This window comes from Nicotiana sylvestris, chromosome 2, assembly GCF_000393655.2.
Source record: "Nicotiana sylvestris chromosome 2, ASM39365v2, whole genome shotgun sequence".
NCBI lineage: Eukaryota > Viridiplantae > Streptophyta > Magnoliopsida > Solanales > Solanaceae > Nicotiana > Nicotiana sylvestris.
Window position 1 is genome coordinate 24,483,611 of NC_091058.1, and position 72,089 is coordinate 24,555,699.

General features: G+C 36.9%; 5 protein-coding genes across 5 annotated transcripts; 3 read left to right on the top strand and 2 right to left on the bottom strand.

The window, feature by feature from the left end:
* Positions 1-16,416: 16,416 nt before the first annotated feature.
* On the top strand, positions 16,417-19,640 carry LOC104215828 (transcription factor bHLH112-like). Its single transcript, XM_009765733.2, has 7 exons — positions 16,417-16,931; positions 17,198-17,816; positions 18,095-18,202; positions 18,326-18,391; positions 18,498-18,563; positions 18,658-18,708; positions 19,066-19,640. Exons 1-7 carry the CDS (start codon positions 16,624-16,626, stop codon positions 19,213-19,215), a joined length of 1,368 nt encoding a protein of 455 aa, XP_009764035.1. The 5' UTR covers positions 16,417-16,623; the 3' UTR covers positions 19,216-19,640.
* A 1,927-nt stretch (positions 19,641-21,567) lies between these two features.
* On the top strand, positions 21,568-23,308 carry LOC104215829 (uncharacterized). Its single transcript, XM_070164381.1, has 2 exons — positions 21,568-21,605; positions 22,672-23,308. The coding sequence occupies exons 1-2, from the start codon at positions 21,568-21,570 to the stop codon at positions 23,306-23,308; spliced, it is 675 nt and encodes a 224-aa protein (XP_070020482.1).
* A 2,181-nt stretch (positions 23,309-25,489) lies between these two features.
* Positions 25,490-25,996, top strand: LOC138883685 (uncharacterized mitochondrial protein AtMg00820-like). The gene has a single exon (XM_070164387.1). The coding sequence runs from the start codon at positions 25,490-25,492 to the stop codon at positions 25,994-25,996; it is 507 nt and encodes a 168-aa protein (XP_070020488.1).
* Positions 25,997-29,517: 3,521 nt separating this feature from the next.
* LOC104215827 (probable NAD(P)H dehydrogenase (quinone) FQR1-like 1) lies at positions 29,518-33,259 on the bottom strand. Its single transcript, XM_009765731.2, has 4 exons — positions 33,106-33,259; positions 31,840-31,933; positions 31,083-31,345; positions 29,518-29,977 (listed from the first exon to the last, which is right to left on the bottom strand). The coding sequence occupies exons 1-4, from the start codon at positions 33,126-33,128 to the stop codon at positions 29,746-29,748; spliced, it is 612 nt and encodes a 203-aa protein (XP_009764033.1). The 5' UTR covers positions 33,129-33,259; the 3' UTR covers positions 29,518-29,745.
* A 12,031-nt stretch (positions 33,260-45,290) lies between these two features.
* On the bottom strand, positions 45,291-45,917 carry LOC138883698 (uncharacterized). The gene has a single exon (XM_070164403.1). It carries the CDS (start codon positions 45,915-45,917, stop codon positions 45,291-45,293), a length of 627 nt encoding a protein of 208 aa, XP_070020504.1.
* Between the last annotated feature and the right edge of the window lie 26,172 nt (positions 45,918-72,089).

A 72,089-nucleotide genomic window follows, 5' to 3' on the forward strand; every position in this document is an offset into this window, starting at 1 on the left:
GAAAGAATTGACTAAGGTTTAATATTTTGAGTAAACGACCTCGGAATCGAGATTTGAAGGTACCAATAGGTTCATATGATGATTTGGGACTTAGGCGTATATCTGGATCGAGTTTTGGATGACTCGGGAGAGTTTCGGCGCCTATTGTGGAAGTTAGCATTTTTGGAAGAATTTCATAAATTTGGGTTGAAGTACATTTCAGTGTTATCAATGTCCGTTTGGGATTTCGATCCTGGGAATAGCTCCGTATGGTAATTCGGGCAGTTTTGGAACTGTTGTTGCTGGTGTTTGGTGTTCTTCTTCGCGAATGCGAAGAAAGTCCCGCGTTCGCGAAGAGGAAATTGAGGGGCTATCGATATAGGACTTCGCGAACGCGGAAGGTGAGTCGCGAACGTGGTAAAGGACTTGAGGAACCTATGCGAACGCGAGTGGGTAGTCGCGAACGCGTAAAAGAAAAAGAGGATGGGGCCTAAGGCCATTTGGCCTACGCGAACGCGTTGAAGGTAACGCGAACTCGAAGGGCAAGGGCAGTTGGCCTTCACGAATGCGATCAGCAGGTCGCGAACACGAAGAAAGAATTCTGGGCTAGAAGCAGGTTGTGCTTCACGAACGCGAGGGATGTTCCGTGTTCGCGAAGAAGGGTAGTGTTGGGCAGTGAGTTGTTTTAAAGATGGGATTTGGCCCATTTTCTTTCATTTTCTCTTGGCTTGGCGATTGTTGGAGGGTTTCAAGAGGGGTTTTTCATCATCAATGGCAAGGTAAGCTAACCCCTCCTATTATGAGTTAAATACATTGATTATGTCTATATTTTAATATGGAAATTAGTGGGAATTTGGGGTTTGAAGAAAAAACCTAAAAAATTAGTATCTTTGGATTTTGACCACAGATTTTGGTATGGAATTGGACATAAATTATATATTTGAGTTCGTGAGGTTATGGATAAACTTTATCCTTAAAAAATTTCAAAATCTGGGAACGTGGGTCCGAGGGTAATTTTTATTGACTTTTCGATCGAGGTTAGAAATTTTCATAGATTGAATTGTTATAAGTATTAGAGTATATTTTCATTGGTTTTCCCATTATTTGGCTAGTTTTGGAGCGTTGGGCATCGGTTTGAGTCGTCAGAAGGACTTGAAAACCGGTTATGGAATTTCGGAATGAGGTAAGTCTCTTTTCTAACCTTGTAAGAGGGAATTATCCCCATAGGTGAAATAATTAAATATGTGCTTCTAATTGTGGGGGCTATGTACGCACGAGGTGATGAGAGTCCATGCGTAGCTACTATTATACTTAAGCCTAAGTAGTCTAGGACCCGATAGAATGCTATATTTGAAATATTTGTAACCTTATTGACAATTTAAATTGGTTGAATCATATCGAATTGTAAATGAATTTCAAAAAAGGTTAAACATCATTTTTCTTGACCGTTAAAGAGAAGTTACCATTTCATTAGGTAATTATTTCCCTAATAAATTCTTGATTGATTGTTTGATGTTTATTTATATTTGACCACGTCGCATGTATGATTCGCGAGCAGGGTAATAGATGCATCTATGGTTTGCGCCATTCGACCTTCTGGCAGTGCACAATTTAAATATTATGTTGGATCGGGCCGTACGACCTCGGCATGATTTGCGCATGCGTGTATTGCTTGCCTTGAAATTTATAAATAATGATATTGCCTCCCTGGTCTGAGATAAATTGATAAACGATGAAATATGGAATTGGAAATATTTTATTACCGAACGGATTGTTTATTTGCTTCATGACTCCTTTGAGTTTACTGTTGTTTTTAATAAACCCACGACAGATTATATTATTGGACTATTAGTAAGTGTCAAAGTTGACCTTTCCTTGCTACTTCTTCGAGGTTAGATTGGATACTTACTGGGTACGCGTGGTTTTTGTACTCATATTACACTTGTTGTGTATTTTTGTTGCACATGCACATGTCTTGTCTCCCACCATGTACTATTTTAATTTTATTAAAATATTATTTAATCTTAATGGACAGAGCACTAAAAATAAATAATTGTTCATAATTTTAATTCCAAAAATACCCCTCTGACCTTACTGAAATTACCATTTTAACCTTGAAAATACTGTCATTTACCAAGCTACCCCATCAGCTATAACCAATTCAGCTAATCAATTCTAACCAAAATATAGCAGCTATAACCAATTCCTAATCAGATTTTATGAACAAACTCAAACTATATGATGAACAACAAAGAAAACTAAAGTTATTTTGATTGAACAATATTTTTTAACAACAAACCTATTTTCAGACTCAACAACAATAACAAACAAATATATTCAAATTATTGAGCTTAAATTTAAATTAAACTTAAACAAAATAAATGAACAGATTCAAATCACTAAACTCAAATAATCAATTGATCTGCAAATTAAATCCAACAATATTACAACAAAGATGTATGATTCAAACTAAATCAAAAAAATTAAAAACCAAAACATACACTCTCATTAAATTACTGGATTAAAACATTTATTCGAAACAAATTATTTTGAATGCGAATTAAATCTATATTAAACAACAAACATGACGGATTCAAATGATTTAATTAACACTCTATATTAAAAATTAATCCTTTTAAATTAATAAAAACAAACTAAAGAAATAATTAATTAAACTTCAACTTAAATCTAACAACATTATAATTAAACTAACAATTTCTTCCTAAAAAAAACAAGAAAAATGAGACAAACTAAAAAAAACAAAAAAAAAATGATAAACATGAAATTAATATCAAACATATGTGATTTCAAATCCGAAAAATATCAAACAAATTACGGGCAGAAACGAAACTTAAACCAACTAACCGGATCGGAACGACGATGATCTTGAATGAAAACAAATCTGCCCGGAAACAATTATCGCACCAAAATAACTCGACGCCAAAGACGACCACGAACGAACGATCAAAGAAGATGGTCGTTTGGTATCATTTGAAAGCGAGGCAGTGGCAGCCCGTCAAAGCTGGGTGAAGCAGAAGGTCGTCGAGGCAGCTGGGGTTCGACTGGGCAGTGTTGACGATGGGTTGTTCGACTGAAGGAGACGACGAAGAAGAAGATGAAGCAGAAGGTCGTCGAGGCAGCTGGGCTGTCATGGTGGACGTTCAGCCATGAACGCTCGAGCTGGGTTGTTGGTGGATGGAGATGGAAATGGGCGTGAAGGAAAAGAAGTGAAGAAGAAGAAGGTGAAGCAGCAGCAGCAGTGCTGCGTTGTGGACGACGACGAGGGCTGGAGCCTATTATTCCGGCAAGTTTCAGGCAGCCATGGCGGACTGGGGATGATGCAGTGATGAATAAGCAGGGATGGCTATGGAGCTCGAGGGTGCAATGAAAAAGAAGAAGAGGCAGTAGCCATTAAAGCTCGAGCTCGAGCTCGAAGAAAATGGCGACGACGAACTCGACTGGGCAGCCATGGGCGAAAAGAAGTGTTGTCGGATGATGGTGGAGCTTGACATGGCTGTGTAGCTATGCAAAGAAGAAGAAGCAGCCATGGTTTTGTGTGTGTGTGTGTGGTCGTGAGGGGGAAGAAGAAGGTGAAGGTAAGGGGAGGTGGCGGATGGTATTTTCAACAGTGAAAGAGAAAATACAATTTTAGGGTTTTGTTTTTTGAAAGATAGGGAAATAGGGGTGTTGGGTTATGGACTGGGTCGACCCGGTTTGAAATGGACCGGGTCGTAGGGAAAGGTTGGGTATATTTGGGCCTGTGGTTAAAAATTGAAGAAGAGGCCCAATCCGATTTTCGTCTATTTTTTGTTCTCTTTTCTTTCACTTATTAATTAATAAAACTAAAAATTCTAAATTAACTTATAAACTAAATTAACTTATCAAAAATATTAATTAATTCCAAATAACTAATATCGCACATTTAAATAGCAATTAACGATAAAATCTCACAATTTAGACGTTAAATGCTAAAAATGCAATGTACATTATTATTTTTTTTTTTTTTGATTTTCTCATTTTGTAAAACAAACTCAAATAAATACTAAATGAAAATGCGACATATTTTTTTTTATATATTTATCAATTTAAACAAATAAATATGCACAGACAAAAATACAAATAAATATACAAAAAATGTCACAAAAATTCTCAAAATTGCACGCAAAGAAAAATTATTTTATTTTGGATTTTTTGGGAGTGATTCTCATATAGGCAAAAATCACGTGCTGACACTATGCGAACGCGAGTGGGTAGTCGCGAACGCGTAAAAGAAAATGAGGATGGGGCCTAAGGCAATTTGGCCTACGTCAACGCGAAAGGCATGGGCAGCTGGCCTTCGCAAATGCGATCAGCAGGCCGTGAACGCGAAGAAAGAATTCTGGGCTAGAAGCAGGTTCTGATTCACGAACGCGAGAGATGTTCCGTGTTCGCGAAGAAGGGTAGTGTTGGGCAGTGAGTTGTTTTAAAGACGGGATTTGGCCCATTTTCTTTCATTTTCTCTTGGCTTGGCGATTGTTGGAGGGTTTCAAGAGGGGATTTTCATCATCAGTGGCAAGGTAAACTAACCCCTCCTATTATGAGTTAAATACATTGATTATGTCTATATTTTAATATGGAAATTAGTGGGAATTTGGGGTTTGAAGAAAAAACCTAAAAAAATAGTATCTTTGGATTTTGACCACAGATTTTGGTATGGAATTGGACATAAATTATATATTTGAGTTCGTGCGGTTATGGGTAAACTTTATCCTTGAAAAATTTCGAAATCTGGGCACGTGGGTCCGAGGGTAATTTTTATTGACTTTTCGATCGAGGTTAGAAATTTTCATAGATTGAATTGTTATAAGTATTAGAGTATATTTTCATTGGTTTTCCCATTATTTGGCTAGTTTTGGAGCGTTGGGCATCGGTTTGAGTCGTCAGAAGGACTTGAAAACCGGTTATGGAATTTCGGAATGAGGTAAGTCTATTTTCTAACCTTGTAAGAGGGAATTATCCCCATAGGTGAAATAATTAAATATGTGCTTCTAATTGTGGGGGCTATGTACGCACGAGGTGATGAGGGTCCGTGCGTAGCTACTAATATACTTAAGCCTGAATAGTCTAGGACCCGATAGAATGCTATATTTGAAATATTTGTAACCTTATTGACAATTTAAATTGGTTGAATCATATCGAATTGGTAAATGAATTTCAAAAAAGGTTAAACATCATTTTTCTTGACCGTTAAAGAGAAGTTACCATTTCATTAGGTAATTATTTCCCTAATAAATTCTTGATTGATTGTTTGATGTGTTTATTTATATTTGACCGCGTCGCATGTATGATTCGCGAGCAGGGTAATAGATGCATCTATGGTTTGCGCCATTCGACCTTCTGGCAGTGCACAATTTAAATATTATATTGGATCGGGCCGTACGACCTCGGCATGATTTGCGCATGCGTGTATTGCTTGCCTTGAAATTTATAAATAATGATATTGCCTCCCTGGTCTAAGATAAATTGATAAACGATGAAATATGGAATTGGAAATCTTTTATTACCGAACGGATTGTTTATTTGCTTCATGATTCCTTTGAGTTTACTGTTGTTTTTAATAAACCCACGACAGATTATATTATTGGACTATTAGTAAGTGTCAAAGTCGACCTTTCTTTGCTACTTCTTCGAGGTTATACTGGATACTTACTGGGTACGCGTGATTTTTGTACTCATATTACACTTGTTGTGTATTTTTGTTGCACATGCACATGTATGTGTAGTGGCCTAGATGGGCGCAGCGGCATGGTTGATACGGAGACTTAGGTGAGTTGCATCTCTCGAGACGACCCGCAGCCAGCAGAGTCCCATTTAGAGTATTATATTTCTTTTTCTATCCAAATTTATATTCCGGACAGATGTTGTATTTTATGTAAAATTCTTAGTTGATACTCATGCACTTGTGATGCTAGGTTTTCGGATGACTATGGGATTTTTCAGTATTTAAATTTGTTAAAGACGTCGTTATTTACTCATTGAAGTTCATTATATATTGTTTAATGTAAGGAAAAGAAATAATTTCAAAAATACTAAAATGAGAATTTAATTAACTTCTTGGTGTTGGCTTGCCCGACAGTAGTGTCCGGCGCCATCACAACCTTTAATTAATTTTGGATCGTGACAACAGGGACACGAGTTCGATGATGAAGATGGCTGCGATCCACTACCTTACTGCCATCTAGACCCCTGATGCGATCCAGACCACTGCTGCAATCAAGTTGGCTAAAATCTAGATCGATGCGATGCAGCTGGTGATGAAGCAAATGGAGCATATGACGGGCGTATCATCACATTTCCCTGTGACAGCTGACTCGATACACCCATATAACTATATGCAGGATCATGTGGAGGAAGGGGGTATATGCCTGTGGTGTAGAATGGTAAGAATACAATGATAGATAGTCTGATAAGTAGATAGATATGGTGGAAAAGATATGTGCCTAGAAGATTGCTGACAGCCATCAACGGAGGGATGCATGTGTAAAGTAGAAGGAAGCGAGGATGTAGTACCATCATCATGATCAATAGGCCTCTTATCCTTCCCAGACCTACCTCGACCCCTACTGGTCATCTGCATAAATTAAAGAAAATGTTAGAATTGGGAATATAAATCTATATAAGTTGAGAGCGCTTGAAAAAACTAACATGCGAGTCGCCTTCGAAGTATCCTTCATCGTCCGAAAATTCTTCCTCTTCACTTATTTCATTTTCATTATGTGATTCTTCCAATCAGCCTTATCCCTCCGTAATTGGATATAGAGCATAATACACTTGCCTAACTTTATCTGCAATTATAAAAGGATCATAACAATCATACTCCCTCTTTTTATTAACCTTAATGATGTTGTACTACGAGTGTACATTTGTACCTCTTCTAGGTGTTGGGTCAAGCCACTTGCATCGGAAAAGTATGATCTTCTTATTTGGCCAACCTGAATATGATAACTCTAGAATCTCTTTGATCACACTATAATAATCATTTCCCTATCCTGATTGCCTTCACCACCTTTGATACACACCCCACTGTTATTGCCTTTTTTATATACTTGGAGCATTTCTCGGTGTGAAATTTGTACATTCACAAAATACTTAGACATAGTTGTAACCATCGGTATAGGTCCCCAAGATATATCTTTTAAAAATTGATTAACACCGTTATTTGGATTATTGACCTACATGTAGTGTTAAATAAATCATAAGTGAGCAAGTATATTTACAAGTGACCAAGTATGTATATTCACAAGTATATATTTACAAGTATGTATATTACAAGTGACCAAGTATGTATATGTGAGAAAGTATGTAAGATGCACTTACACTCTTTAAACCATGCCTCAAATGTAGAATATACATTATCATGGCCAAGTTAACTCATGAAGTCACTGAGCAAGACATTAAAAATTTTGTTAGTTGCATCAACCAAATTAAATAGCAGTCCATATATAAGTGTAAATTATCGAGTTTAATATATTGATATAGTCGTTACGACTATGTCAATTAAACTCGATAATTTACACTTACATACATATGACTAGCATTGATGATTTATTCTCAATTATTCATACTCGAATGCTTGATCGGTGACTAAATAAGAAAATAAATCTTGGAGTTTAAGTGACTAGATGCTCCGGTATAATGAGTGACTAAATGCTCCAAGATGTGTGCAATCGATACAGTCTTGAATGTTTTATTCCCGATCACCTTATTAGTACTTTGCTCGGATACTTCATCGGTGGATCAATTGAAATTTCAATATTAAGTTGTATCCGACTTCATATAAATTATATCCAATATTAAGATGTATCCAATTATATTAAGTTGTTGCTAAAATTTAAATATTAATATAGCACTACATCTTATAGAACTATACACTTTATTTTTAAATGTGTTATAGTAAGATGTAATCGAATATAATTGAATTTTCAATTGATCCACTGATGAACTATCTGAGCAAAGTACTAATACGATGATTGAGAATAAAACATTCAAGATTTTGTATGTGTGTGTATAAATATATATATATATATATATATATATATATATATATATATATATATATATTGTGTGTGTGTGTGAGAGAGTGTATATATAAAATTAATTAAATATTGAATATTATAATTTAAGATTATAAATCAATTAAATATTATGTACATATATGTATATATACATATACAGATAGGATATAGTGTCCACATAAAAGTAATTTAAAAAAACATATACGCGCGCGCACACACATATATATATATCAATTAAGTATTAAATATTATTTATTTAAAATATATTTATATAAATTGATAAAAATTAATATTTTAAAATTTTTAAAATTAAATTACCGACCGAATTTGGTCAAATTTTTTTAATTAAAACTTATTTCTGTTGGTAAATTATATATATATATATATATATATATATATGTATAATTATTTTTATATTAAAAACCCATTTGCCCTGGGTGGGAGAGAATAATTTCAAATATACCGACCGATTTCGGTCAGTATATTTGAATTTTTTTTAATTAAATATTATTTTGGCAGATAATATGCAAGTATGACCAGGTCTTGGTCAAAGATTGACCAATTTTCGATCAAAATCGGTTGAAAATTTTATATTTTTGTTGTGGAACCATTATTTCTGTTGTTAGAAATATTTTCTTTGACTTTTGCGATCAATTTACTTATTTTCTGACTGATTTCGGTGATTTTTTTTCCGACTAATTTCGGACGGTATTCTTTGGACGGGTTTTGCCTGTTTTCTAGTAGTGAGAGTGTGATTAAAACTCATTGTCAAACTTTAAATCAAGTGAGACGAGGATAAATTAAGTCACATGAGAGAAGGGACGGAATGTAAAGAAAACATGTGTCATGTATATTTGTCGATAAATACAAATTAAACTTTGAGATTGGAGACTTTTTCCGTTAGCAATAATGAGATATGCAGAAAAAGAGAGGGGGAAAAGAGTAGGTCCTAAACTTTCCTCTCCACTCCATCTGATGTCTATTGCGATGTAATACATATGTCACGCCCTTGGAAAATAAAGTTTTATTTTGGGGGTTATTCTACATTTATTAAAAGAGGAACGAATTACTGTGTATAGTGAATCTCCTTATAATTTGTTAATTAGAATTGTTATTTCATGAAACAGTTTATAGGGAAAATGATTAATTTTAGGATAAATATTATTGACGCAATAACAAGAATCACCCGCCAACAGAGTAGTGTATAAATAGAATAGTGACGCACGTTAATAAAGCAGCAAAGCATATAACATTGGACATTATATATGGTTTCTATTAATATAGTGCTAATAACCTTTAATTTCATGTTAATATGATGAGAAGGGTCTATTTTAAATTATTGGTCAAACTTTACCTAATTTAAATTTCCAGAAACGAAAATTGACAATTAATTTGCAATAAAGGAAGTATCATTTTGCCAAAAGTGGAACTGTTAAAGATCTAGTAGTAAAACTATATGTGGCAAATTATTAAAAATGAAAATATAAATCATAGACGCTGGAACTAAAGAGCTAATGTGAACACTACAAGACAAAAGAGAGTTACACTTTATTAAATTCTTTCAAATGAATCATTGGCAATTGAGGTGGGGATTAGGATGACCCCAAAGAGAATGTTCTATCAGCGCGAGTCAACCCCACTAAAGGGTTATATTTCACAAGTCCACCAGTCAACTGAATAATGGATTTATAATTCTACATAGTTCTTTCTTTGTTATTTAAAATAAAAATTATTAGTTGGTGCGTTTACAAAATTCAACTCATTTAAAAAAACCAATCTTTGCGAAAGATAGGGATAAAGGAGGACACCTACAGCCTAACTCCAAGGGGCTATTTATAGAATTTGTTGGGATAAATTAAGTTTTTGTGCGTGCTAATTATAGAGAGTAGGTGAGAATTACAAGGATATAAACAAGTTTCGCATTGATAATTACTTTAAAAAATAACCAAAACTCCTAAAGCGGAAAGTGAACATAGGGCGGCAAAATAAAGGAAAGAAAAAGAAAAAAATAGGACGGCAAATAAGATATCGAGAGAGTAGAAATAATGGTTGTGATTGACTTTAACTTGTATGAATTAAAGTGCAACAAAAATATTATATATTACTTAAAGGATAACTATTACTCATATATAATAATAAAATTAATAACCTTAAAAATAAGATAGATAGCTCTATAACAGATTAAATTCCGTCCATATACATGCAGACATTCTTTTACGCAAGCCATATGTATAAGTGAAATAGTTTTTGATTTGGTCTTCTTATAGTGTTATTTTTTCTACTTGACGCTCAAGGTTTTTTCAAATGCTCTAGAATTTAAAAAGAGGTTTTTGGTTTTATTTCTGTCTGTTTATAAGTTATTTGGCTGACGCTTTGCAATGAAGTATTAGAGGACCATAGTAGCTCATTAACGTAAACAATAAAATTCTACACTATCATATAATGGTAAAAGAATGAGAAGGAATTTTTTTACAAAACTAGTACACGTGAAACAAGAATCGGCGCCTCCTGTATATTCTGTATTGTCCTTAAAATTTTATAAATTGTTTTACCACTAAAATTTGTAATTAGTCATTTACAGCCATTCATGTCTACTTTCTATTTTCCTTTTTGGCTCTCCCATTATTCAGTGGGGTCGTCCCCACCTGACTGCCACGTGATCCCACGCGTCCCGTCTTCTGTGTCGGTCCAAGAAGCCCAGCCCAAGCCCAAACTTTTGTCTCTCAAAATCCTTTTTGTCAACTTGTATACTACGCAATGTTCATGTCATTGTGATGTCATAATTTCAGTTTCTTAAACACAAATTATACCACGTGGTCAAGATATCCCAAAATTGAATTTACACGAGTTCAATTATTTTCGAAGTATTCTTTTGATTACATTAGGAGAAAGGGGTGAGCGAGGAGGAAAGAAGATATTGACAATTAAGAATATATATTTATTGAGTGAAAATTTACTCGCTGTTGATGTCATCATATTAATACATATATTTTTTGTTAGTAAAAGACTATTATCACTTAATTGTACTTGATTATATATATTTTCTCTTTATTAAATTAATTAATTATGTTAAGTTAAATCGATGCAAACATTGATTGCATATAAGTATTTACCCAATTGGATTCTTAAACTTGGTATGGTTGCTTTATAAGTGTTACGGGGTTGAAAGTGCTTGAATCGATATTTGTAAATTCCAATCAACCTAGAGATGGAAATTTGCTTTTTTTCTTATGATTTTCTTCCTCTAATGCCCCAAAGATACGTGTTGCTTATTCAGATCCAAATTAAGTGAATTTTAACGAGCTCTTTTAACTGTATCTTTTCTTCATGTTAGCTTGAGAAATTTTTAAATATTTATTTTTAATTAAAAAATAATTTCACTGATCATATTTATGCATCTGAATGGATCAAAATAACCCATGTAATACGAAAAAGGTTAGATTGGGATGAGATAATTTCCGAGTTAATTGTGTGAAAGGTTCCAAATCAACCTAGTTGCCTCATCATTTGTCTTTTTTGGCAGAACGTAAAAACTGTTCAAAAACCAAGCATAATAATAATAAATGACATGAATCGATTGTTTATTACTGGTCATGGGCCTAAGCCAACGAATAGGATGGATCAGAGAATGATTATAGGATTAATCAAATCATGTATATTACTTAGGAACAGACGTAATCCATATATTCCAAGTTTGAGAGTTGAGACAAGCGTGGGGGTTGGATCAGTTGATGTTTTGGTGAATGTCTGGTCTCTATAATTGTGTTTCTAAATTAATTAAAGTTTAAAGGGTGTCAATTAGGGGGTCATGTATCATTAATCACGTTTTTGAACTAAAAAATTTGGTGTGGTTGAAGGAGTCACAAACCATGACAATAGCATTAAGATTTTAAGGGGCTGCTGGTCATCTTCTCCTACTTGTATTATGGGTAGCTATACTGTAAAAAATACTTATTATATCAACATACAAGTAACGAGTATTAAGATTTAAGTCATACATTATTTTCTAACAACATATTATTTGAAAATCCTCAAAAATTACATACTTATAGTATTACGTTCAGAACACCTGCGCAATAAATAGTGGCTGCATCGACTAATTATTTAGTCATAAATTCGCTTGTAGTTGCAATATGTTTTTGGGTTTAGAATATAGTTTATATATTCTCTTCTCTCTCCATATACTTTTTTTTTTATTTAAAAAAAAAAACCTATATTGGACTAACGAAACGCGTCATTTTCTTGTTGTGGAGAGAATAATCCACAGTAGACAAGAGGACAAGAAGAAAATCCAAAGAATGGATGGGCGTCACCTAATTCCGTTTTGCATCAAACGGAAAGCGACTGTGCTCAATCGGCTCCGTCTTCAGACCCACCTACACAAGATTCACTGAGATTAAAGTAGTGACATCTACATTGGTAAAGACTATTTTATTGAAAATAGGAACAGTTTTGAACAGTAAAAGTATATGTCAAAATTCCACTTTAATGACAAAATAAAAAACGATGTATAGAAAGACGAAATCTAGACATCTCAAAATGATAAAGAGCAACAGAGTCAACTGGAAACTTGGAATCACAAAGTAAAGCGAAGTTCACCAGAAACTCTACTCTTGGTAATGGTCCACGTACGTCGTATTTACAAGGAAGAGAAGATTGAATTGTCATGTGAAAACAGAGGAAAGATATGGAGTCAACCGAAATATACTAGTAACAAAAACAGTAAAAAGACAGTTTAAGGCTGAAGACGAAGATTAACTGATTAAAGTGGAGAAGAAGAGGTAGGTAGTTGGAGAAAATATAGAAATGAAAAGATGGTTCATTGACCAAAGTGTTACTATAATTTTAGTGGGGAGTTGAATTTTGTCATGACTCATGAAGTCAGTCAGGACCAACTCGCGGCCCCTGTAGACGAGTCCAAGGGCCAGCCCCATTTGGTCGAGTCATGCACGCGTGCCGTGTTGGACCCACTCTTATAAGTGAAAAGAAAGTTTCAATTATATATAAAATAGACTAAATTAGGTAAGTAAAAAGAATATAGGCAAAAATATAAGACAAGAAGAAGAAATTCGTTTTATTTTTTTAATTTCACAAAAGAAAGAACTCACTCTTGTTGATAAAGGCTTCTTGATTCGTAATTAAGAATATAGGTCAAAAAAAGAATTATTCAAGGGATGGAAGGGCAAAGGCCTTTGGTGTCCCCTCCGGTCAAGAATTAGGGCCTTACAATCACTAGCCAATATGCTTTTCTCTCGTGCCTTTCTTCGTTCATGGTTCAATATTCTGGTATCCTAGGTATAGAGGAACCACACCAATTCATACCGAACTTGGTGGTTAAACTCTACTGTGATGACGATACTGTAGGGGAGGTCTCGCGGAAAAATAGCTCGATGCCAGGATGATAAAAATGATTGGGGAAGTATCCTATTTGTATTTTCCCGTAATTATTCTTTCTTTCCTGAGCCTAGAGTCTATTGGAAACAACTTCCCTATTCTTACAAGCTAGGGGTAAGGTCTGCGTACACACTACCATCTCCAGATCCTACGGTGTGGAATAATACGGGATATGTTATTGTTGTTGTTGTTGTTGGCTATCTTATATATATTATTTTTTTCATCTCATTTTGTGTGATGATATTTGATTGACCATATTTAAAATATTAGTTTGACTTATGTACTTAGTGATGATGGGAATATAATATAATCGTGGTTAAAAAGAAGGAAAATATTCTGTCAATATTAAGATGTACGGATAATTCAATGTATGTAAATTTTACTGTACAAGTAATATATTAAATAATAGTGTCAGTTTTTTAAACAGAAGAAAAAAAAAAGATTTCATATAAATTAAAATGGAATAAATAGCATTTTAGCTCATAGATACAAATACTTTAATTACATCCCACAAGCTTTTTTCCCCTTTCTTTTAGATTTCATAGCATTTTAGCTCATAGGAACAGATACTTTAATTACATCCCACAAGTTTTTTTCCTCCTTTCTTTTAGATATTTGCGGTAAGGTGAACACATTAAATAGCAGGGAAGCTGCACGGATTTAGCATTGACCAGATCAATCATTAATCTCGAAACATGAACAATTCACCTTTAATAGACTAGAATAAATTAGATGTAACCTAATTTTCTTGCTTCTTACTCAATAGTACTTTCTCGGTATAATAAAACACGTATATGGCATAATTGGAGCAAAAACTGCAACTTTCTGATGATATTATTACATTTAATGGTCCTAAGGCCATCTCCAAGGCTGCACCAAATTTTGCACCAAATTTAAATTTGGTGTAAAATTTAGTATTTTTTTGCTCCAATGGAACATCAAATCTTGCACCATTATAGTGCATAAATAGTGTTGCACCAAATTTGGTGCAATATTCATCACACCAAATTTGATTTATTATTATTTTATTCATCTTTTTATTTTTTGGACTTTTAATTTATCATATATTGTGTATATAATTAATTTTTATATTAAGATCTTTATAATTTTAATTTTATATCCTATTTTTTTTATATATTAATTTTTGTATATATTATATTTATATCAATGATTTCACTTTTAGTTGATTTATCCTTTAAAATAATTTTGTAATAAATGATTATATAAGTGGTGAATGTGAATTATATATAATGAATATGGAAAAAAGAAAAAAAGATAGTATTTATTTGAAGGAAATAAGAATGAAATTTAAATAGAAAATAATAATATAATATAGAAGAGAGAAGAAATATTATTTTTTGGTGTAAAAAATGGTGTAATGGTTGGAGTAAATTTGGTGTTACATCATTTTAGTGTGAAATTTGGTGTTAGGGTTGGAGATGGTACAAGAGCGTATGATGAAACATTAAGCTGGAGGGGAGTTTAATAAAATAGAACCAAGGTCCGAGAATTTAGAAAATTGCAAATTGTAAACCAACCAACTTGCGGTGAGAATTTGAATAAAGACAGTGGTCAATGAAATATTGCTATTTTACGTTTAAGTAGGACTAAATACATCAGATTGAAGAATTATGATTATTAGTTGGGATTTATGATGAAAAAGAGTTTTTCTAAATCCACTTTGTGGTGCATATCAATTTTGGTCCTAACTTGGTCTTATGATTAGAGATATTGTTTACTTCTATGAATAGACTAACAATTTGTAATCACAAATTCCTAGATATTTGGATACGTAACTAAAACTTCAGCTGACTTTGAGTTTAGAGATCATTAGGTCAACTGCTCAATTCTTTTCTGCTCCATCAAGTCAAGGAAAGAACAAGAAAAAGAATCTATCACCAAATATGTATTAAAAAAAATAAGAAAAATCTTTGACTTAATTCCTCAATGTCATATCAAGAGCCTACATATGAAAAATGTAATAAATTTGAGAGAGAAAAAAAGAGAAGAAAATTTCATGCATATAAGATTTTAGAAATAGATATATCTACGTACTCTCACACAATCAGAACTCTGGGTATAGTAGTGGCCGGGGAATATGATGGCAACGTTACTAATTAAAAACAAATTATTGGAACATACTTAATTAGTATTTATGAGAAATATCAAAATTCTGTACTTGTAGAAAAAATATTAGAAAAGGTTACTCCATGAAAACTTAATAGTCTAGCTGGCCAAATTTTATCTTGTTGGTGAAGATTTAATTATTACCATATAATCTCCTTTCCTATTTTTCCTTTTAAAAAAAATCAAAAAAAGTAACCCCCGAATACCTACTATAATATGTAATTCCTTATAAGTCCTAACAAATTTGATATGATAATTATAAAAATAAGTTAAATATAATTGTTATAACATGTTAAAATATACTGACAATGCACACGACTTTTACACTGACAACTTAAAATCTAAATCCATATGAATATATTTTTTAAAAAGAGAAAATACAAAATATCCTCCCTGCACCCTGAAATTAAAGAAAAGAGAAAACAAAATAAAAAAAGAAAATTGAAAGACATCACAATCAGAGTGAACCTTGAAAGTGAAGGATGCAATGGTCCTGGTTCGCAAGTATAAACAATTTCAGCCGTAGAATTTTAACAAGACTAAAAGGTACATTTATTCGTCCCTAAAATGTGACGTGTCAGCCAATCAAACTTCACCATCATATCCTATTAATCTCACCCTTTGTTAATAAGCAACCATAGAAAATACTTTCTTTCAATAATTATTATAAAACGACCCCAGAAAACAAAAACAAAAAAATAATATAATACTACTAAACCAAAAAGTAGGAGTAATATAATAAAGTAGCGAAATAAAATAATAGTAAGAAAATTCGATCCAAAATTCCTTTTTATCTTTAGTTGTCATATTTTAATACGCCCCTCTCCTTTGCTTTGTCTAATCATCTTCTCTTTTTTACAATGTCAACCAGATTCCGGTAGTTTCTCTTCCCACCCACCCCTATTCTGTTTATATATATGTGGTGTATAAATACAACTCTCACTTCATAAATTCAGTTTCATGTAAAACCAAAAAAACAAGTACTCTATTCAAGTTGAAGCAAGAACAAGAGAGCAAGAACAATATATATATAGTTAATATATTTTACTGGACAAAAGAAGTAGTGGACATGGCTGATGAATTTCAAGCAGGAGTTTGTGGAGGAAACTGGTGGAATTCAAGTAGAAGTATTTTTGGTTCATCACTATGTGCAGCATCTTCTATAGGAAACAACTTTGCATGGCCAAATAATGACTTGTTGGATATGAAATCCTCCTGTAGGTCTAATGATGAATCTGGTAATTCTGATGATTCTGTGGTTCTTCAAGAATTACCCAAACATCATCAGCAACCTCATGACTCAACTTTACAAATGTTGGGTATTGGCCTTTCTTCATCATCAATTTCTTCAACTCCTGATTGGAATCATACCATGATGTAAGAAAAATTTCATTTAATTTTGGCCTCCTACTACTTTTATTTCATAGTATAATATGTATCTTTGAAGAGCGTAGTAAGGATTTATATAGCCGACTTCAGCTTTGTTGTTGTAATTGTAAGGCTGAGAAAAAAAAGGAGATACTTCTATCATGTGTTATTCTTTCATTTATGTGGAAAAAAGGGTTTCTCCAAAAAAGTTCAAACAAGTCAATTTTGTTGTTTTTATTGATAAAAGTTTGTAACTTTTTCTTGAAATTATGCAGGCATGGAAATGAGAGGGCTGATAGCAGTTATCCTACAATACTACAAGAAGACCTAAATTCAAGCCTGAATTACAGGCAAGAAACTGGGGTTGATTGTTCTCATGAGCTGGGAAAGAATTTTTCTACTATAACTGAAGATTCTTCAAACAACTCATATAAACAAGTGAATCATCAAGATTTTACTTTAGGCATGAATCCAATCACTAGCTCAACTAATACTGATCAATCCACTGTGATTTCTTCAAGCTTTCCAATGAATTCTTCTTTTTCTAATTATCCATCAGCTTTACTTCAGACCTTATTTGATAATGATCCTCCTCCTCATCAACAGCAACCACAACAACAATCTTTGTTTACTAATAATAATCAGCCAATGAATTTCCCAGTATCCTTAAACTATAGGCCAAATTTGAATGATCACTTTTCACCTTCTTTGCCTAAATTCCCACCCTTGTTGAGGCCTTCTTTACCAAAACAAACACCTTCTAGTTTTCCTTTCACTGATCCCACATCCTTAAACAATATGCGCGGCAATCTTTTGCCATCTATGCATTCACAATTGCTACTGCAGTCACCAACATTTCACGAGAAATCCAGTGTTCCTAACAATTCTGCCAAGGTAAATACATTAAACTTTAAGTATTTTTGCACATATCAAGTACTAATAGTTAACCAATGATAGCATGTTAGTCCACTTTTACTTGTTACTGTGTCAATTTTTATTTTACAGTCAGTATATAGAACTTAACCCAGACCTCACGGTGTGGGATAATACTGGGTATGTTGTTGTTGTTGCAGTAGTATATAGAACTTAAACTCGACAAAATGAGAGTTGGACATGCTATTGTTAGGTTTTTTTTAATGATTAATTAACCATTTGCTCAAAACACATTTCAGTCGGATGTTGAAGGATTCCGAGAGTCGAGGGCTAAGAAAAGTGGGAATAGTGAACCAGCATTCAAGAGGCCAAGAATGGAGACACCATCACCATTGCCAACTTTTAAGGTATAGGACATATCTAATCGAACTTTTGACTAAAGGAGGAAGCTTTAAGCTTTTTCTTTTTGCAAGTAAAATGATTGTTTTGTCCAAAGAAATGGATGAGAATTTTCAGCCTTTTGTTATCAGGTCAGAAAAGAGAAACTGGGGGACCGGATAACTGCTATCCAGCAATTGGTTTCACCTTTCGGAAAGGTAAATATTTGGAGTTTTCTCTTCAACTTTTAATTGATCTTCTAAATTTTTATAAGACTTTCAATCAAGTTATTAATGACATTGTATTTCTTTGTTTTCTGATCAGACTGATACAGCTTCAGTTCTCCATGAAGCTATTGAGTACATCAAGTTTCTCCATGATCAAGTCAACGTGAGTTACCTTCATTACTGAAATTAACACACTAATTAAGGGTTTTTAATGAATCAAGAAACTCAAACTTACTTGATTGTTTTATTTATTTCAGGTTCTTAGTACTCCGTATTTGAAAACTGGATCACCCCCTCTACACCAACAGGTAAAACATCTACAAATTTGCTCCTACTTATTATATTAAGTGCTATATATATATATTTCTTGCAACGCGATGTATATTAAGTGCTCTATATATATTTTATTTTTCACGTAGTGAGCTATGATACTTAAATAGAAGGATTTATAACTTATATACATTCCCAATGTAGAAAAATATATTTATACTATCTATTTTAACATGTTATCACACTTAATTTCCTCATTTTTCAGATTATTAATTCCACATTTTATGAACAGTTACCTATACTTATTTTTTAGGCGACTTAATTATGTGAGAATTATTTAACAAGTTTAGTGCATAGAAATTAAATGATCTAAATATAATGGTTATTATTTGCAGAGTGCTGATAAGGTTAAGGAACAAGAAGGATCAAAACAAGACTTAAGGAGCCGAGGGCTGTGCCTAGTACCAATATCAAGTACTTTCCCTGTAGCAACTGAGACTACTACAGATTTCTGGACTCCAAATTTTGGTGGTACATTCAGATAAGAGACTTATAATCAATGAAGAGAAAGCACTGGAGAAGTGATTTATAGCTAATTATATTTTGGAGAAGAAGGATTAATGCACATTGGTATCTTAGGAAAAAAAGCAAGAAAAAGGAAAAAGTGAAAAGAAGTGACTATACAAAGGAAGACAGCCAATGCTGGGCCATGATCTACAGGCAGAATGATGTGTTTGTAGGCTAAGTACATGATTATTATAGAGGATAATGTAGAGCTGTAATAACAATAATAATCTGGGATTAGGAACAGGAACAGGTGCTAAATTTAGCTGAGAGTTTTAGATTAGTTTATTTAACAAAATTGTTATGTTTGTGTTGTTGGTGTTGGTTGGGCTGAATTTAGCACAGGATAGAAAACTTTTTGTTCCTGTTTCTATATTTATATATTTAAGCTTATGAGTTATTATGACTTCTCTTTCTTCTTTTTAATTATATGACTATTCTCTCTTCTTTTTAATTATATAGGAAACCAAAAGATATACAATGAGAAATATATATAGAGATGCTGAATTGTTTAAAGAAAAAAAGGAAAAAGAATGTGGAGTTTATTGAACTGCATAGCTTTTTTTTTTTTTTTAAATTTTTTTTTATTTGTTTGGAATTTGGAATGTTGGTAGTGGAAGTCAGAGGGGAGTCCCACTGATAATACTTTTAGGCTATTTTTGTAAGAATTCTTGTTCCAGCAAGTGGGTCGGCCATAAGCACTCTTAAAACCATTGTAAACCATTCTTATGTGACTCAAATTGACTTGGCGGCCATACCTACCCCCCCCCCCCCCCAAAAAAAAAAAAAAAAAAGAGAGAAAAAACATCCCTTGGTCTACACCAAACTAAAAACCCTACTTGAACTACTATGGGATATTGAATATTTTGTTTTATATATTTATTACTCCTATAATTGTTCGGTGCATTAAGTCTATCCTTTCTTTTAGCTTGATTAGGTTTAGCTTTAAAGTCTTGTCCTGATATGAACACATTTCAGCTTTAAGCATTTCAGAAGAAATATTTTACTAACTCGTTCTTTTCTCAGCCAGCCCACTCTGAAAGATTTAGCGTCTTCTCACTCATATATTCAACGTGATTCGACCTCTAACATACCGGTTGGTGTTTGAGTTGTTTGGTTATCATTAGAGCAAATCTGATGCATCATATATTCTATTTTCTTTACGTTGTGTTAAGGATAAACTAATCAAAAACTTAGGACACAAAATAATACGTACTCCGTAATACTTATTATTATTATTTGTTTTTTCTTCTTTTTTTATGGTAGAAGTTATGAACTGTGTTGATACTTGATAGTGTAATGTGTTGAGCACACAGATCTCTCCCGTCAAAGAGAGAGAGAGAGAGAGAGGGGATGTACTTGATTAAATTGTGTATATCGATCACCATTCTTGAGGTATTGATATTTGATCAGTAACAATTTAGTTGGTCCTACTGAAAGATTTTCTATTTGAACGTTTATGGATTATAATATAAAATAATAAAAACTTAGGCACAATGAATATGAAGCAAAGTATTTAACATGTTGACGTTTAGTTGCTCTATCCTAGCTTTTACGTCTTTCGCTTTACCTATTTTCACAATATGTAGTACGAGAAATATTCACCGAGCCCACATATCAGGCGAATCCCACATCGGCAAAACACGAGAGAGATGTTGGATATATATAGTAAACAAGTTTTAGATTCTAATAACGCGTTTAAAAACCATGCGGGCCTAGACCCAAAACGGACAATATCACTAATGGGTTAAGCTATTACAGCTACTCCACGTGCAACCTTGAACGGTGGTGGAGCCTCGCTCAGTCCCTAAGGTGGGCGTCAGGCGAATCCTACATCGACAAAATACGGGAGAGATGTTGGATATATAAGTAAACAAGCTTTAGACCATAATGACTCGTTTTAAAGCCGTGTGAGCTTAGGCCCAAAATGGACAATATCACTAGTGGGTTGGGCTGAACCGGAATTAAAATGGATTCAAAAACGTCAAACCTCTCTTGTTCGAAAAAATTAAGGTGTCGGGCGAGTCTCACATCGACAAAACACGGCAGGGATGCTGAGTATATAAGTAAACAAGCCTTAGACCCTGATGACGCGTTTTAAAGCCGTGCGGGCCTATGCCCAAAACGGATATTATCACTAGTGAGTTGGGATGAACCGAAATTAAAATGGATTCAAAAACGTCAAACCTCTCTTATTCGGAAAAATTCAAACACATCAAAATGGTACAAACGGTACTTAATAATAGAAGGATTTGGCAAAAATCTGTAAAATTGTCCCTCTTAAAAAGATTATTCCAAAGTAAATGGACAATATATATAAAAGTAAAACAAAAATGTGTAAAATTGTCCCTCCTAAAAAGATTATTCCAAAGTAAATGGGCAATATATATAAGTAAAAATAAAGACTTTAAGAAGTAAGGAAACATTTAGTAAAAGCTAAAGGGATTCAAATAATGAGTATTATACCCCTGTTTATGCGTATCTTTAATTGAGAAGCTTAAAATTGAAGAAATCCCTATGACAAGCGACTCATGATAAAAGAAAACTTTGATTATTAGTATCTCTAGCAATCAGCTTTTATTATCTTTTTATGACAATTGAATTGATCGGTTGATGGCTATAGTACCAAACCTTAGAGCACCAGGATCTATACTTTTGTTCTTCAATTATCCATCAATGAACTAAAATCTTATATTTTCTTGGAGATATGACATTTGGGTTTATTTATTACTTCCTCCCCCATTAACCACAATTTTGTCATACGTACTACTTTTAATTTGGTTTCTAACTATGTATAAATTTTATTCAACAATACCAAAAATTAAGTATTAAAATTATATAAGACAGAAAATTAGATAGTTTAACTCTTGTATTTCGAACTTTCTTGTTCTTTTTCAGACGTAAGTATATCTTTTCTTCTTAGGTTAAGAAAAGAAGTGTAACTTCTTCTTTTTTGTGTGTGTATTGTTGTGTGTGTGGGGGGGTGTTGGAGTCGGTTTTGAGGAAGATGAAAGACACATGTGAGGTCACTCGGTTTTGGGCCTTGGGCCTAATTTTTGTGCTAACAATGCTCCAACAATTGGGCCTGGTTACCCTTAGCCCACTTATGGGTCTGCCCTGTCCAACAATTGTAAGAACATAGTGCATAGCACATGTTACTTTATATTTTACTTATTTTCCCCATACCTTTGTATTTTTAATTATTTGTTCCATCCTTGTATTTATTTTATGTACAACTTTATGCTAGCTAATAGGAATTGCCACTTGGCAATATAGTATGTTGCCTTAGAAATATTCCTTCTGTATATAAAGTTTGGCTTGTACACTTAATACAACAGATTATTGAATATACAAAAGAAGAAATCTTTAATTCATTCTCTCATTCTTTCATGGTATCAGAGCAGGTTTAATTCTGCTATCTTTTTCTGCTTTCTCAGTCATAAATCAGTTTTTCTTCTTCTCTTAAGCTTATCTGCTATAAGTACTTCACCGGAGTCGGCTGATACTCTAGCTTCTGCTTCTGCTGCCACCACTAATGTTCCTGCACCTACAGTTACCATTGTTTCAGGAGTGATTGACTCTACTCACCCTTACTACCTTCATCCTTCTGACTATCCAGGGATGAACCTTGTGTCCTCAGCTTTTGATGGAAAAGGATATGGAGGTTGGAGAAGGGCAGTTATCATTGCCTTGTCTGCAAAGAACAAGCTGGGATTTATCGATGGCACTCTTATTATCCCTAAGGATGATTCTGCAATCCAGCAGGCCTGGGGTAGATGTAATGATATGGTACTTTCATGGCTTCTCAACTCGTTGTCCAAAGAGATAGCTGGAAGTGTGCTCTATTCACAGAGTGCAAAGGATTTATGGAGTGACCTGGAAGACAGATTTAGACAGGCAAATGGAGCAAAGCTGTTCCAATTACAAAAGGAATTAAGTTCAGTAGTGCAAGGAAATTCAAGTGTATCAACTTACTTCACCAAAATGAAAAGCCTATGGGATGATCTAGATGCACTCAATACATTTCTGCTTGTGTTTGTGAGTGTGAGTGTGGTGCAAAAGTCAAAAGCTTGAAAGCACACCAAGATGAGAGACTACTACAGTTCCTAATGGGACTAAATGATATATTTATTGGGGTAAGGAGTAACATTTTATTGTCATCACCTTTACCTTCCATTGGACAAGCATACTCTCTTGTGATTCAAGATGAGAAACAGAGGGAGATACATGCTACCCCTGCATACTCAGGGGAATCTGCCTTATTCATTGCTACAAACCAACCAGGAAACTTCAGAAAATTTAATGAGAACAGGATGCAGAAAACAAGTTTTGAATCTAAGAAATATTTAGGAATTTGTTCCTATTGCAAAAAGCCTGGACATAGCATACAGAAGTGCTATAGAATTCATGGGTTTCCAGCTGATTTCAAGTTCACAAGGGAGAAAAGGTTTCAAGGAGGTGGTGCCCAGGCAAACAAAGCTTCCTTTTCAAATGAAGAAAATGAACAAGGAGCAGAAAGTGCATCAGGAGTTCAGAATCTCACCAAGGAAAATGTGGCTGAGCTGTTGCAGCTTCTTCAGCAAGTGAAAGTGGGATAAAACAGTGCATGGACCTCTGATGTTGCAGCAAATATGAGCTATGCTGGTATGACCAATTTATTTGAAGATTTAGCATGTTTAATTCAAATCAATGATGAGTCTTGGATATTGGATAGTGGAGCATCATAACATATGTCTTTCAACAAAGATTTTTTTACAGATTTAAAAACCTTGGCTAAACCTCTCATGGTAAAACTCCCAAACTCTTACAGAGTTAAGGTCACTCATTCAGGAACTATTTCTCTTTTGCCTAATCTGATTCTTCAAAATGTTCTTTACATTCCATCCTTCAAATATAATCTGTTGTCTGTGCACAAGTTGTGCAGACAACTCAATCAATATGTTTTATTCACACCCTTTTCATGTTTTCTTCTACAGGTCCCTTCAATGAAGAGCCCACTGGAGATTGGTAAAGAGGAAGGGGACCTCTACATTCTCAGATCCAGACATACAACACCAGTGTCTAAGAGTTCACCTAAGTTTAGGAGAGTTTTTATTCCAAGAAGGAATTTTGTTTCCAATCATAGTTTGCGTTCATGTTTTAGTTTTTCTGATTCAATTGTAAAAGAAAAGCTGTGGCACTACAGATTAGGTCATATGCCCTTTAGCAATATGAAAAATGTTTCATCAATTTCTATATCCAAGTGTTCCAAATTCTCCACTCCATGTGTTATTTGTCCTATGGCAAGGCAGTCTAAACTTCCTTTTCCCTCTGGTTCTATTTCTACTAAGAAAGTGTTTGAATTAATTCATGTGGATACCTGGGGACCATACAATAGTGCTACATATGATGGATTTAAATACTTTCTTACAATTATTGATGACTTCAGTAGAGGCACATGGACCTACCTACTAACCAACAAATCCAATGCATTCACTATTCTAAAAGGTTTTATAGCTATGGTAGAAAGACAGTTTAATAGCAAGGTGAAAACTATAAGGTCAGATAATGCTTTTGAATTGGGAAGTGGTAAAGTTCAATCAGAATGTTTTGAGTCACTAGGTATTATTCATCAAACCACTTGTGTGTCCACACCACAACAAAATGGAGTTGTGGAGAGAAAGCACAGGCATCTTTTAGAGACATCCAGAGCCTTGTTATACCAGTCACACCTGCCTATATCATACTGGGGTGACTTCCTTCTTACAGCAACCTATTTTATCAACAGATTTCCTTCAAGTGTCTTAAAGCTTAAGACTCCTTATGAAGTTCTTTTTTCAAGCAAGCCAAAGTACTCTAACCTTAGATGCTTTGGGTGTTTATGTTTTGCTTTTACTGTCTCAAATCAAAGAACTAAGTTTGAACCAAGGGCTATACCTTGTGTGTTCTTAGGTTATCCTCATGGAAAGAAGGGTTACAAAGTGTTGAACCTCGATAATTTGAAGCCCTTCATTTCTAAAGATGTTGTATTTCATGAAGAATTCTTTCCATTTGCTTCTATTAAGTCTAATTCTTCTTCTGAGATTTCTTTACCCACTGCTAAAGTTTCTGCAAGTCAACAGACTCTTGAACCTTTACCTTTTGCTATCAGACCTCACACTAAAGCTTCCAAAGAGGCTACTGAATCATTAAGTGACTTCTGTTCTTCCCCCATTTCTTCAAATCATCCTAGTACACCTATTCCCTCTATCTCTCCTTCTAGTTTCTGATTCTATGATGGATGTTCTTATTAGAAAATCTACCAGACCACACACAACTCCATCTTATCTCAAGGATTATATCTGTAATGCACTCCAACTCACAGATGTTAGCAACTCTTGCTTTCTCACACCAGTTACACCTACTTGTATATCTTTCAGTGGACTATCTTCTACCAATCAAAATATGCTAAACACATTGTCCAATATACAAGAACCTACAGACTATTTACAGGCAACACATCACCCAGGGTGGCAAGAAGCAATGAATAAAGAGATTGAGGCACTTGAACTTAATAAGACTTGGGAAGTGGTTGAATTACCACCCGAGAGGAAAGCTTTACCATGCAAATGGGTGTATAAGGTTAAACACCATTCAGATGGGAGTGTGGAAAGACTAAAGGCAAGATTGGTCATTAGAGGAGACATACAGAAAGAGGGAATAGACTTCAATGAAACTTTTTCACCTGTGGTGAAGATGACCACAATCAGATGCATACTGGCCACTGCCGTAAAGAAAGGATGAGGTCTATACCAGCTAGATATGAATAACGTTTTCCTACATGGAGATCTAAATGAAGAAGTGTACATGAAATTCCCACCCGGGGTTGTACCTCCTCCACCTACTCATGCATGTAAGTTAAAGAAATCGATTTATGGGCTACGACAAGCATCTCGTCAGTGGTATGCTAAACTTACAACTGCTTTGAATTTTAAGGGATTCACTCACTCATTCAACAACTATTCCCTTTTCTTTAAAAAGTCAGATTCTTCCATTTCTATAGTGGCTATCTACGTGGATGATATACTCTTGACAGGAAATGACACTACAGAACTACATGCTTTGAAAGAATTTCTCAATCAAGAATTCAAAATTAAAGATCTCGGGGGCTTACATTTTTTCTAGGCATGGAAGTTATCCGAGAAACAAATGGACTCCTCCTTTCTCAGCACAAATTCACTTTAGACCTTTTCCAACAATTTGACTCTCTCCATTTGTCACATGTTTCTTCTCCACTCGATTCGTCTACTCGTTTGTCTACTCACACAGGGGAACCAGTGAAGGATCCCACCTTGTATCGTCATCTCCTTGGAAAACTTAACTACCTCACTCACACCCGCCCAGACTTATCCTTCACTGTCCAACACCTTAGCCAGTACATGCAGGACCCTCGACAACCACACCTAGATGCAGCACTCCGTGTGCTTCGCTATCTGCTCAAAGATCTTGGGTTTGGGCTTTTTATGTCTGCTTCCTCCTCCTTCAAGCTCTTAGCTTTTTGTGACTCCGATTGGGCCACCTGCCCGGACTCGAGGAAGTCGGTAAGTGGTTTTTACATTTCCCTTGGTACCTCTCCGATCACTTGGAAATCCAAGAAGCAAACTTCCATCTCGCTCAGTTCAACCGAGGCAGAATACAGATCTATGCGGCGAGTGGTTGCAGAGCTCACATGGTTGGTTCGTCTTTTTGAGGATTTGTTAATTCCTATTTCTCTTCCAGTCCCTCTTCACTCCGATAGCCAAGCAGCAATTCATATAGCAAAAAACCCTGTTTTTCACGAACGAACGAAGCACGTTGAAATCGACTATCATTTTGTACGCGAGCAATACCTCGCTGGGCTGATTTCGTTAACTTTTGTTGGATCTTCTGCCCAGTTGGCAGATCTATTCACCAAACCACACACCAGACCTCTTCATCGTGATCTTTTGGGCAAGTTGGGTGTGTTTTCTACCCCCTCCAACTTGAGGGGGGTGTTGGAGTCGATTTTGAGGAAGATGAAAGACACATATGAGGCTCGTGGGTTATCACTTATAAGTTATCACGGATTAGTTCCCCCTATAATCAAGATAAGTACTAACATTCATCACAAAACTTAACGGGCGTTTTGGTATATTATACATATATTTAGTTTAAGATACAAGATTAAGTTTTTCTTACTTTTCAAAACATTATGATCAGTCAAATTATGATTCATTTTAAGACAAAGCATCTTAACTGGCATCATGTTTATGTTAGTTAAGTGTGTATAGATCTTTGAGTAGTCTCACTTTAATAGGAAAAATGGTAGCTTTTCTTGTTTCTTTTTTCTTGTTTTGGCTAATCATTGCAAGTTCTGAGACTGTCTTCAAGCATATGTTTTCCCTATTGAAAGTTAGTTTGCTTTCTGCAACTTTGAATCTCATCTTCAAGTACTTTCACACACAGAATTAGGATAGCCATCAATCCTAACAATTCTGCCTTACATAGCTTTGAACTAGCCGACGAGCGATTGAGCTTTGCTCTAATAATATAAAACTAAAACACCAACAGAGATAAGTTGGTCAAATTTTTCAATATTCACTGGACTAAAAAGAATCAAGAAACAAGCTACACTTAACTAGCTTCACTCTGCAGTTAAGTATTTCGTGTAAACTGGCAAGTTCACTTCTCTTTTAGATTAGTACTACTCTTTTTTCCCTTCTAATCGACTCTTGTTCAGCCATTTGCTATGATCTCACTCTTATATGCAATGAATAAGGCCAATAGTTTTACTCCTCCTTGCACCCTTTCACTTCTATGGAGGCAGAAACCGGGAGAAATTTAAAAATAGCCAAATTTACAAGTGGTCATTCAAAAATAGTCACAGTTTCAGAAGTAATCGAAATTTAGCCACTTTTCATGTAAAGATAAATCTAAACGAAAACACTTTTCAAAATCCGGAAAAATACTCCAGCATAATATACTGGAGTTCCAGTATAATATACTGGTCCAGCATTATATACTGGAAGTTCATACACAGGTGCACTGAACTCTAGTATATTATGTTGGACCGGTCTCTGTTGCAGCAAAATAGTAGCTATTTTTCAATGAGTTGGCAAACGCTAACTATTTTTGAATGACCAATCCGAAAACTGGATAGACCGTGCTATTTTAACGCAGAAACTATGTCACTTTTTATCAGGCCAGCAATTAAGCCCAAATGAAATACCAGCTTGCTTATTATTTACTTCCTCTCATACTCCACCAACTTAGCAGTTAGATGACATATTCCAGTTGATAATAACGGAGTGTTACCAAACAAATAAGCTAGTTTAAAATAAAGCTCATTAATTTTTCTCTCAAGTGTATGAACCTGTCTCGTTGTTGACAGGTGTCAGTGAGACTTAAATTTGTAACTTCAATTTGATATGATACCATGTTAAAGTGTGTGAACCGTCTATCTTAATCTCTTAGAAGAGGTGACACATATTTTTTTTATTCATATTAGACATATAATAGATAGAGCAACTTATAAGCAGAATGCATTAACATTAAAAGCCTGTAAGTTGTCCACTCCAATTATTGAGGCAATTGCTTTCTAGAAATCCTTCACATATGTGCTTGTACAAGTCATGCTGAAAACAATGTTTCCCAACAGAGACAAAGGGAAATGAACAAGAAAGAAGATAAAAAAGTGAATGAGATAGAACTTGCAAGCATCTAGTTGAGATTTTATTGCTTTTAGCAAAGATCAGAAGGACCACTTCTATCTTGGATATATTCTCTCCATTTTAAGCTGATTTATTACTCTGCTTATGTTTGGAAAATGATTATGTTGTTGTCTATATAACATATAAGACTAACTGTTGCTTCTTAAGCAAACAAGGTAGCAATATATGTTTCATAACTCAACTCTGTAGTTTGGGCCAACTTATAGGGATTGGACCACCAAAATATTCTTAGTTCAAATGGCTTTTGGACATCCAATATATAGAGTAGCATTACCTCCTAGAAATTGTTACAAAATTTTACAAAATTTCTGTCCTTTTTTTTGGGGGGTGGGGTGGTGGTGAGGTGGAGGTAGGAAAGGATTTGTTGCTGCAGACTCTTCCAACCAAGAGGTTGCGAGTTCGAGTCTCCCCAAGAGGAAGATAGGAAGTTCTTGAAGGGAGGATGCCGAGGGTCTATTTGGAAACAGACTCTCTACCCTAGGGTAGGGGTAAGGTCTGCGTACACACTACCTTCCCCAGACCCCACTAAGTGGGATTATACTGGGTTGTTGTTGTTGTTGCTGCAGTCATTGGCTATGAAAGGGGGAAAAATATTAAGTATTGATTCATAAAACATGTAAACCAACCTCTGTAAACTATGACAGACACCAACCAATGACCCTATAAATATGCTGATACAATAGGAAATAATCACTTATTGTGTAGTTCAGTAGGAATGCAACTTAAAACCAAAACAAGAGTGTACTAGACATAGGGGGAAAAAATGAACAGTAGAAATGCAATACTAAAATTGTAGTGAAACAATCAGGCAGAGCCTTTGAGCTTCTTTGTGATGGTGGCAATGTATTTTCCCTGGTGGAAAGCTTGCTCCATTTCAAGCTCTGTTGGCTGTCTAGAGCCATCTCCAGCATAAGTTCCAGAACCATAAGGACTTCCACCTTTAATATTCTCCATCTCGAACATGCCACCTCCAAATGTGTAACCAATTGGAACAAAGATCATTCCATGGTGAACAAGCTGTGTAATTGCTGTCAACCTGCAGATTTATCAAGTCTAAATAAAAATTTTGAGCTTAACTTCTATATACCAACACTGCAAACACCTAAAAGTAATTATAGTTAACCTGGAAACTTAGGCAGGTTGCTTGCTACAACAACAACAATAACAACTACCCAGTAAAATCCCACCAAGTGGGGTCTAGGGAGGGTAATGTGTACGCAGACCTTACCCCTACCCCGATAGGGCAAAGAGGCTGTTTCCGATAGACCCTCGGCTCAGAAAGACAGAAATGAAAAACAAGAAAAGATAATTCATTAGTAACTCCAGTAGAAACCGTAATAGTAACAGAAGCATAACAACCAAAAGATGAATGATATGCAATAACAGTAACCAGTATCTAAGGCCCGTGGCTAAGATAAACAACAAGAATAGTGTGGATTCAACATAAACTGCAAGTCATCTAAGATCAACCCTAATCCAACCCCGCCTCACCCTCAGTATGAAGTAAGGAAAGTTCTACTACCCCCCTAACCTACAATCCTAATGCTTGACCTCCAGACCTTCCTATCAAGGGTCATGTCCTCGGAAATCTGCAGTCGTACCATGTCCTGCCTGATCACCTCTCCCCAATACTTCTTAGGCCTCCATCTATCTCTTCTCGTACCCACCACGGTCAACCGCTCACACCTCCTCACCGGCGCATCAAGGCTTCTCCTCTGCACGTGCCCGAACCATCTGAGCCTCGCTTCCCGCATCTTGTCATCTACAGGGACCACACCCACCTTCTTCCGAATATCTTCATTCCTAATCTTGTCTATCCTAGTGTGCCCGCACATCCACCTCAGCATCCTCATCTCTGCTACCTTCATCCTCTAGATATGGGAGTTCTTAACCGGCCAACACTCTGCTCCATACAACATGGCCGGTCTAACCGCAGCTCTATAAAACTTACCTTTGAGTGCCAGTGGCACTTTCTTGTCACACAAAACTCCAGATGCAACAGGTTAAAATATACTGATAGTGTAACATATTTTTACATACTAACAGTATGTGTAATTTAAAGGCAAAAGTTTTACTTAAAATTTTCACATTTCACAACTCAAGCTCAAAAGTGTGATAGTCTTTGAGGAAAAGGGACTAACGCGGTAGTCTCTTGGCCACCTCCTTGAGAGCCAGTGCTATAGAAAAGGCCTGCTGGCTTGCCGGCAAGCTGCTGAGTTCTCCAGAGACCTCCAGTGGCATCAAGAAATGCCTTGAATTGAGCTGCCATCATCCCAAATCTTGTTGGGAACCCGAACAAAAAGCCATCAGCCTCAGCAAGGTCATTGGGTGTGATAATTGGTGCATCGCCTTTCGCTGGTGCACCCATCTTTCCAAGAACCTCTTCTGAAAGAGTTTCTGGTACCTGTGCCATTCACAAATCAACAAAAAGTTAAAATACATAAGCAATACATGTTCGTTAGTTATTTTACTTTCACCTCCAAAGCCCTCTAAAGGGCATTGTTCAGAATACAGCCAATCATAGGAATCAAGAAATCATGGAAAAGTTAACAGTCGCAAGTGAATTAATAACGGACAATGAAGTAATGAACTAACTATATGGACTATTGTTGAATTGTTTTCTTTGTCTAATTGCATTGACTCATTGTAATTTCAAACAAGTAGTAGCCACAATAGGAATCACTGTATCAAATGTCAAGTCAATAATTTCTCAGCAGGATTTTAAGGAGAGGACTAGGACTCTAGAGATTTCACACTGTCAATGATCAATGTAAACACTTTAGGAGATATTAGGTTTGCAAAGTCAAAATAGCATACTTTCATTAATTTTCAGGGATCAAGACTTCTCTAAGTCACACTCACATAAATAACATCATTAAAAAGAAATGACAAACAGACCTGCCATAGTTTGGCTTCTACCCCTTCAACTGATGCGGCTCCTTTCTTTATCTCTTGTGCTAGCTTCTCAACATGTCCATACGTGGAGTAGTAACTGCATAAATTTATATTTTTTCAACCATTAGCTTTACAAGCCCCAAATTGATAATCAACTGAATTATACAAACCATCCCACTTTTAGAGACAATTTTTGGGGTTTGTAAGACTTCACAATATCAGATATGCATACGATAAGAAATCTGACTTTAAATTGAACAAGAATCACATATCACATTGGAATAGTTGGAAGCAATCTAGTTAAATAACACCAAATACACTAAGGATGAGGCCATCAGGCACTAGAATCCAACTTCACGAAACGATAAAACAGGACAAAAGATGGCACAAACCAGAAAGCAATCAATCATCAAAAATCACCCAATGGAGGATTTCTTGACTTATGTTTTGGGGGTTTGTTGGAGAACTGGTAGTTGATACAGCTCAACAAAATCATTGACTAAAGATAATATCACCAACTCCATTCTGCAGCTTCAAGTTGATATTTTTTAATTACAAGAATGTCATCTTATACAGGAGTAAAAGAGTACCTAACCAACTCATGCAAAATTAGTTGGTATATCATTTTCATAAGAATCTTTCAGTGAGCAAAAAGTCTCCTACCTTAGATCAAGAGAACAGACACAGGTAAAAGTGGATAGGTTGATGTTTTGTTTTGCTTTTTAAATTTCAAGAAGCTCATTTTATAAAATGACTGCAAAGGAATACCTAACCAACTCTTGCAAAAATTAATTGGTTAAATCATTTTCACTAGAATCTTCCAGTAAGCCAAAAATTTCCTGCACTAGATCAAACAAACACTGGAAACAAATGATAGCCTTCACACACAATCAGCATTCAATTGATCATTGGATCATTAACTTTTAAAGAAGAAGCAAATCCGAAAAAACACATCTTAAATAATTACCATAAAGAAGGAAAATTCCCATAAATATAATAAGGTCGGAACATAAACACAGAGTCTTTAGCAGCACACAACCATGAGAAAAATGATCTAGCAACAAAAGAATAAAGTATCTAACAGTACAGATCAAAATTACAAAAAACAAATCACACCCACTATTCATTCCACTCTAAAATTCAAAACAGAGAACTCAAAACTCAAAAATAAATTACAGAAAACAGACTACAAAAACGTAACATGTACAAGAAAATAAACAGGTACAAACATATATATATATGAGATAAATGTAGAGAAAGAGTGCTTACACAATGTAGACTTTGGTAGCCATTGAAGGATCTTGAAAGTGAGGTTAGGTGAATGAATGAGTTGGAATACAAAGACAAAGAGGAATGGTGGAAGAGAGTGGGGAGGCCATTGCTGCTTATATAGTGGGGGGAGTCAAATATCCATTTAAGAGTTGACCATTTTCATGGAGGCTTCTCAGATTTGTGTGGATTAATTAGGGGTAATTACGTCATTTGACCCTCATTTATTTATTCCTGCATAAGTTGTTGATGTCACGCTCATCATCATTATCGTAATAATTATACCTTTCTCTTTTTTATTTTTTGCTTTTTATATTAGACTATACTCTAAATTCTTATTCTTCATTATTGAGGGGAAAAAGGAGTAATGGAAAATTTGACCCCCAAAAAAAAAAGAACAGAACACAAGAAAAGGGGTAAAGAAATACTTAAATGTTTGAATTATACTTGCCAACTAAAGCCAGAAAATGGAAAGTTAAAGCAGAAAATGAGAAAGTAAATGTAAATGCCACACTATAAAATATTTGCTATGAGTACGATTATAGTAGGTAAATATAGATGGACGTTACATCAATATGCAAAGAAGTTTTACATTATTGGTTTAAAATACCTACTACCACGCAGTCCAAAAGATATATAGCAAAGTACTAACGAATGATTAAAGAAAGAAATAAGTTGTCGTCGAATGGCATCTTCTAACAATAGGATTCTTGAAAAGGGAAAAAAAATTGAATTTGCATAAAATTGAAGGGATTTCAGAGAATGATATGCTATTATTATTTAAGAAATTTAGTTTGATGGATGCCAGCACAAATTGAATCAACATTCCTAGTTGGTTACTTGGTCATAGGCTATTTTTTCTTGCTCTACAGATTAAATTTTCTTTTTAAGAAAGTGCTTTATCGCCATTAGCGGCTATCCGACACCAAACCAATCAAATTAGTCGGGCCAATTAATTTCAAATATCAAATGTCTAAAGCAACAAAAAAAAACAAAGAAAAAAAAAAAATAGAGAAAGGAAGAAAAATGAGAGAGAAACTAAGGAAAACAATGAGAGTTGGACTCACACCTCGGGTGTGTCAATGAAAATTTAAAAACCGATTAAACCGACTGAACCGTATCGTACCGAATCAATTTTTAATTTTCTTTTAATAAAATCGTAGGTTTTTATATAAATTTATAACCGTACTGATAATTAGGGTATGTTTTTAATTTTATAAAAATAAACAAAAAAATAACGAACCATACAGAATAACTGTCACGACCCGGATTTTTTCACCTTCGGAAGTCGTGATAGCGCCTACTCGTGAAAGCTAGGCAAGCCGACAGTTACAGTTTTACCACCATTATTATTAATTTGACAGGAACAGATAATAACTAAAATGAAATGTTTATGAAATGCGGAAGTGATCCCGCAACACCATACTTATATCAACAGGAATAATGAAACAGTACACGTGCACAGCATCACCCTTCGTGCTTTTACTCTCGTTCTCACCATAAGAAACAACAGAAACGACACAGCATCACCCTTCGTGCATTAACTCTCACAATATCGGCACGGCATCACCCTTCGTGCATTAACACTCACAATATCGGTACGACATCACCCTTCGTGCATTAACACTCACAATATCGTGCACGGCATCACCCTTCGTGCTTTACACTCTTCCTCACCCAAACAATAGAAACAATACATCTCGGCAAGGGAATCAACAATAGAAACAAATACATCCCGGCAAGGGAATCAGCTATAACCAATCTCGTTAGGACAGTTACTTCAGAAAAGAAATCTCAACTTGAGCCAATACTCAACAATGATCAATTACCAAGAAATCATCATAAGTCTTATTCAACAGTGATAATCATCAATTTAAGCATGGATAGTACATAATAAGAGTCACAACAATTATGTATAAGACTCACGGGCATGCTTGACACCAACGTATAGATAATCGTCACCACATCTATACGTCGTACTCAACACTAACACGTAGCAAATAAGACCACAACACATATTCCCTCAAGCTAAGGTTAGACCAAAACACTTACCTCAATTCCATGGACAAAATCAAGCCTCAATTACCGCTTTACCTCTCGGTTCTACTTCCAATCCGCTTGTATCTAGTCATAATTTACTTAATAACATCAATAAATGCTAAATACATCAATTATAATGCATGAATATAGATTTCCCAATATTTTTTCCAAAAAAGTCAAAAATCGTCCCCGGGCCCGCTTGGTCAAAACTCGAAGTTCGAACCAAAACTTGACTACCCATTCACCCACGAATCCAAATATGAAACTGGTTTTGAAATCCGACCTGTAATTGAGGTCCAAATCCCCAAATTTCGAAAATCCTAATTTCTACCCAAGAACACCCAATTTCCCATGAAAAAACCCAAAATTTTGAAGTGAAATCATGTAAAAAATGAAATAGATTAAAGAAAAAGAGTTAAGATTCATTTACCTATGATTTGGGGAAGAACTTGCACTAGAAAAATCGCCCTTTGAAGTTTAGGTTTTGAAATTTTGAAGAATGAAGTGAAAATCCCATCAAAGTCCCAACTTAATTGCTGCAGATGTCGCATTTGCGACCTGAGAAATATCGCAAATGTGAACCCCTCACATCTCTGCTATAATCGCAAATGAGAGAAAAGTATTGCAAATGCGAGCCTCTCACATATCTGCTACAATCGCAAATGCGACCTTTTGGTCGCAAATACGAAGTCCCTCCTTGCCCTGTTTCCTTCGCAATTGAGAAGAAAAGTTCGCAATTGCGAACATGCCCCAGCCCACATTCCTTCGCATTTGCGACGGAAGCCTCGCAATTTCCAAACCTGTCAAGCTCGCAAATGCGAAGCCTGATCTCGCAATTGCGAGATCAGAGGCCTGCAACTTTGCTGAAGCATACCAGCAAATTTCCTAAGTGCAAAATCACTCTGTGGCCTATCCAAAACTGACCCGAGCCTTCGGGGCTCCAAAACAAACATGCACGCAAGTCTAAAAATACCATACAGACTTGCTCGTACGATAAAATCATCAAAATAACATCAACAACTACGAGTTTAACCTCAAACTCATGATTTTCCTCAAGAACATTTCAAATTTACTATTTTCACAACCGGACATCCGAATCACGTCAAATCAACTCCGATTCTTACCAAATTTTACAGATAAGACATCATTCTTTTTTTCGGTCTAGGGACCTCGGAATTGGATTCTAGGCATACGCCCAAGTCCCATATTTTACTACGGACCCTACGGGACCGTCAAATCACGGATCTAGGTCCGTTTACTAAAAATGTTGACAGAAGTCAACTTTAATCAATTTTAAAGGCCAAATTCATTATTTTTCTTAAATTTCACAGAAAAGCTTTCCTAAAATGCGCCCGAACTATGCACGCAAATTGAGAAAAAGGAAAATGAGGTTTTCAAGGCCTCGGAACCCGGATTCGAATTCTAAACACAAGATGACCCTTTGGGTCATCACAATAAAGTTACATGTGAAAAATATATTTATATGTTAAGTTTAAAAATAATAAACCATTAAATTTTTCTTTGGGACATGGAATTATGAAAACTTTTACAAGCCAACAAATAATTAAAACTCCAAATTCTAATCCCAAACATATTATATTACTCCTGTTGAAACTAAATTATTTCCAGCATATTCACTAGCAAGACACAAAGTATTCTAGTGATTATGAGTAGCAAACTCCAATGTATCGAATATGTTTCCTTTCGTATGATTTAGATTTATCCTTTTGAATATTTAATCTTCTATGGACTTTATTCTCGAGTCCCAACTTGGTTAATATCTTTCCACTCATGTGATTTATACTTTCTTTGTCTTTACTTAGTTCATTTTACGTTATTGTAGAATAGTTTATGGATCCATAATCTCGTATTTTACGCAGTTGTAGAATAGTTGATGGATCCATAATCTTGCTATCTTTTATTTTCTTAATTCATCACTCTTTAAACAATAAAAATTTCTTGAGAGCTTTGCTAAGTCCTATAAAAATACATATATTATTGCATTATACTTCTACTAATGATATTTACATGATTTTAAAAAAAAATACCGAATATCAACCGAACTGGTATCGATATCGAAGAGAAACCGATATGATTGGGACAGTTAGAAAAGTGTAATGTTGGTTATACATAATAGAATAACTGAAAAATTGGTATGGTAGAAATTTATAAAATCACCGACCGAACCGAACCATTGACATCCCTACCATTTGCTAATGTTAAGTTAATTGGGCATGGCATATTTAGGGGGTTGCCATGGTTATATTAAGAGGAATTTTCAGAAACCACTGTAGTTTAATGACTATTAATTTTCTATAGCTTCTATATACATATTTACTTCCTATAGCTAATATTTTTTTGCTACTGGACTGTATTCATTGTATTGGCACTACTGTATTCATGAATGCAGTGGCGGAATTCGCCTAATAAGTAGGGAGTGTTTAACCAAAAAATAGAAATTTCGGTCAGCCTATTTTTTAGAGTACTCGAGTTACTGATAATCAATGAAATCGATATTCTTGTAGTAAGAAAAAAAATAGCACAGTAATCAGTAGAAAGCGAAAGTAAATAATTGTATTCCAATAATAATCAGAACGTGTCCATACAAATGACATTTCTTTTCCTTATATAACCATCACTAAGTACAACGTCTTTTCCCTTTTATGATCGAGTTATTATGAGCATTAATGAAATGTTAGAATTGGTAATCATAACTGTTTCGTGAAGATTCTATAACGTTTGTAACCATTCATGCTCATTAATTTAAATCGCTAAAGAGACTCGAGCAACCGTTTCTCCTTGTCTCTTAGACGTTTTGCTCGTTCCTATTAAGACTCACGTCTTTTCAAATACTCTTCTCCAACTATCACTTTTCTAGTGATCCACATGTCTTGCCATGTCAGCCACATAATTAATTCCATGTGTAATATTTATTTTCCTCAATACAGATAGTCTCCCGACTTACCAATTATTTAGCAATTGAATATTTGGCAAGTGGATCTCATATATGGTGGGAATTTTTGCTGTCATTTCTCACATGCCATTGTACCTTCTTCTAAACAGATGCGCCGTATGTCACTTCCATTTAATGCATGTGACACGTGGTAATCATCGATTGGCTCTGCAACTCTGTAGCGGGTGGCTGCATCAGTCACGAAGTGACGGTTTTTATAATGACGTTTCCATCATTACCTTCTTTGCATGACGGTTGCTTCTGCATATAAATACATCCGTTGCCTTTTATTTCATGAAATTTTTTTCTTGAGTGTTCTATATTTACATCTTGTTCTTATTCTTCAATACATTCTACTTTTTTATACAACTATGTCTTCCTCAAATCCTGATCCTCGAAAAATTCTTATTATAGATGAACTTCCCTATCTTCTGCTCCTACTAGAAGTAGGAGAGGTGGTAGGTTGCGTAGTTTAAAGTCAGTTTCTATATATGGTTCTTCTTCTCAACCCAGTTCTACTCCTCCGTCTTCTTCTAGAACTAGGGTTTCTTTTCCACATAGATCTTCTGTTAGAAATAGAGATTCTAGTGAACCGCTTCGTGAACATACTGTTGACGAGATTACCCCTGCTGAACTTTCCTTTGTCACGGACAAAGAATCAATAAAAAATCAGATTACTTCCATGACTTTTCACGATCGCGCTGATGTTTACCCTTCCCAGATCACTGAGGGTTTAGTTTCTATTGTGCGTAAAGATTGCCATTGGAAATTTGACTTCCCGATTCTGGTCCCTAATGAGAATCAAAGGATTACTTCCTTTAAATCTAGTTTTTCCTTTGTGTATACATATCCCTTCATATTAGGTTTTAGGCCACCTATTGACCCAATCATCATTGAATTTTGTCGTTTCTTTGATGTATGTTTAGGACAAATTGGCCCTATTGTATGGAGGGTGGTGGCATGTCTTAGATATTTGTCATATCTGGCTCAGTTTCCCTTTACTTTTTACCATCTGATTCATCTCTACTCTCCCAAATTATTCTATCATGGGGTTTTTACTCTCACGACGAGAAGTAAGAGAGTTTTGGTTAGCCCTGAAGACGACAAAGACCGTGGCTGGTACGTCCGATTTGTTGCCGCTCCTACAAGTAGGTTATTAGACGAAGAAAACATGCCCTTTCCTGAGAAGTGGAACTTTGCACGTGAGTTTCACTTTCAGTCTTTTATTTCTATTCTTTAAAAAAGAACTTGTAGTCTCGTAACTGTTTTACTTTTCTTTTTCATCAACCATGGGAACTGTTGAGGAAATTTCTGATTTCCGTGGTTGGGTAGAAAAATTATTAACAGTTGCTCCAGTGGAAGAAAGGTCTTGGAAATGCCTTTCAAACAGATTTGGGTGGAAAGTTAACACTCACGGTAACTTTCTTTTTCACTTTATTCTTTATTCTCATGTTCATCATGGGACTTATTAACCCTTTTCATTACTAGGGTTTCCCATTCGGGGTGTGAGTTCTAACGAAGAGACGCCTGCAGCACCCCGTGACTCTACTGAACAATTCTTTTCTCGTGGATTTGATGAAGAAAACTTTGGCTTTATTTCTAAGGAGACGTCTCGTGCCTCTTTTCCTGTGTCTACTCTAATTGAATCTCAGTTGTCTGTACCTACTGTTGTTGCTACTACTTCGCCCGTGGCTATTTTGACTTCTTCGACTATTCCTACTGCCACAACTTCCCATGCTGAAATTGGTTCCTCTAATAGTAGTAGGGCAATGAAACAAGTTATCATCGAGATTCCTGCAGATAGTAACCTTTTGAAGAAATCAGGCCAAGCTGACGTGTGGTTGAAACCACTGATAGGTCTAGTTGAGAAGTCCAAACTGGAAAGTCACAGCTCTCTAATGTGGATGAACGTTATTGTGCATTCATCTTTAAAGGTATAAACCTTGTCTTCTTATTTTGCGTGATTTTTCTTTTACTAGTATCACATTTCTTTCTTCATTGTGTAGATCAATCTCATCGGTACAGAGATGATGAAAAGGATTGTCCACACAGAGCAGCTGATGAATGACTATCATACTGAAGCAGACAATTAGAAAGATCAGTACGGGGGTCTTCAACTTGAAATGGAGGTTTTAGAGGAAGATAAGTGTACCTTAGAGCAGCAAGTAAAGGTTATGGCAGCGGAACTAGCGGTTGAGAAAGCTTCTTCTAACCAGGCGGGCAAAGATAAGAACCTTCTTGAGTCTTCATTTGCTGAACAACTTTCTAAAGCCACTAAAGAGATCAGAAGTCTGAAAGACCTATTGAACCAAAAAGAAATTTAGGCCGGTGAGCTTGTTCAAACGCTCACCCAAGCTCAAGAAGATCTCCGAGTGTCTTTTAACAGAGTTCGATTTTTGGAGAGTTCACTTGCCCACTTACAGGCTTCTTATGATGTTGCCTTAACTGAGAAAGAATAGCTTAGGAATGAGATTGAGCATTAGGAAAGAGATTACGAAGCTGTTGAGGATAAGGCTGTCGTTGAAGTAAGTTAGGCTTTCTTGAACACACACCATAACACTTTGATGGAAGCAAGCCGGGAAGGCTTTGACTTAGCTGCTGAGATTGCAAAGATCAAAGAAACTATTGAGAAAATCCAACAAAGTCAGAGCTTTTCTTCACCCGTGACTGACATTTCCGAAGGTGATAAAGTTACTCCTGGTGAGGCTGCTATTCAATCTCCTTCCGCTCAGGTTACTTTTCTAGCTTCTGATGATGCCGTTCTTCATCCTACTGGTTCAGATTCTGCCCCTCAGTGAATGTTTAAGAAAGTTTGAAGTGTTGTTTTATTTTTTTATTGGTGGAACATTTGGAGGTTTACCCCTGGTCCCATATGGGGGTAATGTTTTGGAAAATCATACCCCTAGTCCGTTTTAGGGTTTTTTTGTATAAGACAATCAGGCTTTAACTAAGTTCATACTTAGTTTTAACCAAGTTATTATAATATTATAAAGTTTTGGTCTAACTCTTATAATACCTTTATTTAGAGTTTTTGTTCTATTCTCTTAGCGGTTTACCCTTGCTTTTATCTTTGTAAGTTTGGGTTTTATTTTCCACTTATTTGGATTTTTGTTTTACCCTTTGTTATTTTAACTTTTGCATTCAAAATGCTTCATTGCTTCACGAGTCTTTTGAATAAGCACGAATTATAAAAGAGAGCCCTTTTATATACGACACTTAATGAAGCAGACGTCTCAACTTCATAATGGTGTAAACATACGAAAGAAGAAATAGGAACATACATGTTTCTTTGAATAACTTTGAGGAAAAGTTTTGTATCATTCGAACTTTCAAATTATGTAATACTTTACATGTATTTAAGTATCATCTATAACTCTTTCGTAACTGTTTTCTTTACAACAGATTTGTAAATAATTCAAGGGTATATCTTGAAACCCATGACTAAATATTGCCTTTAACCTAAATATTCGTAAGATTTTGAAATTTACATCCATGAGTGTATTCTTCATAGGGTTTTCAATCAGGCTTGTGTTTTTGGCTGCTCGTGACTTTGCTCTAAACTTTCGATTTGTTGGGTAGACTTTAAGCTTGAATTGAATTCTGATTTTTCCAGTCTTCTTTGCTCTTCTTTGCCATCCTTATATATATAGCCCCCTAAGTGTTTGAGCTTTGAAGTATGAAATCTCAAGCACTTGATTATTCCTTCCATGTGGTCCTTTTCCTAAAAAAGGAAAAATGTACGGGACTCGGAGACATATATAATTTAGATGATGACTGCTTAACCCTTTATATTTCAATCAGAAAAGTTGTAACCCTAGACTGGGAATTATGTTACTTTCGCGTGTCTTTCAGGTCTAATATCATCATTTGGTGCGGGCTATTTTTTTGCCTATCATCTAAAATTGTTAGTATAATTTTAACTGTACAAAATAAAAATCGTAATTGAGGGATACCTGACCGTGGGTATTTTCTTTCCTTAGAAATAGTACTTCTTCAGACGAACAACATCCCAACTCGATGGTAGAACCTTGCCATCCATGGTTTCCAATTCGTATGCACCTTTTCCAACGATACCTTGAACCTTGTAAGGTCCTTCCTAATTTGGACTTAACTTTCCTGCATTGGATGTTCTTGTTGATTGAAAAACTTTCTTGAGTACGTAGTCCCCAATCTTAAAGTACCTAAGATAAGCTTTCCGATTGTAATATCGCTCAATAATTTGCTTCTGCGCAGCCATCCTTATCAAGGTTGTTTCTCTTCTTTCTTCAAGCAAATCGAGATTTACTCACATCTCCTCCTCGTTTGACTCTTCGATTTCTTGGGTGTATCTCGTACTTGGTTAACCTATTTCAACTGGAATTAAGGCTTCAACACTGTAAACAAGTAAAAATGGTGTCTCTCCCGTACTCGTTTTTGCTGTTGTTCGGTAAGCCCACAAGACTCCAGGTAACACTTCTGGCCATTTACCTTTTAACTCTTCCAGCCTTTTCTTCAAGTTATTAACAATAACTTTGTTTGTTGATCAGCTTGTCCATTGGCCACAGGATCTAAGGCGTTGAAGTAATCCTTTTAATTTGCCAACTCTGAAAGAATTCTGTAATTTTCGCACCTATGAACTGCGGGCCGTTATCACACACGATTTCTTTTGGAACCCCAAACCGACATATGATGTTCTGCCAAATGAAGTCCCTGACTTCTTTTTCTCGCACTTGCTTCTACCCACTTAGTAAAATAATCAGTGAGTACTAACAAAAATTGTACCTTTCCTTTGGCTTGTAGTAGTGGACCCACGATATCCATCCCCCACTTCGTAAAAGGTCACAATGCAACAACCGAATGTAATAACTCTACTGGTCGATGCATGTTGTTACCATATCTTTGGCACTTGTCACATTTGGCCACAAAACTTTCTACCTCTTCTTCCATTTTTGGCCAGTAATACCCTGCTCTAATTAGAGTTTTTACCAAGGATCTTCCTCTTGCGTGATTTCCACAATGTCCTTCATGTACTTCTCTCATCACATACTCTGTCTGAGAAGGTCTGAGACACCTTGTTAAAGGACCACCAATCCCAGGTTAAATTATTGAAATTTACCTCGTTTTTATCTTGGTCGAGTGCCAAATCAAACAAATATACTACGGAACCATTTTCTTCATTTGTTACTTCTGCAACGGATGCAAGACTAGCCAACGCATCTACTTCGACATTTTCTTCCCTGTGTATTTGCACGATTTTCCAAGATTAGAATTGTCTGATCAAATCTCGTGCCTTTTCCAAATATTGCTACATCCTCGCCTCTCTAGCTATATAAGTCCCCCTGCATTTGATTAACTATGAGCTGCGAGTCGCTTTTGATTATAACCTGCTCTATTCCAAGCTCTCGTGCCAATTCTAAACCTGCAATCATAGCTTCATAATCTGCTTCATTATTAGTAATAGGATGACATTTTATGGCTTGCCTTATAGTCTCTCCCGTAGGTGTGATTAGAACAATGCCTAAACCCGCTCCTTTAACATTCGAGGAGTCGGTAAACAGGGTCCAAGTACCTGGATTAGACCCGTTAAATACCTGTAGTTCTTTTTCTACTTCTGTTACCATCCCACGGCTAAAATCTGCCACGAAATTTGCTAAAACCTATGATTTTATCGCAGTTCTAGGTTGATATGTGATATCATATTCACTTAGTTTTATGACCCACTTGGCTAGCCTACCTGATAACTCTTGCTTGTGCAATATATTTTATAAGCGGTAGGCAGTCACTACAAAAATAGGGTGACATTGAAAATAAGGCCTTAATTTTCTAGATGCCATAATTAATGCTAAAGCAAGTTTTTCTAAATGAGGATATTGAGTTTCAGCATCCAATAAAGACTTGCTAACATAATAAATCGGAGATTGTTTACCTTTGTCCTCCCGAACTAATACGACACTTGCTGCCACTTCTGAAATAGCAAGGTAGATGAGTAGCCTTTATCCGTCCTTTGGTTTGGCCAGCAACGGTGGATTTGACAAGTATGCTTTTAGATTTTTGGGCACTTGTTGACATTCTTCAGTCCATTCAAATTGGCTTTGCTTTTTTAACACTAAAAAGAACTTAAAGCTTTTCTCCAAAGATTTAGAAATAAATCTTCCCAATACTGCTATCCTACCTGTCAACCTCTGCACTTCTTTTTTGCTCGTTAGTATATCTGGTATTTCTTTAATAGCTTTAATCTATGCTGGATTTACTTCAAGTCCTCGGTTAGAAACAAGGAAACCTAAGAACTTACCTGATGACACGCCAAATGCACATTTTTGGAATTTAACTTCATATTGAATTTGCGGAGAATCTGAAACATATCTGACAGATGTTGGATATGATCCCCTGCTTGTTGTGATTTGACTAGCATATCATTGATATAAACCCCCATGGTTATTCCCAGATGTTCTTGAAACATCTTAGTTACTAACCTCTGGTATGTGGCTCCAACATTCTTTAGGCCGAAAGGCATAACTTTATAGCAGTAAGTCCCCCTGTCTGTAATGAAGGAAGTTTTTTCCTCATCTAAAAGATCCATTTTTATTTGATTATATCCTGAGTAGGCATCTAAAAAACTTAATAGTTCATGTCCTGCAGTAGCAACAATTAGTTGATCTATATGTGGTAATGGAAAAGAATTTTTAGGGCAAGCTTTATTCAAATCAGTATAGTCTACACAAACTCGCCACTTGCCATTATTTTTTGGTAGCACTACGGTATTAGCTAGCCAATTAGGATATTTTACCCCACGGATAGATCCGATTTTTAAAAGCTTTTGTACCTCATCCTGAATCACCTGGTTTATAAAGGATCCTTGCTTCCTTTTCTTCTGTTTGACAGGTGGATACGTTGGATCTTCATTCAGCTTATGAGTCATCACCTCCGGTAGTATACCTATCATATCTGAATGCGACCAAGCAAAGCAATCTATGTTAGCTTTTAAAAATCCAATTAACTTACTTTTCATCTCTGTGCTGAGGTTAGTTCCGATGTAAACTTTTCTGTCTGGACAACGTATAAACAACACCACTGCTTCTAGTTCCTCAATTGTCATTTTGATATTTTCATTCTCTTCTAGCTCTTGGATAGTATCAGGCCTTGAGTCTACATCCGTTTGTCCATCTGTAGTTGAGGTTTGTGCTGCTAAACCCTCACCTTAATTCTGTAATTGCTATTTTTCATCTGCAACGTCATTTTTTGCGCTTGAATCTGCCACTGAATTAATGCTTCGAGAAGCCTGTTGATCACCACAAATTTGTTTTATTCCCCATTGCGAAGGGAACTTGATAACCTGATGCAAGGTAGATGGAACAACATCCATCTCATGAATCCAGGGTCTGCCAAGGATAATATTGTACACCATATCTATATCTATTACTTGAAATTTCGTATCTTTAACTACTCCTTCTGAGAATGTGGTAAGTATTATTTCCCCTTTTGTGACAATGCTTGAATTGTCAAATCCAGATAAGGTACGTGCTTTAGGTACCAACTTGTCATCAGCTTGTATCTCGTTTACCACTCTTAAAAGAATGATATTTATAGAGCTACTTGGATCTATCAAAACTTGTTTTACATTAGTATCATGTACAAATAAAGATATTACCAATGCATCATTGTGTTGGATCAACACGACATTTGCGTCTACATCATTAAATGTTATACTGTTTTCTTTCAAAACTTGGTGAACTCGCTTCCAGTGGGTGACTGTGATTTTTGACACCTTCTTTGCAGCCGTATATGTCACGCCATTGACCTCCTCCCCTCCCCACCACCTCGTCGGGCACCACCACCTCATGCCACACTAGGGCCTCGCTCGTTACTTCTCTGGCTCCATATAATCAGGCATGTGTGCCAAACGCTGATCCTCCCGGGCTCGCTGTAGTGTCCGGACAGCCAATTCTACAAATCGACGGCTGTAATCGTGCAAGGCGGCGTCAGGATACAGTCCCATTTGATAGACTGTATATAGTCCAATAGCCTGCACAACATATAAAATATAAACTACATACATTGCACTAAGTTATAGTTATATAATTAATAATAACAAAAAACATACCAGGGCCTCGTATCGCCCGGCGTATGGAACGTACCGACCGCCAGCCTGATGAATAGGGTTCCCGATAAAAAGTCGGGTAACGTGGCGGTACCAGGACAGATAACCCTCAATAGCCACCTCCTGGGTCTGTGTAAGTGGGGGTGGAATCATCTGATCTTGCTGGTCCCAAATATGGATCTGCCTCGCTAACCATGCCATAAATGCATCGTCCGCCCTGCAACGATCATTCCTCTGATAATGTCTTGGGTCCCATATAGGCCCCCTCGGTATATACTGCGGGCGGCCAAATTGGCGAAGTACCCTCTCCGAGGCATGATGCTCCACAATATCGAGGCATATGAGTGGGGCAGAAGTGCTCCAAATCAATCGGTCGGCCCAACAATAAGCTGGCAGGCCAGTTATCAAATCATCGTTGTACGACGTCCAGATGAACTATCAAATAAAAACACAAAACGTAAGTATGCGCAACACTAAGTTAATCTATACCAGGTAAGTTTAGGTACATATTTACTTGTGCGCCCTCTAGCAGATCCAACACATCCCTACAGAGGGAGAAATTATGATGAGAATCATACTCTCGTGAAAGTGTACGGTGGAGAACCCACCTCCTGGATAGAGGGAGATCCGGAACTGCTACATTAGGAGGTAATTGTGGTAGAGGTGGCTGAAACTGCAAGAACCGCTCCCAAGCCCAAACCTAACACAGAAAGTTGACGTTACGTTTAAGATAAATTCTAACTAGGTAGAGTTGGAACTGATGAACAGATTATTCGAATATGTTGTCACCTATAGAAGCGGCAGAAAACCACAAACATCTCTCTGAGTGTCCATGTTCGCCCGGCACATACTCATGTACATGTAGGCGAGAACAGCAGCACCCCAGCTGTAATAAGGTAACTCATCTAGCAGCTGAACATGATGAAGAAATCTCAGGCTAACTAGGTTCCCCGAAGTGTTCGGGAACAAGACCCCTCCAAATAGAAGAAGCAACAACAACCTCGTATACCGGGTAATATGTACCTCCTCTGTATCGTCGGTGATAATGGGGTGGAGTACCTCCAGGTACTGTCTAATAGGGGTCAAAGACAATCGACTGGCACCCGACGAAAATGTCTCGTCCTGTGGCCTGAAACCCGTGAGCTCTTGCAGCATGTCCTAATAATCATCGCGCGACATAGATCTCATAGCAATAGACAGTGAAACGGGCATGCCATCATCGGGCAGGCCATATAAAACCTCCACGTCCTGCAGCGTGATAGTGGCCTAGGCAATGGGCAGGTGAAAGGTGTGCGTCTTCGGTCGCCATTGCTCAATCAACGTCGTAATCAAAGCCCAGCCGAGCTGCATCCGCCCGAGCTCAATAATCTTATAAAATCCCGTATCCTGTAGGCGTTGGACTACACGCTCGTGGAGATCTCTGGGCCTCAAAAAAATCCCACAGGTCTACCACTCTCCTAGCGCGGAGAGTCTGGGACAGTAACTCCCCTTCCTATATATGGACGAACCTATGATCGCCCTATAGCACTAATATCTCACGAGATTAAGGGCCGGGATGTATAGACGGCTCGTCCATGTCGTCAAATGTAAATTAAACAACATTAATTGTATGTTTAATTATTTAATTGTACAAAGTATATATACCTATTGAGTTCCAGGCTCGGTATTTGAGGCCCAGTAGCACCAAACTATCATTAATAATTATTTGTGTCAAATTCAATATTTTGATAATTTTGTGTGTGTTTTTTTTAAAATTTTAAATTCTTAATTTTTAATTATTTAATTGTACAAAGTATATATACCTATTGGATTCCAGGCTCGGTATTTGAGGCTCAATAGCACCAAACTATCATTAATAATTATTTGTATCAAATTCAATATTTTGATAATTTTGTGTGTGTTTGTTTTAAAAATTTAAATTCTTAATTTTTAATTATTTAATTGTACAAAGTATATATACCTATTGGGTTCCAAGCTCGGTATTTGAGGCCTAGTAGCACCAAACTATCATTAATAATTATTTGTGTCAAATTCAATATTTTGATAATTTTGTGTGTGTTTGTTTTAAAAATTTAAAATTCTTAATTTTTAATTATTTAATTGTACGAAGTATATATACCTATTGGGTTCCAGTCTCGATATTTGAAGACCAATAGCACCAAACTACCATTAATAATTATGTGTGTCAAATTCAATATTTTGATAATTTTGTGTGTGTTTGTTTTAAAAATTTAAATTCTTAATTTTAATTATTTAATTGTACAAAGTATATATACCTATTGAGTTCCAGGCTCAGTATTTGAGACCCAATAACATCAAACTATCATTAATAATTATGTGTGTTAAATTCAATATTTTGATAATTTTGTGTGTGTTTGTTTTAAAAATTTAAATTCTTAATTTTAATTATTTAATTGTACAAAGTATATATTTTCATCTACCAATATAAGCAATACTTAAACTATAGGGATTCTACGCTAAAATAATCTACACTTTACTACGCTAACAGATTCTATAATTTTCTACGCTAATAAATAATCTAAACTAAATATAAACAACAAATACATTTTAATCACATAAATTCACAAAAATACATATAACATACTAGTTTCGCAAAAATAAAATATAAACCGGCATGGAAACATTAATATCTAAATCCTAATATTAACAGAAAAAATTATTTCTCAATTATTCATTTTTTAGAACACTAATATCTAAGTCCGGATAAATATAACATACTAGTTTCGCAAATAAAACACAAAACGGCATGGAAACACATTCAATCAGCTAATAAATATGCATTATTATATAAATTTCGACATAAAATAAATCGAAATACCTCGATGTAGTGTTTTGTGTGAAAAGTTGAATCCGACAAAGTGAAACCACAATAATACGATGCTCTACTACGATGTGAGACCTACGTTCTTAACGTTTTGTGTGACGGGTGGGACCCACAATTTTTTTTTACAAAAGACGTTGGGGGGACCAGAAATGTCTTGAAAGCAAAACAAATGGGGGAGGCTCATTTCTGGTCGGGGAAGAAGGCGAAGGACATTATTTAATTAGGGGTATAACGTGTTGTATTTGTATGCTATATATAGCGTGAAAATACAGCACGCTATACCTGTGTCAGTAAATGTCAATATATATAACGCCAAGTTACACCACGCTATACCTTAATGGCCAAAGTTACCGTTAAGGTATAGCATGGTGTAACTTGGCGTTATATATATAAATGTAACTTTTTTTTACATCTATTTGTGTATCTTTTGTCCAAAAAGACAACAAAAAGGTTCCGGACTCTATTTAGGGTTCCCCTATTATATAAAGGGGATCCCAATCATTTTGTAATACCATCTAATCATTGACAAAGAATATACTATCTTTGTTTTTGCTCACTATTCATCAGAATTGTCTTTTTATCTTTATTGCTCTTACTTTACTGTTCTTGGTTCATCTCGAGGTCACTGAGCTTGAGGTCACTACTGCATACTAACTTATCTGCTGGTTTGGTCTACCCTATTTTCCTCCATCTATACTTCATATTTCTTGATTATTAATTAGTATTGAACTAAATCACATATCTTTAAAACCATAAATCAAATTTAATTGTTACTCGTATTTTCAAGGTAAAAAGTTTGGCGCCACCGTGGGGCTAAAGATAATAGTGATTATTTCAGTACTGATTCTGATAACATACTTACACTTGTTCTTCTCAGAGATTCTTTGTTTTCAGGTTAAAACATGTCAGACTCACAAAATGCTCTCGTGCACGACGATGACGGTCTTGAATTTCATGGGGAAAATAACAATGTAGGGGTCAGTGTACCACCAATAAAAACCCCGGAGGAAGTGTACGCAGGGAAGTCAGATATGGTGGCCAAGCAACACAAGGAATAGGAGATGAGAGAGTCAGCCTCCAAGTGATATTCAAGATGTTGCAAGCTCAATAGATTGCCATCGCCTAAATTCAGAGTCAGAATAAAACTCCGAGTATAGCTGAACCGGGGAACACTTGACATGCTGAACCAGCACCAGAGAGATCAAACGGAGATGGCTCGGGGACTGACCCCACAATTATGAGGATGCTCGAGGAAATCACCAAGAAAATCGAGTCTGGGGAGAAGAAGATCTAGGATAATGACCAAAAAGTGGAGACTTATAACTCCCGTATTGATCAAATACCGGGGGCACCCCCGATCTTAGAAGGACTAGATTCTAAAAAGTTCGTGCAAAGACCCTTCCCCCTAGTGCGGCTCCAAAGCTAATTCCCAAGAAGTTTCGTATGCCCCAGATTCCCAAGTATAACGGGACAACCGATCCGAATGAACACGTCACCTTGTATAGATGCGTCATTAAAGGAAACGACTTGGAAGATGACGAAATTGAATCCGTACTGCTGAAGAAGTTCGGGGAGACTCTATCCAAGGGTGCCTTGATATGGTATCATAACTTACCCCTAATTCTATTGATTCGTTTGATATGCTTGCGGATTCTTTTGTAAAAGCACACGCCAGAGCCATTAAAATTGCAAGGAGGAAGTCAGACCTTTTCAAGGTAAGGCACACAGAAAATGACATGCACAAGGAATTCGTATCTCGGTTCCAAGCGGAGAGAATGGATTTGCCTCCGGTGACCGATGATTGGGCCGCTCAAGCTTTTTCTGATCAGGTGAAGCAAAGTTTGCTTGAGTACCTAGCTGTCACTTGGCCGACTTGCATAATCGGTACCAGTCGAAAATTAGAGTCGAAAATGGTCAACTAGAGACTTATTCGGGGCCCGTTTATCCTAGCAGGCCCATGGGTAGGATCAGAGGGGACATCGATCGAGAGCCGAGGTCGAATAGAGATCGATATCAACCGTACAACGGAGACCATAGAGGCAGCGGGTCTAGGCGAAGCTTCGCACAAAATGAGAGGAGAAATGGTCAAGGTCAAAATTCACGAGGGCCTGATACCGAGGAAGATCACGTTAAATATCCAAAATCCGAATAAAGGTACGACCCCGTTCTGATTCTCTCTATTTTTTCGACTAACACTTACATGCTATCAACAAGGATCGGCACAAAGCTTTGGATCTTAAAGCATGCGTTGCACTCTTTTTCCCTTGGACCGGTTTTTGTCCCAAATGGGTTTTTCCGATAAGGTTTTTAACGAGGCAACCATTGTTCATACTGACTTAGGGTAGTTCAACGGTATCCGCGGTTCCCTAAAATAAGCCTCGAGATGTGGGAGGCATTACCCTCGAATGTCCGCTTTATTGCAAGGAAGTTACTTTATGACAACGAGGCCTCAATAGGAAAATGTTGTAAGGGTCAAACGATCAGATGAGTCGTGCCCATATAAGTCACCTGAGCCCTAACATCAAACATACGCCCATGTATAATCATCTATTGAGAGAAGTGTCTTTCCTTGCCTATATCCCATGCTTCTAGAAAAGTTTTCTATTTCATACTCTTGATTTATTATGTAAACAGGCTTAACGGCCGATCACAACGGAAGTTTAAACTGCTAACATTTCGAGACCATAAGACCTTAAAGGCGATCCTCAATTTTACGGGCCACGACCACCCCACTCAGGGATTGATTCTTTGGTCAAGCTCGAAGTGAAACGGAAGATAAGCCCAAAGGGAAAGTTCCGAACTAAAAAAGCTACGGCCGAGTTAACGTGGATCGAGGGCGTCCGAAATCCGTAACAAATACAAAAGCCCAAGGGATATCTTAACCCGAGTTCGAGCAAACTCTCATACGGGGGCTATCTAGGAAGCTTAAAGGCTAACTTTACTTCGAGTTCAAGCAAATCCTCGCTCGATCATAAAAGCTCAAGGGCTATCTTAACCCAAGTGCGAGCATACCTCGAACACTAGGGGATTACCTACTCGAGCTATCCAAGTTCGAAATCATAAGACCTCAAAGTGGCACCCCCCGATATACATGCCAAGTCCATCATACTCGGGGACTAACCTTACTGACAAGTTCGAAAGGCTACCGGGAAACAAGTCCAAAAGATATACCCGAAGGCTACAGCCATATTAAAAAGTTACGGCCATATTAAAGACTATGGTCATGTAAAAGGCTACGGCCGAAATAATGCATCTCGGAGATGTCCGACTTTCGCCATAAATTAAATGTCTTCAAATATTTTGAAAACCCGGTTAAACTCAGCTACCCTCGACAAAAGCAAAAAGGGCTTCGATAAAATCATCCCTCGAATAATTTAAAGGCTTTGATAACATCAGCCTTCGAAAAAGCCTCAAGAGGCATTAACACGTATGGGTTCTGATCGATTGAACCCTTGAAAAACCCTACAGGTACAAAAAACACATACTAAGGCATAAAGAAATTTTCAATAAGTCTACTAGCCAAAAAGAGGGGAAAATCATAGCCGCTTTAGAGGCCGAATCGGCCCGATATAAAAGAGCCTAAGGTCCAACCTAAAAGAGCCGAAGGGCTAGCCTAAAAGAGTTCAAGGTCCGATATAAAAGATCCTAAGGGCCAACCTAAAAGAGCCTAAGGGCAGATATAAAAGAGCCTAAGGGCCAATATAAAGAAGCCTAAGGGCTAACTCTATTTCGGGTTCGAGCAAGTCCTCACTCGATCATAAAAGCCCAAGGGCTTTCTTAACCCAAGTTCGAGTGAACCCTCACTCGGGGACTATCCATAAAGCCTACGGACTAACTTCCTTTCGAGTTCGAGCAAATCCTTACTTGACTATAAAGCCTAAGGGCTATTTTTATTTCGAGTTCGAGCAAGTACTCACTCGACTACTAAGCCCAAGGGCTACCCAAGTTCGAGAAAGTTCTCACTTGGGGACTATCCATAAAGCCTATGGGCTAACTTCATTTCGAGTTCGAGCAAGTACTCACTCGACTACTAAGACCAAGACCTGCCCGAGTTCGAGAAAATTCTCACTCGGGGACTATCTTTCGAGCCCAAGGGCCACCTCATCTCAAGTTCGAGCATGTCCTCACTTGACCATAAGGCTTAAAGGCTATTTTCATTTCAAGTTCGAGCGTGCACTTACTCAACTATCAAGCCCAAGAGCTACCTTACCTTATCGACTGTTGAGCCTAAGAGCTACTCAAACTCAATTTCGAATGGTTATTCGTGGACCATTGATCAGAAACGTTCGAGGACAAAACTTATTATCAGTCATTACCATCTCAAACTTTGGACATTCAAAGAGAATTTTATGCTAAGGTGCTTTGACCCACGCAAAAGGGCAACAGATTCAGAAGCCATGGAAGGAAAAGGGGCTTTGTATAAACCTCTTTACAAGAAGTTATAGATCACGATCGAGAGTTCCTCGCAAGGGCCGATCAACCTCGAAAGCAAAAAATTACTAAGAGCACGAAACTTAAGCAGCACGATCCTTATTGGCGGGAGTGTCTTCGCCCTCAGAATCTTCCCCACCGCCGGACTCGCTAAACGGTCTCGAAGTTTTCCTCGGGAAAAGCCAGCTTCTAAGCTTTCGTTTTCCTCAGTCGCTTGCGTCACGATGATAATGTTGTGACAAATCGTGGTAAAAAAAAAGGACTCAATTCGTTTCTTGTCGTTATACTCTAAGAAATGCGGGGACTATCTGTATACAGTAAAAATCGGGGCTACCCGATTTATAGGCTCAAGAGGTTGTCCAAAGCCCGAGTCCAGGTAAGGTCGAGTTCGAGCTCGAGGGACCAGATCCGAGTTCGAAGACAGAATGCAATGCTCGGAGATAGGAGTACGAGGAATACCGAAGCCGAGTATGCTCGACCCCGAAATTTATGGATTTGTAACAAAATGAGCTAGATTCCTGCCACGTCCCCAAGATCATGGCGCAAATCCCGGAATAGGATCGTACGATGTCGTACTAGGCGATTAGCCAGGTGTATCAAGAATATTTCTTGCTTTAAATAGAAAGATACTTTATTTAGAATTTCCCTATTATATAAAGGGGACCCAATCATGTTGTAGCATCATCTAATCATTGGCAAAGAATATACTATCTTTCTCTTTGCTCAGTCTTCATCAGAATTGTCCTTTTATCTTTATTGCTCTTACTTTACTGTTCTTCGTTCATCTCGAGGTCACTGAGCTTGAGGTCGCTACTGCCTACTAACTTATCTGCTGGTTTGGTCTAGCCTATTTTCCTTCATCTATACTTCATATTTCTTTCTTAATTAGTATTGAACTAAATCACATATCTTTAAAACTACAAATCAAATTTAATTGTTACTCGTATTTTCGAGGGAAACAAAGTCGTAATTGAATTTCCATAAAAGAGGAGAGACGTAACATGTATGCAAATTTATAAAAATGGTTGCGACGACGACGACTACTTCAGACCATTTTTGTCAACTTTCTCTCCAGGTTACAAAATCCTAGTTTTACTCAGCACAATTTTTCTGCATCACCATGACGTCCATTTTATGTCAAATGACATATTATTGACGTAGCCACCATCCCTTTCTATACCGTTTACTAAAGAAACACATTGTAGCATTTAACTCTAGCTATACTAATTAGGTAGAAAATCAGAGTATAGTTTATTTCATACCCTCACCCCTTCGTATTAAGCAAATTACAAAGCCTAAGTTCTTCGATATTCATCATTACACAATTAATATATTGAGTACTAATTTTCTTTATTCTCAAAGAATTACAAGATAATTACTCCCTTTATCTCAAAATGAACACCAAGGAGTAGCGAAACAGTTCAATATTTGGGTTGATTTCACGGCTATGCATCTTTTTTTTTAAATATTTAAATTGTGACTTTAAAAATCCTACAATAATGTTTTCACTTCACTTAATTAATGTTGTGGGAATTGGCAACATTGACATAAAGGGTAATTTACGTAATAACTTTCACGGTTATATTCCCTCTGGTCCACAATAAGTGACCAATTTGCTTTGGGCACACCCATTAAGGAAACACTAAATTCTAGACGAAAATAGTTGGTGTGACTAAACTACCCTTCATTAAATATTGCACCATAGTTATATAGTAGCAATTACTTCTCTTCTCAAATATGAGGAGTAAATGACTTTTTAGGGATATGTACATAAGGGTAATTTTGGAAAAACAAATTGAGTTTTTTTATTATTATATAAATAGACAATTATTTTGGACCAAAATAAAAAAAAAATTGATTGCTTATTGTGGACCGGAGGGAGTATTTATTTCTAGTTTCTCTACATGCATTTCCGTGAAATTTGTTTATTAATTAGCTTTGTAAAATTAAGTTCCTAAAATCTGTAGAGTGTAGTAATTAAGCAAGAAATCAGAAGATCTAGAAATGACTATGTTGCAATGAAGGAGAACTATTTGAAAATAACATGACATTGACAACTCTGATCTGTTGTTCTTTTGTAGAACAAGTCAAATTACATGTCTATTATATACCGATCACAAATAGAAAAGACTGAAACTTGCCAAATTTGACGATGACCTCTAAATCATAAGTTGATTTCCACGTAGATCTTTGCAAATTCATTTTGTTGAATTTCGTATAGCACCATGCATCAATGGGTCATTTTCAATCACTACAACCAGAAAGGGTTCAATTTATGGTACGTAGGTTAGAATTTCAAACATGAACTTGATCAGACTAAACATGGTTAAGAATTTCATACTTGACAAGTCTATTTTCATTCCTACATATACCCTTAGCCTTAAACTTTACATTTCGGATGGCTGTTGTAAATTAGGAACCCAAATAAGTGATGCATCAATGACCTAATAATGTTATCACACTATCAGAAAACTATCAAAAATCATCCGAAATCGGTTGGAAAATAAGTAAATTGCTCGCAAAAGTCAAATAACAAATTTCACATAAATATACCGACCACCATTGGTCGGAAAATGTAGTCCCACAGTAAAGAAATACTGCTTTCTGACACATTTGAAAATTTTGACCGATGTTGGTCGAAAAATGGTTAATCTTTGACCAAAACTTGGTCAGATTTGCATATTATCTACCAAAAAAAATTTAATTAAATTTTTTAAAGAATACCGACCAATATCGGTCGTAAATCTTAATTTATCTTTTTCGCCAAGTGTCAGTTATTTTTAAAATAATTATGAAGTTACCGATCGAAATCGATCGGTATTAGTGGTCAAAATGGTCGACCACTTATAGATTATTGTTATTTACAATTTTTATATATTTAATGTCCTAAATTGTGTACACACACATAACAATCATATGATTTGATCGAGTATGTTGATACCCAATTTTTTCCTATATTTTTTTCAAAAATGCATGTATATCTTCAAAACAATGCATGTGAATCTATTAATATTTTTCCACAATTTATGTGTTTTTAAAGGATTTTTAATTAATTTGTCTTTGCATTTTTATTATATAAATAATTACTAATTGCATCACAAATAATTTTATGATGATTTATTACTTAATTTTATCATTTATATTTATACTAAGCTTTAATTATTTCATGAATAGCCATATATACATGTTAGGGTTATAACTGCAATAACTTTGTAATAATAGCCCATGTGTGCATAATTACCTTATTTCACAAGAAATAACCTTTTATATTTTCTATAATATTAAGCAATTATTTTTAATTATTTTATGCATAAAAAATTATTTTTATCATTTATTAACTATTTTTACAAATTATTTTATCAATTAATTGAGTATTTAACAAATAGCCTCTTTTAATTTGGTTTAAATTCGAACCTTAGCCCAAATTATTAACCCCAGCCCAATTAAAATCATATCCCAATACCCTGACCCAATTTTTAAATCCGTCCAACCCCTCAGATCAAATCCTGGCCGTTGATCTCAAAAGATCAACGGTCCAGGATCATTTTCCTTTTTTAATTAACCCCTAACACCCTAACACCCTAACCCTAATCATTTTCTTCCGCCCCGCCGCCCTTGAATCCCTCATCCTCTATTCTGTCTCAAACTCTCCCCTAACCCTAGCCCGCCGTCACCGAAAACCCTTCAATCCATGGGGTTTCCCATTGATTTTAGGCCCCATCCAGCCTCCTATCTCTACTGGCTAATCGATTTCTCTGTTGTTTGATGGAATCTTGAAGAGATTCAACACAGACTTGGCTTCAACTCTTCATTTTTCGATGAACCGGCCTGTGTTCATCTCTATGTTTGTGAGTGTTGTTTATCTTCATGTTTATGGCTTTAAACCTCTGGTTCCAGACTGGATTTTTCTCACCCCGGTCCATTTTTTCAAAACCCTAGTCTCTTTCTACTCGAGTCTGTTCAGATCTTTGTAGATCTGAGATGATTTTAACTTTATATGATATTTCTCTTTAAAAATCTTCTGTTTTTCTTATTATTAACCGATTTTAGTGTTCCTCTAAAACTAGGGTTTCATCTCTTTACGTTTCTGCAGAAGTTTTAAAATTTTTAAGTATTCAACTCTGGTTCTCTTTACTTGTTCGTCTGATTTTTCATATCTATATTCTAATCCCTAGGGTTTCTAATCATTTCACTGTTTGTTCTGATATTTGCCCGTTATTCTTTGGCTTTGTCAATTAACAGAGATTAATTGATTTTATTTTGCCTAATTAGGGTTCGAAATTATATTTTTATGTTGAAATTGGTATTTCTCTGCGATTTTACTTATTCTCCTTATTTGTGACTCATAATTGATACTATTTGCCTTAATTATGTTACTAGCCTAATTTATGGGATTTGATTGTTTTAACCGACCCCTAGAGGGTCTCTGATTTATTTGTTTACCTTATTAACCTTCAATCTTACCGGTTAATTGATTCTCCCGAATCTAAGTGATATTTCCCAGATTCTATCGTATTAATTGATTGGGTCTAGCCCTAATTAATCGGTTAATTTGATTTGCATACCTTATTTATGAACTTTTAATTTTCTTTGCCTTATTTGTTCTACTATGCTAAATGCTATATAAACCTCACCATTCTGATTTTTAAAACACACGAACACACACGAAAAGATACATGCGAACACACACGGAATAACAGAGAAAAACACCCACACACACTGATACACACAACTCTTACTTACACACTTACACAACTTAAATTTCTTTGAATTGCTGCACTGTCTAGCCGGCTGAAAGCCAAGGCTAGACTCTTGGATTTCATTCATCTTCACCTTCCTGTTTGCTATCTCCTTAACTGGTATGCCTCTATTTCTGTTATCATGTTTGTCGCGCCCCCTTTTTTCCCTCCGCGGAGAGAAGTCTGGGTTTCGACATTCATGGGAGTAATAACTCATTTCCTTTTGGGATTATGGTGCGTTAGGGCCCCTAGAGCGATTAACTCTTGGATTGGTTTGCATTACCAAAGATTTAGGATAAGCGCTTGAAATAACCTTGAGGGGAAGGTGTTAGGCACCCCTCTTGGTCCACAACGGTGGGTCCCGACCAAACTTATACTTATGAATTAGTCCTTTAACAAATAAATAGTTGAAACAAATAATTGCAAATAAAGCATGTTGGACATTGTATGACTCAGATAATAAGACAAGATTTGAACAAGTTGTGTACATATAAAAAATAAAGTTTTAAGCAAAAGGAATTTGGGAAAGGAGGGGTCCTAGGTTAGTTAGTCTACAGGATCACCCCACGCAATGGGCGGTAAACACTCCTCAATGAGGAGCAACACGTGACATTAGCGCGTAGTCATCATATCCATATCTACCCTTCCCACCCCTTAGCGGTTATTTAAGCGAGTATTGGTTAGTGATCTCTATTGTGTATTGTTACCCATCCCTTCTTAATGGTCCTGGAGGAAGTTAGGACCTCTACCTATGGGCAGTTCTAGACAGACCCCTTAGGTTTAAAGGAGAAAATACTAAGGCGACAAACAAGAACACATAGGACTTCAACAAATAAAAGCATGAAATAGCAGATAAGAGGTTCAGGTTCACCTCCACAGATAATGCATGTAAACAACACGACTCAAACATAAACAAGGGCAGTATTATTAAATAGGATCCTAAGACATGATGTCTAGGTGAGTATTAGAACATAAGAGATATGCAGATTGGTTTATAACTCAGAAGCAGGGGCCCCATCAGTTTGCCTACTGATTTTAAGCCTGTTAAACATTAAGTAGCAAACACAAATAGGCAGTTTTTAGACTTATAAGAATTGGTTACCTAAGGCTTGCCTAGGCGTGGGATAGTGCACAGTTGTTACCAGAATTATTAAAGAAAACTGTTATAAATTATTTTACCTAATCATACCGTTCTAGATGTCACAAAATACAGGATCATTACCAATTTGTTTAAAAATAGGGTGAGACTGTTTATATCCCTTTTTCATGCATCAGTAGTTTAACTAGGTGTAGTTTGAGCGGGTGTGAACGATATCCTAAAACAGGGTATCTAATATGCACACAAAGTGATTTATATGCAAGATTACTAAAGCAGGATTTCTAAATGCATAGCATGATTGCAGAGTTTCCTAAAGCAGGATTTCTAAATACATAGAAGGTGACAACATTGTAGAGCATGATTTCAAGTGTGCAGGCGCAATAGTTTATTTAGTGTCGTTTATCCTAGAAACAGGATCTCTAAGTGATAATAAGAATGTCAAAGTGAAATGCCGAAAATAGTATACATAAAACCTAGGGAGCATGGTATATAATGCATGATATGCTTTGCACGTATTAGTCCTAAACATGAATTCTATTGCGCATATAGGGAATGTAAACCTAAAGCATAGTTTCTACCTTTTGATATCTATAACATGTGTAGATACCCTTCCCTTTTCACTAGCCATCCCCAACATCTGTTTATAATAATTATTACAAACCAGTGTCGAATAAATTCCATAAGTTGATAGGAAAAAATAAGAAGTTATACTATAGGGAGTCTACAGATAGGCCCAGATTTCCAGAATTTCCAATACCAGATTGCCTCACAGCCTTTCACATAATCCAGGTGTGTAAGAGTTCCCTAAGGACCTCAAGGGATCCCGGACAGTGCTCATACCCAGATTTCATAATCATAGTTGAGTAGTGCAGTGTGGAAGGGCCAGCTCTAATGTATCAGAGTTCAGAGGGATCTTATAGGGATCCCTAAGTAGTTATAGATTAGATGGGCAGAATTTAAATATCTAAGAGTAAAGTGAGAGTGCTTGACATAGTTTTGAAAGGGTTTTAGTAAGAAAATAGTGTTAAAAGAAACTTGTTTGAAACAGTTTTGTGGAGTAAAAGAGGGAGTCATGCAGTAAAACAACTTTGAAAAGAGAGAGTTACATGATTAGACAACAACAGATCAAACATGCAGCCAAAACCAACTCAGCAATACTTAAAGACACAGAACCAAAACAGAAGGAACAAACCTACACACTGGGGTGATAGGGATTGGGGACACATATAGCACATGATGGTAAACACATAACAGGCAGATGTCCACTTAGAAACAACATCAGAAGCTCTTAAGGGGTTCATGGGATTGGGGTACAACATGAACTTTAGAATTAACACAGAACCAAATAACTTTATGGTATAAATTGTTTTGCCACAGAGAGATTCATACTAAAACCAGTTAGACATAAAAGGGGATCGAGTCATATTAACTACAAAAGATAAACATGTTGATCCTAAGGGGTAGTATATAACTAACATAAAGAGATTAATTACATGTTGAACGACAGAAACAGAGGTAGAAACAAATCAAGAACATGATGAACTGAAGGAGATAAAGAAACATATTATTTTTAAGACTTAAATTGAAATCAAGACATACCAGTAAAGAAGACAGTAAACACAAAAGTGAAGGGGCAGGAGAGCACAATAGTTAGCCTTGGCTTGAGCCGCTAACTCAAAATAATAGTAAGTAACACAGAAAGAGAGAGCAGAAAGTTTTGAGTGTGAGACAGAGAGCTTTTGAACCAATGTGTTCATGTGTGTGCTAATGAAAGATCAAGGTATTTATAGTTTGAAAGCAGGTATCAAATAAGGCAAAAATCAAAGTTCATCAGTAATTATGGGGACTCAGAATCAATCATTGTAAAATCAAGGTAAATAGTCCCTTCAATTAGGGAGTTAACTTCAAACGGTAATAAACATGTGGCAAATAAGGAAGGAAGTCGTATAAGGTTGAGCATAACGAATAAGGAAATATTTTCAACATAGTACAAGTACACAACATGTAATAGAGGCTAGGTTCAGCATATTTCAATCAAGAAAAATAATTAAGAAATCAATTAACAGCATAATTGACCATAGAATAAGGTCAGAAAATATTTTACAAGGTTAAAAATCAGTAGAGAGTATCGTGCGAAATCAGTGAAGGATCAATCACAAAGACTCAAGGATTCAAAAGTAGAAAATAGCACTGATTTAGCACAACTTTATGAGAACAAGCACATAGTAAGCAAAATCAGAACTCTAAGAAGCCGAGTAGGGCAAAAATCATATAAAAATTAGCGATTCATGTAGAGAGCATATTCTGAATTAATAGAATAAACATGATACAGGTAGGAGAAGTGAAGAATCAGAAATATTGATGAAAAAAATAGGGTAAAATCACATAATAGGCAGGAATAATCATAATCAAAAACCCTAATAAGTAAACATAGGGTAAAAATCACAAAATCACAGAAACATAAAAATTAGTTGAACACATTATCAAAACGAACTCAGAATCACAGGCCAAACCCAAGAAACTTAAGGCTTTAACATAATAACTCGTATAAAAGGAGAAAACTAAAATAAACATTTAAACATGGTGAAAATCATAGAAAAATGCTAAAATCAGAAGGAAAAGCCGTTTTCAAAAAGGGGTCAACAAACCCTAATTTGAAGACGAAGAGTCGTTTTAGAAGAAATCGGAGAAATCCTCAAGAAAATAGTAAAGACAAATCGAATAGACTCAGACCATGTTACAGATCTTAGAAATCAAGAGTAAAAATCAGGGTTTCAGAGAGAGAACCCAAAGAGAGAGGATCGGCTCAAAAATCACAGGTTTAACCGGAAATGTTAGAATCTTACTCGAACAACCATGAACGGTAGGAAAATGACATGAAAATTAAACCATGGGAGGTGAGTGAACCGCCTTCTGGTTCCTTTGAGGACCTCAAGGCAGTAAAACCTGACGTAGGAGGGAGAGCCGTGAGGCTGGGAGGGTGGTGAGACCGCCATAATGACTGGCAAAGCGATGACCTGTGAGGGGGGCTAGGTTTAGTAGAGAGGATTTTGAGAGAGAGATAAGAGATGTAACAACTGAGAGAATGAGAGCAAATGAGAGGGGAAAAGGGGGTAGTCTTTAGGGTTAATTTTGGTAGGGATGGATCTGGTCTGTTGATCAAAATTGATCAACGGTCCAAATTAAACAGGGATTGGGTCGGGTAGGATAGTGGATTAGGCCTTGGGGGTATTGGGCTGATTTAATCAAGTTTGGGTCTGGTTTAATTTAGGCTAGAATTGAAATCAAATTAGGCTATTTGTTAAATACCCAATTCAAATTAATTAAAACAAGTTACAAAATAGCTAATAATTATAAGAATGTGTTTTATGCATAGAAAATAGTTTAAAAAATGATTATTTAGTATTTTAAAATACAAAAGACTAATTTCTGATAAAAAAATAGTACAAAATTATATGCTTGGGCTATAATTGCAAAGTTATTGCAATTATAGCCAAAAGATGCTAATTTGGCTAATTATGGAATAATTTGGTCTTAATAGTACCATAAGTAATAAATTAAATCAAGAAATGCTTTTGAAATCATTTGTGATGTAATTTTGTAATTATTTATTGGAAAATAAAATGCTGGATAAATTAATAAAAATATAGGAAAATTATGGGAAAAATACCAATTGCCTGATTTTAAAGGTATATATGAAATTTAAAATATTTTTGGAAAAAATTGGGTATCAACAACTGCCCTCTTTACCCGGAAAGGATGAAAGAGTTGTCGGGTAAAGATATGATGGCCAATTTTGACGGAGCGAAACAGTGAAAGAGATTTAGGCCGCACCCTGGCTTTTGAGCTGCCTACATATCCCTGGCTTTACAGGAATCAGGCAGTATGTAATTTCGGATTCATCGGCGAAGCATACCGGTGAAATCATCACAATAATAGACGCGATATCTAGGGTTGGGCGAATGAACGGTTTTTGGGGAGATCGGGTTTGATTATGGTTGGGAGAATTGGAGTGGGTCGCTCCTGCTGGGATAGCCGTTGCTCGCCGGGTTACCTATAAATAAGAGCAATACAAGCGTATACTATGCATAAATTTAAACATGATGCAAGTTCCCATTGGACTATGAATGTTGTCTTTAGACAGTTAAGGATGATGTCCTTAGACCATGACGTCCTGGACCATGAATTTCTTGATGAGAGATTCGCATGCCGTGAAATGATGTTCTCGGGTCATGAAGATGGTGCCTCCGAACTATGACGCCTTTGAATAATGATATGCAAAATTAAGGGATCCTCAGGCCATGGCATGGTGTCTTCCGGCTATGAGGATGATGCCTTTTAGACTATGACACCTTCGGATGGATTAGCGATATTTCAGCCCATGATATGCAGTAATGATGTTAACGCTTAGTCTTGTGAAATGAGGGGCAGAGCTTAACTCGATTGAAAAGCTAGTAGATAGTACTAGAAATAGAGCAATATTTGTGCGAAGAGGGACATCTCTTAGTCCCATGCAGATGGGGAGGCAAGGATTATCCTCATGCAAAATGGGGAGGCAAGGATTAGCCTCATGCAAGTATGGAGGCAAGGATTAACCTCATGCAAAATAGGGAGGCAGGGATTAGCCTTATGCAAATATGGAGACAAGGATTAGCCTCATGTAGGTATGGAGGCAAGGATTAGCCTCATGCATATATGGAGGCAGGGATTAGCCTCATGCAGATATGGAGGCAAGGATTAGCCTCATACAAATATGGAGGCAAGGATTAGCGTCATGCAGGTATGGAGGCAAGGATTAGCGTCATGCAGGTGTGGAGGCAAGGATTAGCCTCATGCAGCTGTGGAGGCAGGGATTAGCCTCATGTAGGTGTGGAGGCAAGGATTAGCCTCATGCAAATAGGGAGACATGGATTAGCCTCATGCAAATATGGAGGCAAGGATTAGCCTCATGCAGGTATGGAGGAAATGATTAGCCTCATGCAAATATGGAGGAAGGGATTAGCCTCATGCATATATGGAGGCAGGGATTAGATTCATGCAGATAGGGAGGCAAGGATTAGCCTCATGCAAGATAGGGAGGTAGGGATTAGCCTCATACAGATATGGAGGCAAGGATCAGCCTCATGCAAATATGGAGGCAGGGATTAGCCTCATGCAAATATGGAGGCAAGGATTAGCCTCATGTAGATATGGAGGCAGGGATTAGCCTCATGCAAATGTGAAGGCAGGGATTAGCCTCATGCAGATTCGGAGGCAGGGATTAGCCTCATGCAAATAGGGAGGCAAGGATTAGCCTCATGCAGATATGGAGGCAAGGATTAGCCTCATGCAGATGTGGAGGCAGGGATTAGCCTCATGCAAGTATAGAGGCAAGGATTAGCCTCATGCAGAGAGCAAGTAGCAAATAAGAGTGGTGTATGTCTTAGTTGGAGATACATTCGGTGTCTGATGTCCTGATTGATAGTAATCTTGCTGCGTGTCTGTATTTGCGGATGTTATCATTACGTCAGATGTGCCTGCGTTCGAAGAAAAATTGTAAGTTCTGTGAGGGGGAGGTTGGTTCGCGTTTCGTCCGCTGCCCTTGCTATGCTCCGTTCTGAATGCCCCTTTTGAGTTCCCCTAGGTAATATCTGAATGTTATGGAAATAGAGTTTTCGAAAATATGCAATTTTTGATAAAATAGAGCTGTTTTAGAAACGTATTGATATATCAAGTAATTTTTTGAAGAACCGGTGACTCTAACACATCTCAAAGGCATTGCAGCTCTCTATTATTTGATTTTTGAGGGTCTTCCTCAAAATTCTGCCCCAGTTGAGTAGATGATCCTTCGGCTATTTGCGGATAATGAATCTTGTTGAACCCTCTTCGGAATTTTGAGAATTCTTCTCAAAATTTTGCCCTAGTTTCTTAACTGATTACTGACCGCCTAACACCTGTTGGCGTTAGCTGGACTTGCTCCAAATTTTTGAGGACCCTCCTCAAAATTCTACCCCAGTTTCTGATCTTGGGGGAAATGAAAATTTTATTATAATATGACCGAACCCATAAGGCTACCTACGTATCACCTCTTAAACGGGAATCAGTTCAAGCATAGTTCAATTATATCAGATAAGGAAATGTAAATAATCTAAGCATAGTATCTCTTGACTACGTTTGGATTGATTGGTTTTGGCCAGATTTCTCCATCCATTTCTGCAAGTATGAGTGCTCCCCCTATCAACACACTGTGAACCATGTATGGACCTTGCCAATTGGGAGAGAATTTACCTTTGGCTTCATCTTGATGTGGGAAGATCTTCTTTAGCACCAACTGACCTGGTGCAAACTGCCTCGGTTTGACCCTTTTGTTGAAAGCTCTGGACATTCTATTCTAATAAAATTGGCCGTGACACACTGCATTCATCCTCTTTCCATCGATGAGGGCCAATTGTTTATAGCGACTCCTTATCCACTCTGCATCGTTGAGTTCAGCTTCCTGTATAACTCTCAAAGAAGGAATCTCTTTTTCGGCTGGGATGACAGCCTTGGTACCATAAACCAACATGTAGGAGGTTGCCCTGATTGATGTGTGAACTGTAGTGCGGTATCCCAATAAAGCAAAATGTAGCTTCTCATGCCATTGTTTGTGGTTTTCTACCATTTTCCTTAGTATCTTCTTGATGTTTTTGTTGGCGGCTTCTCCAGCTCCATTCATCTAAGGTCTGTAGGCTGTGGAATTCTTGTGCTTAATTTTGAAAGTTTCACACATAGCCTTCATTAGATCACTGTTGAGATTGGCAGCATTATCAGTAACAAAGGATTCGGGAACACCGAATTGGCAAACAATTCGATCCTTGAAGAAATCTGCGACGATTTTCTTGGTTACAGCTTTGTAGGATGCATCCTCTACTGAAGCAGTGGGCTACCAGAATAAACATGTGTCCTTTTGAAGCAGTGGGCTCAATCGAAACAATAACATCTATTCCCCAAGCGGCGAATGGCCAAGGTGAGCTTGTTGCATTGAGCTCGTTTGGCGACATTTTTATCATGTCGGCATGCACCTGGAATTAAAAGCATTTGCGGACATATTGGATGCAATCTGTTTCCATGGTCATCCAAAAGTAACCGGCCCTAAGTATCTTCTTAGCTAATACAAATCCATTCATGTGCGGGCAACAGGTCCCAGCATGTACGTCCTCAAACAGATTAGAAGCTTATTTTGCATCGACACATCTTAGCAAACCCAAATCAGGAGTTCTCCTGTACAAGTTTCCTCCGCTGTGGAAGAAGTGATTGGACAATCTCCGGAGTGTGCATTTCTGAGTGTGGTTTGCATGCTCCGAATATTCTCCCTTTGACAAATATTCCCTAATGTCATGGAATCAAGGCTTTCCATCTGTTTCTTCTTCAATATGAGCACAACATGCCGGCTGATTATGGATCTTCACCGGAATGGGATCAATATAATTCTTATCTGGATGTTGTATCATAGATGACAAGGTGGCCAATGCATCGGCAAACTCATTCTGAATTCTGGGCACATGTCGGAATTCTATCTTTGTGAACCTTTTTCTCAATTCCTGCATATGGTGCAGATATGGCAATATCTTGGAATTCTTGGTGGCCCACTCTCCTTGTACCTGGTGCATAAGCAAATCTGAATCACCGATTACCAATAATTCCTGAATGTTCATGTCGACTACTATGTTGAGCCCTACTATGCAAACTTCATACTCTGCTATGTTGTTGGTGCAGGGAAATCTGAGTTTAGCGGATACCGGATAACGTTGACCTATTTCTGATACCAAAACTACTCCAATGCCCACTCCTCTGAAATTTGCAGCTCCAACAAAGAACATCCTCCAACCGTTGTATGCTTCGATAATGTCTTTTCCTATAAATGATACTTCTTTATCAGGAAAATACATCTTCAAAGGTTCGTATGCTCCTCCCACCAGATTTTCAGCAAGGTGATCTACCAATACTTGTCCCTTGACCGCCTTTCCAATTGACATGGATTTCTGGAATATGTACTTCAGAGGGTCCATCATGGATATGATGTATGTAGTGTAGGCACAAAAGTAATGCCTCAATTTCTGAGTCGTCCAGGTCAAAGCACAACAAGTGCGTTCAAGCAGAGAGTACCGTGCTTCATAAGGTGTGAACTTCTTACTCAAGTAATATATGGCTTGCTCCTTTATTCATGTCTCGTCGTGTTGTCCCAAAACACAACTGAAGGCTCCATCCAATACAGATAGATAGAGTAGCAAAGGTCGTCCTGGTTCTGGTGGGACCAGAACTGGTGGTGTGGACAGGTACTCCTTGATCTTGTCAAAAACTTTCTGACAATCCTCTGTCCAGCTTGTTTCGGCATCTTGAAGATGAGTTCACATATAACTGTGGACTGTGCTATAAAGCAAATGATATGATTGAGACATCCTAGGAAGCTCATTAAGTCCTTTTTTCTCTTAGGTGGTGGTAACTCCTGAATAGCCTTGACTTTAGATGGATCCATCTCGATCCCTCGACAACTAACGATGAATCCCAATAATTTTCCTGCGGGAACCCCGAAGGCACACTTTGCGAGATTTAGTTTCAAATTGTACCTCCTTAGCCTGTCAAAGAACTTTCTTAAGTCTGTTATGTGATCTACGACCCTTTTGGATTTGATAATGATGTCGTCCACAGACACCTCTATTTCTTTATGGATCATGTCATGGAAGATAGTTGTCATGACTCTTATGTAAGTGGCCCCAACATTCTTCAGACCGAATGACATCATCTTGTAACAATATACACCCCAATGTGTAATAAAAGCTGTCTTCTATGCATCTTCTTCATCCATCCAAATCTGGTGATAGCTCGCGAAGCAATCTACAAAGGATTGGAGTTTATGCTTGGCACAATTATCGATCAGGATGTGTATATTTGGCAGTGGGAAGTCGTCCTTGGGACTTTCTCTGTTTAAATCTCGATAGTCAACACATGCTCTGACCTTCCCATCCTTCTTCGAGACTGACACAATGTTAGCTAATCAGGTTGGGTACTCAACCACCCTGAGAACTTTGGCCTTGATCTGCTTGGTAACTTCCTCCTTGATTTTCAGGCTCATGTTTGGTTTGAACTTTTTGAGTTTCTGCTTTACTGGCGGACACGTGGGATTAGCAGGCAACTTATGAGCCACTGTGGACGTGCTCAAACCAATCATGTCATTGTATAACCATGCGAAAATGTCCTCATATTCCTTTAAAAACGGATGTATTCTTCCTTCTCTGTTGGTGACAAGTGAATGGTGATGCGGGTCTCCTTGACGATCTCAGCATCCCCCAAATTTACTGCTTCGGTCTCTTCCAGGTTGGACTTAGGCTTATTCTCAAAATTTTCAACCTCCCTAACAATTTCCTCGGGTATCTCATCTTCTTCATCTGAATCACTATTCTCATGTTGTGTTTCCTCATTACATGTCACAGTCACTGGTTCATCAAGAAAAGTAATAATAACGCTATAGAAAGCAAAAGTGTAAAGATAGTAGTGAATAATAAAGAGCAAATACATTTGATTAAAACTGAAAAATCATCCAGACAAAGTACGGCTCGATGAATCGAGCATTTATTTTGAAACAAGTAAATCTTAAAATAAAATTACGAGAAATCTTAAATGCCTAGAATGGCTATAGAAGTAAATTCTGCCAAGCTACCCAGGGACTCGGCGGGCTCGGGATGGTGTGGCGGTCCAGTTCTTGAGAACAACTCCCTTCTTCATGGTCTGAATAGTGAGGCCTTCTTCTTCCTCCTCCTCAATTATGGCACTGCAGTCCATGTCTCCATCTTCCAAGACCAAATTCCTCAACCCATCTAGCACTTCCTCTTCTGCAGTCCCCCATATCATGTCTTCTTGGTGAAAAGCTTGTTCCAAACATGGCACTGGCTGCTCGAGAGGGTAGTACGGTCCACGCCATGATGGCAACCAATTTCTATACTCTTACCATGTGTACTGGTATCCGATCCCAAAGGTGGTACAATGATTTTTCAGTTGTATTGGTTTGGTAATACCTTGGAGGTTCTTTCCCAATCCTTTGTCGGGTTCATATCCAGACCAGGACAATATGCTTTCTATTTTACTGCTCCACTAGTTATCCTTCTCGATGGCATTGACCCGTTCAATGTGATGATAGGTTTCTCCTCCTAGCTTTCTTCTATGTCCAATGGTTGGGATGGTTTGACTAGTGTAAATGGGGTTACTCCCATCTCCGTGAATGATCACCTTCTGACTATTCCATTTGAATTTCACAGACTGATCTAGTGTGGAATGTACGGCCCCAGCAGCATGGATCCATGGTCGGCCCAATAGAAGGTTATATAAGGCTGGTATGTCGAGTACCTGAAATTCGACGTCAAACCAAGTTGGCCCCATCTGTAAACAAAGGTTGATTTCCCCGATTGTGACCCTTTGGGACCCATCGAAAGCTTTCACGTTCATGCTTCCTACCCGTATTTCATGGAAACTTTTGTCCAACCTTTTCAGAGTGTCCAACAGACAAATATTGAGGCTCAAACCTCCATCAACCAAGACCCTGGCAATGAACTTGTCTTCAAATTGCACTGTGATATGCAATGCTCGATTGTGATTCAACCCCTCAGGTGGTAGCTCATCTTCGTGGAAGATAATCTTAAGACTTTTCAATACTTGCCCCACCATGTTGGCCATTTCCCTGCTAGTGATGTTATTGGGTACATAAGCCTCGCTCAGCACTTTCATTAAAGCATTCTTATGTGCCTCTGAATTTTGCAACAATGACAGGATAAATATCTAAGCTGGGGTTTTGTTCAGATGGTTAACAATAGAATACTCCTTTGCTTGTACTTTCCTCCACAGGTCATCCGACCCGGTCTCAATGATAGGCTGCCTAGTAGTGGCATCCTTGCTTGATCCTCCCAAGTGTTCAGGTGTATAGACTCTTCCAGTCCTAGTCATTTCTTGTGCAGCGTTATATTCTTCTACCTTGGCCTTCCCTTTTCGCCGAGCCTCGGCAACATAATCCCAGGGTATTACTTTTGAGTTGAATGGAGGTGTGGTTGATACCGTCACAGTGAAAGGTGTGACCACTTCTAATTCAAGTGGAGCGGGGATGGCCGCAGGCGGAGCCACCTCTACCTCGAATGGAAATGATGTAGTTACCTCAACCTCGATTGGTGGCTGAGTCTGTACCACGATAGGAATAAGTGTGACTGCAACTTTAAAGTCACCACCTTCTCGAATAAGCTCAATCGACCAATCAAGGTCCCATTCTTCATTCGTCTGTATCACATGTACACCATCACCCCTATGGTCAGGGAGGGGGTTATTGCGGACATTAGGTGCGGCTTCCCTCGTCTATATAACCTTGTTGTCAATCAACATCTGGATCTTATCCTTCAATGTTCAGCACTCAGCAGCGGTGTGCTCCTTCATACTAGAATGGTACGCATAAGTTTTGTTCGGATTGACCTATTGGGATGGGTTTTCTAATGCCACAGTAGGAACAAGAGTGACATAACCCGTGGCTTTCAACCTTTCATACAACTGGTCGATGGGCTCAGCAATGGAGGTGTATTATCTGGGTGGCTTGCGATCGAAGATGGGTCTTGGTCTTGGAAAGTTTTGATGAGTTGGAGGTGATTGGAAATGGGATGGTTGGGAGCTATAGGTGTGGTGGACAGTGGCTGGTTGGGAATATCTAGGAGATGAGGGTTGATATGTGGGCGGTTGTGCTTGGTACGTGGGTGGAGGTGTTTGGTATGTGGATGGAGGTGTTTGATATGTGGGTGGAGGTGCAGATTTCGGGCCTTGGGCCACCATTACTGCCCCAACATCTCTCTTCTTTGATATGCCGCCTGATTGTAATGCCTTATTTGTGGCCTGTAGTGCCTCAAAATTCATTACCATCCCGCTTTTGATCCCTTCTTTGATTGTTTCTCCGAGTTTGATGATATCAGAGAATTTATGATTTTTGATAACCACCAACCTTTCATAATATTGCGGATCTTGTGCTCTGACGAAGAACTTGTTCATATGTTTCTCGTCAAAAGATGGCCTGACCTTGGCCGCTTCTGGCCTCTAACGAGTAGCGTACTCACGAAAAATCTTAGTAGGTTTCTTCTTAAGATTCTGAATGTAGAAAACATCCGGTGCGTTCTCTGTATTGAACCTGAACCGGTCCATGAAATCCGACGCCATACTTACCCAATTGGACCATTTCTTGGGATCTTGGCTGATGTACCTGGACAAAGCATCTCCAGTAAGACTCCTCATAAAGAGTTTCATTCGGATCTTTTCGTCTTTCCCGACCCCAACAAGTTTGTCGCAATAGGTCCTCAGATGGACTCTGGGATCACCTATGCCATCAAACATCTTGAACTTGGGAGGTGTGTATCCCTCTGGCAGTTCTATATCTGGTTGTATGCATAGGTCTTCATAGTTCAACCCTTCTATTCCTTTGCCGCCTTCGACACCTTGAACTCGACTTGTCAACTTCTTAAGTTCTTCAGCCATGTTTTTAATAAGCAGGTCCTTTTCGGTGGATTTCGGTGTATAGGATATAGGTTGGATGGAGTGAGGTACAATTTCTACGTATATAGGGTTGCTTTGATGGGTGCCAGGAACTTGGGCGTAGTGATTGTCGTTGGTGGAGGTTTGGGGATCGGGAATGGGTTGTGGTGTGTTTTGAGGAGTGTGGTAAGTGGTGGTTGGTGGGTATTGAGTTGGCTAGTGGTGATGTTATGGCGGAGTCGCTATTGGCAATAGATTGAGATTTTGGGGTGGAGTTGCGTATTGATTTTGTG

Excerpts from the sequence above, each read along its gene's own strand:
- LOC104215828 (XM_009765733.2), top strand. The coding sequence starts at position 16,624 with ATGGCTGATGAATTTCAAGCAGGAGTTTGTGGAGGAAACTGGTGGAAT. Across the intron at positions 18,392-18,497 it reads TGGTTTCACCTTTCGGAAAG|ACTGATACAGCTTCAGTTCT; the intron begins GTAAATATTTGG and ends TTTTCTGATCAG. Across the intron at positions 18,564-18,657 it reads TTCTCCATGATCAAGTCAAC|GTTCTTAGTACTCCGTATTT; the intron begins GTGAGTTACCTT and ends TATTTATTTCAG.
- LOC138883685 (XM_070164387.1), top strand. The coding sequence starts at position 25,490 with ATGGATGTTCTTATTAGAAAATCTACCAGACCACACACAACTCCATCT.
- LOC104215829 (XM_070164381.1), top strand. The coding sequence starts at position 21,568 with ATGTGTAAAATTGTCCCTCCTAAAAAGATTATTCCAAA. Across the intron at positions 21,606-22,671 it reads CCTAAAAAGATTATTCCAAA|TCATAAATCAGTTTTTCTTC; the intron begins GTAAATGGGCAA and ends CTGCTTTCTCAG.
- LOC104215827 (XM_009765731.2), bottom strand. The coding sequence starts at position 33,128 with ATGGCTACCAAAGTCTACATTGT. Across the intron at positions 31,934-33,105 it reads GCTACCAAAGTCTACATTGT|TTACTACTCCACGTATGGAC; the intron begins GTAAGCACTCTT and ends AAATTTATGCAG. Across the intron at positions 31,346-31,839 it reads TAGAAGCCAAACTATGGCAG|GTACCAGAAACTCTTTCAGA; the intron begins GTCTGTTTGTCA and ends TGAATGGCACAG.
- LOC138883698 (XM_070164403.1), bottom strand. The coding sequence starts at position 45,917 with ATGAGGTGGTGGTGCCCGACGAGGTGGTGGGGAGGGGAGGAGGTCAAT.